Consider the following 71,480-nt stretch of genomic DNA (forward strand, 5'->3'; position numbering starts at 1 on the left):
CTTATTCACTTCCCTCCTTTGCAAGCCAGGGCAACAAGCGTGTCCCCCATTGACAAGGAGCCCTATTCAGACTGCAGGTGCGAAGTGGGCCGGCGCGCCCGGCCACATTATGTCAAGGTTGTTGGAGATTAGTGTTCGGCCCTAATAACTAAAGCGCTTGATTTACATTGGAAAAAAGCCCCCTCAGCCGTGAAAACAAAATCGTTGAACGCGTGATCATTGCGAGGGCGGCTGATATCCTAATACTTGCATTGTCTGGGCCTGGCCCAGGCGCGCCCGGCCTCCTTAGGAAGGGCAAGGCCTGGGCTGCTGGCAGTGGACCAGGTCCCCAGTCACACACCCTGTCAGAGTCTGAGAAGAAAAGGTGATGGGTAGGGCCTGCTTTAGTGACGCCCAAGGAAGGCAGAGTGCGGTCTTCCCTGAGAGTCCCGATCTGGGATCCGAACTGTGGCAAAGCCGGAGATAGGAGAATAGTGGGGGCTCCAGGGCCTCCACAGGTCTAACGCAGTCAAGTGTTCCAAGGCTGAGGCAGCTCCAGCTTTACTACGGTGGAACAGCTGGGGAACTTGCCTTGAAGTATTGTGAGTAAGAACAATTTTACTCACAGGTGAAGAACACTTAGGGGTAACTAAGGAGCTGAAAAACCTACAAAGGACTAAGCCACCCCCATTGGGTTTGGCTGCCTCCAAAGCCACTATGGAGTGTTCAGGCCAAATTTATTTCCTGCAAGAAGAGTCCACTTCAGAAAAGCCAAGAACAGCCTGCATCCCATGACTTGGGTGTTTTTTTAAACTTGTTTTTGCTGTTGTTGTTTTGAGTTTTTTCTGTTTTGTTTTCTCAGGAGTGGAGGGGTGGGGGTGTTCATTTTGGCCTTGGTTCTGTGTGCCCCTGTATGCCTATTTCAGGGCAGATTTTATTCCCTCATCTACTTTCTGTGCCTCCTAGACACCACCCTCCCCCACCCATGAGAAGAGATCCAGAGAACAAGAGATCTGTAGTTGGGACTGAAGAGCAGGCATTTCAATATGGATATGTATCCATTCTATCCATTCTAACTGCAATATCTTTTGTGAAAGTGAAGCTACTTAAGGCAATTTCCATAAGATCCGTCCTAGAAGAAAAGGTTCTGTGGGGACAAGGTGAGAAAGCTGTTAACTATTGTCTGGCCCTGAAAAGGTCGTAAGTCAGAGCCTCAGTAGCTGACCTGTCAGGGCAAGGTATAAAGGCTTTATTCATGCAGTTGCTGCAATGTTCTCAGCTCTCACAAAAGTGTTTTTATGATTCGATTTTCTTACCTCTTTTCTTAATTAAAAAGCTGAACCGTTAGAATAGCACCTGCATCGGTCCTGACAGTGCCTGCATACTAATTCCAGAGTCTTTACAGCTTGTAATTATAACATAAAATCAGAGATTGAATAAAACAGAAGGATTTTGCTCCCAAAGCCCTGCTAATCCCCTTTTAAAAGGGTCTGGTGAAATAATTCACAACAGTTTCCGGAAGTTGGATTACCACTCCGGTTTTTTTTTTTTTTTTTTTTTTTTTTTTTTTTTTTTTTTTTTTTTTACTTTTTACAATGAAATGATATTTCACATTTTTTAAAAGGCTGTTTTTCTACAACAGGTTTTTATTTATTTATTTATTTTATAAAAGAAAGTTTTCCAGCCTTGGGGGCAATAGAAAACATTTCACTATAAATTTTTTATTAAATGCAGTGGCAGGAAATGTAGGGAAAAATTTGTGGTATGTTTGAAACTATTTTCTCAGGTGAAAGTGGCTAAAGTGTGATGAGGAACTGCTTATGTGCATCAGGCAACTCAATTCTCTCAGAGGAAATAAATAAGCAAATATTTTGGGGGCAGATGCCTATTTTTCATAGCTTAGAAATAAATATGAACATTTCAGGAAAAACGTTTTTCACCAAGATGTTGGGTGTACTCTTTAGAGGATTAATGAATACATTAATCAGTTCAAAAGCTAGAGGCCTCTGTTAAACCCTAAGTAAGACCTTGCAATGACACAAAGCAAGGACCTTGAGGTGTCTGCAGTTTCTCCTTAGTTTTGGCAAAGAATACTATTCTCATGTGGCTAATCTGGTCTTGCATGGGCTAGCCTTCAGTCATAGAAAAGGGAAAACTAAATCATCCTTCTGATAGCCTATATACATCATCTAATGTTATTGGTGGATTATTTTTTCTTATTTTTGCAATTCTACAACTACATGTCACAGCTATAATGATAGATAATTCTCTAATTTTGCTTTATTCTCTCTGCAGACATTTCCCAAGGCTGTTCTGATTCAAGATCATGTACAGCCTTGCTCACCTTGTTTTGCCCTGCATTTTGGCTCACGTAGTCTACACTGGCTCTAAATGAGGGAAAAAAAGAAAAGAAGAAGGCAGGACAAGTTTCAAAGTGTATCCTCATGGTCACATTTACACTAGATGGACCTGTACCCATGCCCTAAGGTATTTTTTTTCGTTCTCTTCTTATCCACGCAGTTGCTTTGGATGTTTGCAAAGCCACTAGACAGTTTGGACAATTCAGGGACAAAACTCAAGACCTCCCCAAAGTGTCTACTGAATTTCTGTTTTTCCTGAAGGACTTTGGGTTCTGAGCCCCAAAACATTCCTAGGAAACTCCCACTTGTTTTTCTCATTGGAGATATTTGGGTGAAAAGGCAAACCTATCCTTATTCGTAGAAATGAAGTTGGTAAAGTATGTAATTTGGGGATCTTCAGTCACTTGTCGATCAAGATGTTATTAATTTTTCTGAAACGAGGATTTAGTAAGAAAAAAATCATGATTGTGAAAAAGGTCCCGATGTCTTCTTGGGAAAAAAGTATTTTTGTGTGACTTTTGCCCAAACACCCTGTCCTCAGACCCTTAGCTGCCTGTCCCCTCTCTCAACTCACATTTTCCCACCTTACACACCCAAGACTTGAAAAACCCAAACCGCACAGGCTTATGATAAGATAAATTGACACAAGGCAGACTGAACCATTGTGTCTACTGCAATGCCAGTCTTAACAAGTCATAGAGGTGACATTAAGGCAATTGGTTTCTTCAGCTTTGTTCCTCTCCAAAATAAACTCAATTCTTTCTAACTTTTCTTGTATCTTTAAAAACTAATTTACATTTTTGCCTCAGTGCCTGGGTGCCCTGGGCTCTGGAACTCTCAGATAATAAACTTCTCAGAGAGTTGATCTCAGAAAACAAAGTGACATCGGGGCTTTCAGTTATCCTTCCGACTGCCTGAAGGAGGTGCACACTGCTATGGAGTTTAGGGTCCCTGAGGGCGCCACTATTTCTGCTAGGGACTGAAAATATTCACCTGATTCAATGAGGAGCTAGGGGAATGTTTCTGAAAGACAGAATCCCAAGATAAGTAATAGTAATAACAACTAGCACTAGCAAGTACATTCTAAATGTTTAAAGGATTATCTCATTTAACACTCAAAACAAGCTTGCAAAGGAGTTTCATTTTAATTTCATTTTACAAATGAAGGAACTAAAGCACAGAGAGGTATCATCATTTATCCAGGGGCACAGGGCCAGTAGGTGGACAAGTGGGCAGACTGCCTCCTCTTATCCAAGATCTTTTCACCAGGCCAGCAGTTTCTACCTGGTGCTCTAACGAGGAATAGCGAAGAAGAGAGCAGGATGAGGTGGAGGGATCATTAGATGACTAAAGCGCACCCAAGCTTCTCTGAGCATTGTCAGTTCAGGGTGGGGGGTGGGTAACTTCCCCAGAGAGCAAGTGAGATAATTCTAGGGTGAGGCTAGCCAAGAGCACTTGGGGACCAGTAAATTCAACCCTCTGTCAAAGGTTACACTATTCAACTCTGCCAAACAATAATGACTCAAAGGAAATCTCAGCTCTCCTAGTGGCTGGGGCACTGAGGTGTCTAAGAGCACTTTCTCTTCCCTCTTCTACTGCCTCACAGTTTGAACTTGGAAGTTTTGAAGACAGGCCTTTCTTTCTCCAAAACCGTTTCACGGAATGTCAAGGACAGCAGAGCCTCCTGGGCACCCTGTCTTTTCTCTGCATTCTAGGGAATGATTCGGACCTCAATTCCTGAGTGCCCTCTCATGCAAGGCTTTCCTGGGAGGAATGGGAAGGTGTGGGTAGAAGGGCTGGGATCCTCTCTGGAGCCATGGGCAGGAACAGCTGTGAAGACTCCAGGCAGCAGGATTGAGCAGAGAGCTCCGAGTCCCAGAAAAGCCTTGACTGGAAGTCCCGAGTTCATTCCTAATCCCCACTTGCTCCTCATCACAATGCTCAGTCGGTTAAAGGGCTTTAATGAGTGCTCTTTCTCAAAGAGGCCGGGTTGAGGAGAGGCCCCTCTAATCCGTCCCTGAGACGGAGGAAGGGGGCCCTTCCGCGAAAGGAACGGGAGGGGGCGCTAACTCCAGTGTTAACGCCCATGGACCTCCTTTCTCAGGGATCCCATTGACTGGGACACGTCTTGGTTTCCCCTCGTGGCCGCCTTTATCACACCCGTGCGTCTCTCTCGCACCTTTGCGCGCTGGGGTCCTTTCTCCCAATGTTTTACCCAGGACTGCAGCCCTTGCCCTACGAATTGAGTCTACAAGGTGTTCTCTAAGGAGACCCAGCATTCCCACCCCAGGAGTCGTTGTCTTCCCACTCCATCCAGCCCTTTGCCCCAACCAAGCCCACGGGAACCAACTTCTCAGGAGTTAAAAAAGTGTCAGGCGAAAGCCTCCTGAGCGGTAGGTGCAGGGGCAACAAGGTATGCGGGTATCTAGAGGTCTAGTGGCCACACAGTGGAGGAAGGAAAATGGCTCTGGTGATTCATTTGAAATAAGTTTCCCAGTGGCTGGGCCAGGTAACAGTGGCGTGTATCAGATGCTGAAACTCACCAGATATCTCAATCGCGGCCCAGGAAAGTGTCATGTGGGCTGTAGCCCCCCAGTCTTCAGGCATAGAGACCTTCGCAGGTATCTGAAGGGAGCCTTGAAGTCTGAGCAATCACTTCTCCCAAATGGGGCAGAGTCCAGCTAGGAAGATCTCTGTGGGCAACTGTGCCTGAGACACTCCACCAGCCCTTAGTCAGGTCTTAGAGCGGAACTGTCCTGTCTTTTTCTTTCCTTGTTTTCATTCCCACCAGCTATTGGACATTTCTCTGGGAATTCAGACGTGGTTTATTAGATGTTGCTCTGAGCTGGAAATGCAGAAAGGTAGCCTTTCCTGGCAGACACTGAGAGCATCCTTCCAACTTTTTCCATTCTATAATGTATTAATAAATTGGTTGATGATGTCAGTGTCATTAGGGTGAAATTGGGATGAGAGAAGTCTTTCTCATAATGGCTTCTTTAGGGAGTCCCTCCTTTTTGCTGTCCTGAGACTAGGCCCCCAGAGATACTTGTGTGAATCAGTGAAGAAAGACTGAGGAGAGAATTAGAGGCTTCTGGAGGGCCTCAAATCTCTCCCAAGAAGAAGAAACAATAACAGGACACCAGGATTCAAAAGAGGAAGGGAAACATCACATCATTTATTTCCAAAGAAAATAGCCAAATGGAGTGCCATGTACACAAAGGCCTTTGGAGGGAAAAGGAATCACAGATTTAATATCATTTACATTTACATATTTACAAGATCAAGCCATGGCTTTCAACTTTGTTATTCATTCAACAATCACTTTCAGTCAAACAACTTTTTATTTTCAAGTTAGTTCATAATTTAACTGACACTAAGGAGACAGATGATAAATCACAAACAGTGTGGGTAGAGAGGGTACAAACAGTCTAAGGTTTCAGCCAGGCTTTTGTGTATATGTGAATTATGATTACAAAATGTTTGCCTGTTTGTATAATTCACATTCATTGCGATTATTACATTTTCTCATAAATTAGCAATATAAACAAACATATGGAGACCTCCAGTTAACAAATAAAATCAATATCAGAAACAACATTTTGCAGCAACTATAATAACAGCATGAGTTACAGCTCGGAAAAACTTTACAAGTCATTTATTCAGCACACACAGTGTAGCGGGACCAGCACATCCTTATTTATTTAAACCACCTTTAAAACCACAACAGGAGTTTTGGGGAAACCTGAACTGGGTGAAAGTTTCTTTCCTGGGCACAATATAAAATGAACAACTGCACATGTGAATGAGGGGAAGGATGGGCATTTGCATGCATTTTCGATCACTATGTTGTAGACCAAATCTTCTAAGCTTCAACTGCCAAGATTCTGAAGGAAACAGGAAATTAATAAAACATCTCTCTCCTTCAGCTATTCTCCTTCTTATTAATGGCAGAAAGGGCTTGTTGATTGCTGCTAGTGAGAAGAAATACACAATGGGTCTATTTTTAGCAGAGGTGGCTTTGAAGGAGCAGGAGATATTAACAATTGCTTGGCTGCAATCTTAAGTTCCAAGGATCCTGGGCAAGAATATTAGCAGCTTGAGGGGTACCCAAAGGAACCCATCCAGGTGAACCAACTTGGGCTGATTGAGTGCAAGTCGGAGCAGAAGAAAGCAGACATACAATTATGGGCTTAGGGTATGTATTCTGCTTGGACCCTCTCTGCATACTTTTCCTCATGTCCCAAAGCTTGTCCCGAGGGTCCCCCAACTTCTGCATACTTCACCAGGCCAGGCCCTGACCCTGATGTCTAGGCATTGCTTTTGTTTATCCCTTAGCAAGACTTAGTCCTAAAGTTATGTATTGGTGCAGTGTGTGGATATTTTTTTTAAAAGAAGTTTGATTTTTATCTCTTTAGAAACGGTTTGAAACTAACGGGGCAGAGGGAGTTTGACAGAGAGGAGAACAAATCGCTGACAAAGAACCTTTTACGTTTCATCAGCGTTGTTAGGACGACAAGCAGGAATGTCTCAGATAATAACTCCCACTTCAAAGATTTCTCAGCTCAATAGAAAGCGGACCATCCTTTTTATTCAACCACAAGGACTGGCACTAAAGAAGACTCCACTGTTTGATTTTTTTTTCACTGTGTTTATTTTTCCCCTATTCACTGGGGTACTTGGATAAAATAAACAACAAGACAATTAAGGGAACATGGACTTCTAACTTTCCTGCCATCTTCCCCATATCCCCTTGGCCTTGGGCTCTTGAGTTTGCATCTAGGACAAGTCCAGGCCTAACGGTACCACACACCCTGCCTTACAAAGAAACAAGTTTGAAGGGCCGCAAGAGACTTATGGGATGGAGAGGAAGAAGAGTGGTAAGGAAAGCCAGAGTGGAAATGTCCCAAGGGCACAGACTGAACTCCTCAGACGCCCCCAGGGTGGCTCCCTTCCCCACAAGTCCCCATTAAACTTAAGCCTCCATCCTACTCAAGAGTCAGAAAGGCGATTTGCACAAAACTGAGTTTGGAATGCTCATTTGTTAAGCTTCGGAGGCTGCTTTAAAATCTTTCACTCCTGATCCTGGAGCTCTTTGGTGCGCAGTCAAGATGCACAGAGTCCTTGTGCTCCTCCCTTTCCTGAAAGTGTCCCCTGCTCCAAAGCCTCCCACATCCGGGTGCAGGGTGAACCCCTAAACGCGGGCAAGTCGGGTTCTAGGAAGGAAGTATATACTGGAGAGCGCAGTGACAGTATTAAATGGCGTGAAAGCAAAGGTCAGCGCAAATGTATCTTAATAGAGTGTCTGTAGTGAAGTGTGCCGCCTTTGAAGCGGCCGCTCCCCGCGCGTATTTCCATGGCGAGCCTAACGCGGCATGCTGATGCACCGTCAAACTCACACTTTCAACCCCAAAACCCGACTCTTTGAACAACCCAAGCTTGATTAGACCTTTCTCCTTTTCTTTCCCCTCTTACAAACCATTTCCTCGCCTTTAGAAACTCGCCATCAAACCCAAATGCGCCCTCTGATCACCGCAGAAAGCAGAAACAAAGGGGGCTGAGCGGCGATTCAAGCGGCTCTTTTCTTCCTTCACATTATTATCCATTTTTATTATGATCGGGTACAAGTGCCCATTCGCGTGGGTTTTGTTTACCGGAAATTAAATGAAAATGATTTAGTCCGCGTCAAACAAAAATATATACTTGTATACACAAGAAAAAAGGTCTGTTAGACGTAAATATTATGTCCTTAATGAAAAGCCTGGACGGGCTCCAGGCTTGGCCTTTCAGGATTTCAGTGAGACTTGCCCATTGCCATAGAAATCCTAACTTACCATGAAGATGCACCGTGGCGAAGAAACACTGCTTTGTGCGCGGGCCCTTTGATGTAGCAGGCGCAAGATGCGGGGCGCTCAGCTGCGCGGAGCGAGATTACCTTGCGAGCAACGCGATGGACATCTGTAACAAGCAAATGAAAAATTAAAGGCGATTAGTGGCCGACCAAACATTTTTGTTTTGTTTCATTATTTTAGATTAGGATAGAAGGCAAAATGGGGGGGAGGGGCTTAGAAACAGAGGAGAAAGGAAAGAGTCCTACTTCAGGAAGGGGGACTTTTTAAACATAGGCAGAAGCAGTAAGTTCCGCAAATGCCCTCTGCACCTTAGCGGTGGGGTTGGCGTTTGACTATGGGAAAGAGTTGTTTGTTGCCGACTGCCCGCGCTGGGTCAGGCAGCCTCTGGGCCCTATTGTATTAGGGGGAGGCAGGAATTTCAGTCTCCCTTTCTCAAGGACGGATTCACTAAGGGTGTATTTGGAAGATGGCATTTTTTATTTGGAGTCAGGAAAATAGTTACACTCCAGTTAGGACGTTATTTCATCTGATGAAAGTTGTGGGGACTGTGAGCAGGAGTGCTAATTGTCTAATGGTGTCTGAAGAGAAGAGAGCAGAAGAAAATTTATTAGTGGCAGGGCCAGGACTTGTTTGTTGGGCTCAGATTTTAAAATTGAGCTCTTTTGTGGGGCCCTCCCCAAAGAGAAAATCCACCTCCCTCCCCAACACACACACTGATTTTCAAATTCTTAGGGAACTGGGATGAATCTGCCATAGCTTTACTATTTTATTTTCTTTTACTTCTTCTTCAAATCGTAGCTAGGATTTTGGGGCAGCCCTATTCTCCCTGCAGAGGGGGGGAAGGGGGGAAACAGGACCTGAGTTTTTTCCCTTTGGCAACAATTGCAAAGGTCTTTCTCGCCCCCTCCTTCAACATCTGCTTCTTTTTTTCTGGAGACTTCATACGCAGCATATCAAATACACATTCCATCTAGACTCACTGGTTGTTTGCCTTTACAATATTTATTATTGTTGATCATTTCTCTAGTCTCTCCTACACTTTTTAAAAAATAAAACCAACATTGTGCAATTACTGACAAAGACCGTCACCGAATTGACGCGATTCACCCAGACACGGCCGCCTAGGTCAGGTCCCTCCACTTTAGAGGCCTCGACTCAGTGACGTCATCAGCTCGCTCTACACCCGGAGCCCAAGAACCTAGAAGACTTCACAGGCAACGCCTCTACCGGGGCTGGGGTGGGAAAAGGGCCCGGGGATGCCTCACAGCATTGAATCCTGAAGCCTCTCTGGCGTTCCTTTGTCTGTATTTCTTGTTGTTTTGAATTGACTCGCCACCCCAAGTATACAATGTATATCGAGTCTGTGGACGACAGGCAGATATTTATCTGTGTGCCCAGGCCACTACATAGGGGTGGCAGAGTGTAACCACCACCCACACACCCCCTGCTGAAAAGACAATGAATCTCCCTTATCTCCTTTATAGAGGAGGTCGGAAAAATTAAGACTTGTGTATACTTTGTTTCAAAGGATACCTAGGGAAGGGGAAACCATAGGAAGGCAAAGAGGAAAGAAACTGGAGTCAAGAAAACGGCTCTGGAATTCCCTTTGCCGCCTTCTGTTGATCTGAACTTCTGAGGTTGGAATTAATGTGGGGGAGGGAAGTATTAGAGTGGGGGTGGGAGAGGCCCAGTTCTCGAGAAAAATATTTCCCATCCTGCGAAGCATGCGGGAAATTTGTGGCTTTACTTTTGTCATCTGAAGTGGCCAGGATTGCACCTAAATTCTCCATTTTTTTTCCATCTCCCTGTCTTTTCACCCCTAACACTGGCTTTATGATAATCATGAAGGCGCGTGTAGGGGTGATGGTGCTGAGTGTGACTATAGAATAAATAGGGGGACCATATTTATCTTTTAAAATAATGGACATTATATTACCGTATTCAGTGAGCTCTAGCAACTATTACAGGTGGCCGGCCTGCCTTCCTTCCTTCCGCCCTCTCCCTCTTCATGCCTCAGAAACGTGGCCTACTCTGCATCCGGTGTGTGCGGAAGCAACAACCACAGAGGCAGCCCTAATACCGGAGGCGGCGGCGGCGGCAGCAGCAGGGCCAAGTGGTAGCTCTTGGCTGAGGATCGCGGCGGGGGCAGCCGCGGTGGGACCCAAGCCCTGACACACATACCATTCGCTCAAGTCGGCACTACGCGCCGCCACCGCCGCCGAGGAGGCCACCTGGGACTCGTGGCCGCAGTCTGACGAGGGCGACACGAGGGCAGACGGTGTAGCCGAATCGTAGCCAGAGCTGGGCGGCGGCGAGCGCCCGTGCACCTTCATGTGCTTACGCAGCGAGCTGGGGTGCGTGTAGCACTTGTCGCAGCCCCGCACCTTGCACGTGTATGGCTTGTCGCTAGTGTGCACGTGCGAATGCTTCTTGCGGTCGCTGCTGTTGGCGAAGCGCCGCTCACAGCCCTCGAACTCGCATCTGAAGGGCTTCTCGCCTGGCGGAGGCAACGCAGAGACATTAGTGCTCGCCACCCTCCCTCTCCCCCCAATTCGTCTCTCATTTTCTGGAAAAGAACTACAAAAGATTTTCAGAAATCTCTTTCCAGGTGCTCAAGTCGAGCACCCCTTTCCCTCGTGCAGAGAGCGCCCCCGGTGCACTCTCCTGAGCGCCTCCATCCCTCCCGCCTTCCTGGTATGGGCTCAGGGGGAGGGTAGGGAGGAGGAGCGACAGTGACTCCATCTTAGTCGAGTTTTCATCCTCGAAAATCCTGATCCACTCTGATTGTTTCCTCCAAATTTTCTCCACTTGGAACCAGAAGCACCTCTGTTTGGAAATACATTAACGGAGGAGCTCACAATATAGTTAACGGGGAAGCTCACATCTGCTCGATTTAAAGTTGCTGTTTCAGCCAAACGTCTCTGCCCCTACCCTGCCCAGCCGTTCATCTCCCCCCCACTCCCAACTCCCATCCTGGCCCAAATTGTTTACTAAAGTAGGTTTTGCGCAAACGCCAAAGCGATGAAATAATTTAAGGATGCGCAGCCGATGCACATGATGTGTGCATAAAGTGGATTCGTGCTGCAGGGAAAGGTATTCTGAGCAATGATTCACTTCAGAGGAGATTTTTACAGGATGTGGAGCCCCCTCCCTCTTCCCTTCTACCCCCCGAGGGCAAACATTTAGCAGCATTCTTCAAATCTTGCCTAAACCGTCCGGGATCCCTCCAGATACGCTCGCCAGCAATAATATTTTATTACGCTGCTCCAGAGGCCTCCCGGAGACCTTGCTGTGGGCAGCTGGCCCTCCCAGTCCGAACTGACTTGCGATGTCGACCAGTCTCCCTAGACCACCCCCACCTGGCTGTCGGGTCTCTCGGGCCTAAGACGAGGGGTTGGCGCAGTAGGGTCCGCACAGGCCGAGTGGGATCCGAGGTCTCTACCGCAACCACGCCCTTGAGCGCTGAGGCTTCGGGAAGAGAACAGCTGCAGCTGTCAGGGCAGGCCCGGCTCTGCAGACTGGAGGGCGACCGGGTGGCTGGGATAGGCCCGGGAGGGGCTGGGATCGGTGGCTGCGATGCCCTGTAGAGCCGAGGGAAGGCGCGAGTGCACGTTAGAGTGATAATATTGGCCGGACTGAGCCCCAATCGGGGAGCTCACGGCCACCTGAACTCGCTGACGTGTGGGAGAGGAAAGGATCCCGAGAATCCGGAAGCCTAGATTCCTGCCGGAGCTGCAAGTGCTGCGGAAATGGGGGAAGAAGGTTCCTGGGCGCTTTAAACAAATGGCTGCCTCCCAGCGCTCTGAGTTAAGGGACCGGCTACCTAGCGTCTAGCTAAGGAGGAAGACGCACAGTTGGAGAACTGCTGTCTTTGTAGTTGCTTCTCCCGCCGCATCCAGGAAAGACAGGCGCTTTCCTGGGGCTGGTTAGAACAAACAAAGCCCCAATTCCCGAGGCCTGTGGAGGCTCGGACAGAGAGGTTTGCGCACAATCCGCACTTCTGCGCAATCAGCGCCTCCTGAGCCCGGGTCTCCGGCACCACCCGGTTGCTGGATTCCCACCCTACAGGAGCACAGTTAGTACACTGAACCCTCTGGAAGGTGTTGGCACCTGCCATTTAGCGGAACACCGGCACCATTTTATAAAACAGTGAGAGAAAGATGCGGAATAAATCAGTGTTCCTATTTGCCCCTCATTTTATCTCCTCTGATTCCTGCCAGCATTTGCAAACCCAAACTTTCTTCCTTCTCTTTCAAAAAAAAAAAAAAAAAAAAACTTACAAAAAAACCGTACAATTCAGGGCCTGCAAAAGAAACCAAGGTTAGTTTGAGAAAACAGAGGTGAAATGGAATTTGAGGTTGGTGCCCCTCCCCAACAACCCCTCCCCGCCCCCGCGCCACAAAAATCCCGCCAAACGCTTATCCGATCTCGTGAGCGCCTCGCTGGACATTCACGTAAAACAAAAACAATTATTTCGCTCCAGACGAGGAGCAGAGGAGAAAACAGCAGTGCAATGAGTGATACCGGCAGCCGGGAAGTTCGCAGGCCCCTTGGAGGCCAGGTGAGGCTGCGCCCCAGCTTGCTCCGGAGCTGCAGGAGGCGCCCTGGTCTCCGCGCTTGACATCACCCCCGCCCCCCGCCAACTCCCGGCCTCCAGTCCTTCCCCCTCCCTCCAGCTCCCTGCACCGCGCCCTGGGTGGGTGGGTGAATGTGAAGAGGCAGCGTTGGGCTAGGCCCCTGCAGCCCGCTCGGAGCGTCCTAGGCCTGGGGCTGAGCTGTGAGAGACCCAGATTGTCATCCCAGAGGCTCCACAGCCCGGAAAGGCCTCCTCTCCGACCCTGCGCCGGGTCCGCGGGACAAAGTTCGGAAGCTCGGGGCAGCTGGGCCAGCGCCATTTTCTCGCACTTGTGGCTGGATCTGGTTGTCCCGGCGACTGCGCCCCGGCGCGGTCTCTTCTCCTCTACCTCGGATCCCCAGCACTGACTCGCCCTCAGACGCCGGGGAAGGTGTGACGAGCTCCCGGCCCCGGCCGAGGGGTCCCAGGAGAGAAGCTGGGTGGCGGTGGCCAGGCAGACCGCGGTAGCTGGCCCTCGCCTCCCTCCTCGAGGCACCATTGTTCCGGGATCGCTGTGACCGCCGCAAAGTGAATGCTTTCGGTGCGGACAGTCGCCTTCAAAGCCAGGCCCGGGATTCAGGTCAGGGAGAATCTCAACTCCTGAGAAATTTGCTCCTGTTTGCCACTTCCGCGACTCGAGGAAATGAAACGCCATTAATATTTGAAAAGGCAATTATTTTCCTGTTGAATCGAGAACTGTCTTCATGAATAATTTGTACTGAGGTCTATTGCCATTTGAGAAACATTTTTTTCTCTCTCTCTCTATCTCACTCTCTCTCTCCTCTTTTTATTACTTAGGAGGCGGATTTGAGGGAAATGCCCGAGCAGGCCAGACTCTGTAGTTTGTTGTTGATAGTGTGTGTTTTTGTTTGTTTGTTTGTTTTTGTTGTTCTCCCCACCACCACCCCCACCGGGAATGAATCAGGGGATCCGAAAGAACGCACAAAATTCTGTCCTGAAAAGACGAAAACCTGAGCCAGCCGCGGGCGCACTGAACTTGCTTCTCTGCTGTAGGTCGACTGTGCTAAGAATTTAACCATTTTCTGCTTCACAGACTTCAAACAGTGGGCCGGCAAAGAGCTGTAAAAGTTTGTTTGTTTTAAAAAACAACAACTCTGCCATTAAAGATGAGTTCCTTCTCCAGCTCAGGACTGCGAATCTACCTTCCGGGTGTCCGCCGCCAGCTCCCGGAGTAGCAGGCCTGGGACCAGGATTCGAGAGTGACCTACCGCCCCTTCCCGGAGCTAAAACTTTGGGTGAGGGGGTGAGATCCTTGCGACATTGTGGGAAACCCTGAAAAGAGCTCAGGGAAACTGTACACTTCCAGACACGCTTTAGAAATAAAGTGCCAGGTTCCAAGTGGACTTTGGTCTGGTCTCCGCGTGTGCCAGTGTCCGGGCCATGGACCTTCCCCGGGAAGGGAGAGTTTGGGGAGAAGATAGGCTTTAGCACAACTAGCCTTAGTCAGTTCTTTGACTCCAGCAATTGTCGACGTTCCAGCAAGAATAGGGGCAGTAGGAGAAGTGGGGCACCAAGCTGGAATTTATTTTATTTTCTCCTGTCCCCACTAGTCTCCTTCTCCTGCCCCCAAAATGGGGGAGGGGAGAAGATGTTGATTTCTTAAACTTCCAGGGAGGAGGAGCGAGAAAACCCTAACTAAGGAGAGTACAAACAATGGCTGCTAAACTAATTAATGTAACTTCACAGGCTATCCTGGAAGTGTGAAAACTTTCTCCTTGCAGTTGCATTAATTAGAGATGCTCTGGCCAGAGGAGTTCAATTTTGCAGGCTCTTAAACGGGACTCCTTTTTTTCTGTTAACTAGAAATAGCAGATGTAGTTGACACATGTCCCCATTTCCCTTAACAACTTGGTAAATGATATTTAAGGTGGCTAGGTCCCGTTAGGTCTGTGCTAAAGCAAAAGTGAGGGTTCACCAAACATCCCTAGTGTTTGGCCACCTAGGCTCAAAAATAGGTACAAAGTTAGCCCATTCGACTCCCAACTCCTAAAGAAGGCTCCAGGGCCTGGTAAACCCTCAGACCAGGTGGGCCAGGTTATCAGGAGGACAGGTGGAAGAGTTCTGCCCCGCAATTCCAAAGGGACCAGGAAAAAAGTTAGACAGCTGTTCTTATGTCTTTACGACTTTGGGGAACAATGCTGTTTTTAAATATCTCAAAATCAAACTCTTAAGCAGAGATCACATGTCTGCACACACAGGGTCTTAGGCACGTTCACCCTTGTCCCCCCAGAACGGAAATCCCGCACTATCCTCCCTACACACAGCCTCCGGAAACTTCTGTGATTCTAAGAATAGAAGCGCATAATTAATATTTTATGGCCTTGGCTCATGGTAACAACACCGAAATATCTTCCCCCTCCCCTCAGTTGGGACTTGAGGAAATCCAGACCCGAGGGCCTGCTTCCCCAGAGGGTCCGCACGCGACAGACAGCGCCGAATACTGACCTGTGTGAGTTCGTTTGTGTATTTTGAGATTTTCTGATCTAGCAAAGACCTTCCCACACCCCGGGAAAGGACAAGGGAAGGGCTTCTCGCCCGTGTGCACGCGGATGTGATTTACAAGTTTGTATTTGGCTTTGAAGGGCTTGCCCTGGCGCGGACACTCCTCCCAGAAGCAAATGTGGTTGGCCTGTTCCGGGCCGCCGACGTGCTCCACGGTGACGTGCGTGACCAGCTCGTGCATGGTGCTGAAAGTTTTGGAGCAGAGGCTCGGGGGCGCGGTGCCGTCGGCCGCCAGCCACTTGCAGATGAGCTCCTGTTTGATGGGCTGGCGCATGTAGCGGAAGAAAGCGCCAGGACCGTGGGGCGCAGCGAGGTTCACCGTCAGGTTCATGCCCCCGTAGCCATGCAGAGCTGCGGCAGCTGCCAGGGCGTCGCTGCGGGCCGCAGGCCCTGGCGGGAAGGGTTCTGGCCGCGCGTACATGTCTCCAGGGAGCCCCAGACGCAGGAGTCCATTCAAAGGATGGCTGGGGGAGGCCTGGGGAGGCTCCTCATGGAGGCTCGGGAACACCGAGGGGCTGGAGGCGGCGGCGAGCTGGGGGCCATGGTGTCCAGAGCTGCTACCTGTTGTCGAAACAAATAGCACGCATGAGAACCGGTGGGGTGGGCTGCGCGCTCTTCCCTGGGCCCCGGGGGGCAGGCCCAGCCCAGACGCACTACGGACTCTGCAGTCAGCCGTGGAACTCAGAGCCAGACCGCGCCAGCAGTGAACCCGGTGGACAGAGCAAGGCCAAACACCTCCGCCGCCGTTGGACCGGATTGCTGTTCGGCCAGGTCCCCTGCGGTGCCATGAGCTGGAGAGGGATGGTAGCCGCACAGTAGATGTAAGGGGTAATGGAAGGCGCAGGGCTGAGTCTGTGGGTTGCTGGGGGTTCTGCTCCAGAGGGGTAGGACCTGAGCCCCAAGCGCACTTTGGCAGCCAACACCCCGGGGCGCTCCGGGGCACGGTGCCCTGCCGGGGAGTGGAGGTGATAGAAATGATGGTGTTGGAGGTGGTGGTGGTTCGGAAGCGCCCCAGCCATATATATTTTCAGTGCCCCGCTTGGCTAGGAGAGAGCGACCGGCTGCATGCCGGCCCAGGTTCCCCGGAGCTCCCTGTACCGGGCCACTAACACCACTGCCACCTGACAGTGGGGAGGGGAAAGGAAAACCACACAAAAAACTTCTGTAAAGTTTTTTTTTTCCTTTCTTTCTTTCTCTCCTTCTTCTCAAGGTTTGGATTTGGGCGCGCCTACCCCCTTGGCTATTAATGCCTACGCGAAATCCTGCACACTACAGAAGTAGCAGCAGGGCGCGTTAGGAAGTCAATAGAGATTCAGGGCTGTGGCCGGGACCCACAGAGAGGAACAATTGCCTGGGTCGCCCATTGGCCAGCGGCCGGGTCCTACGTCAGTGATGACAGGTCCTGCCGCACGCGGACGGTCTCTCTCTCTCTCTCACTTCCTCGCTCCACCCCCAACCCCCTTACACACCTCTCCCTCAAACACACACCCTCCTTCCCTCCCTCACCCCACCCCCACAGCATCTCACGCTTCTACTGCTCATGCGCTCTGACCTGGGCACAAATCCTTTTCTCTCCCCTTGAGCCTCCTCCCCCTCCTCTCCGGAAAGCTGAGTGCATCAGTTTTGACTCAGGGCTCCTGGAAGTACTCGGGACTGGGTTATGCCACCCTTCACCACAACTTTGGGGAGGGAGCATTGCGCTGCGCCTAAAGTCCTCTCGGGACCTCAGTCGGGGCTGATGGCTAGCATAGTGTGCGCAGAGATGGCGGTCTGGTTGGGCAGTTTGTCCCTGTAGACTGCAAGAGGAGGGGGTCGGGATCGAAGGACCAAAGGAAACTGCTGACTCGGGGGCCAGGAGCTGAGAAACTCCTAGGCTAGCAGTCGTTGAGCCTAATTTTATTTTTTGGCTTTCTCCGAAATGTCTCGTTTCCCTCATCTTTCGGGTTCTTTTCGTCTCTCTTATTTTCCCCAAACCCTCTACCTCACTTCGTCTTCCTTGCTTCTCCCCTCCCCCTCTCTTTCCTCTATACTCTCTTCCCATTTAGCCTTGTAGGCCCCTCCTCCCCGGTGTTGGAGAGCTCAAAGACGCGCGATACCCAAGGATCTGGCCCTTACCAGGGACAGGATTAAGCGGGAAGTGGTGACGGCCTGGAAAGGCTGGGCTCGAACCCATGCCTTCCTGAAAGGACCCGCCCCGCCACAAGTCACACCCACCGGCGGTCCGGCTTTCCAAAGAAACAAAGGAGTCGGGCGTGCATCCAGGAGAAACAGGTTTTCGCTCCGGAATCTCCCTGGGCCAATCAGGGATGCTGAGCGCTATACCCTGCCGTCGTAAGGAGCCTCTGGGAAAGGGGATTTAAGGGTGACTTCCACTTTCAGCTTCGGCTACTTGTTGCCTGCGGTCCAAGCTGCCTCTGCTTCCTCCTAGCTCGTCTTAGGCCTCTCTAGAGAGTGCACGCCGCGTTTCCCCGTCCAGGCTCTGAGAGGGCCTGCAGGCTGCCTCCCACAAGATGCCCTCCAGTGCTAGGGGGGCCACTTTGGTGCGACGGGGGTCGATCGGTTGAAAAAAACTTAAGTTCTGGCCCAGTCGAGTGTGGCAAAAGCCGAGAGGCGGGGGATTGGGGGGCTTTGGGGGCAGGAGAGTGTCCTTTGTCTGAGCGGACCGGCTAAGATCAGCTGCGTCGTCCGGGGATTTAAAGGGCTGCTGGCCAGGACTCCTACCTTGTCGCTGCAGCCGAAAATGCCAGCCTAAGTGCTTGGACTTCCCTGGCGGCCATAAATAGTGCCCCCCAAACAGAGAAAGGCTTGTATTTTTAAGAAAAGTTTTAAAGATTGAGTAAAATATCCCATACCCCTTAGCAGAGGCTAGAAGTTCCGGCAGATTACCAGCAACGCTGAATATAAATGGAATGAATTGCCCCTCCCCCTATCCCCAGCACCAAGGACTATTCTTTTACATTTCCTGGTCGGTAAATAAGGGTTAAAAAAAATTTCTTTTTTTAAATAATTAACTGATGTATAACAGTTGGCAGATTCTTTGAGACCTTCATTTAATACATTGTTCCTCCCCTGGGTGCACTTTAGGGAGGGATTAACTTCCACAACAATTTCTCTCCACTTAGACACGTCCAAGTCTTTCTGCTCCTCCTACAGGAAGAGCTTGGATAACTCTACCAATAGATACTCTGTCAGTATTAAAAACAAAACAAAACAAAAAACAGAAGAGTATTTGACTGCCAGACCCCCACTCCCTACTCTCAAAACCAAGGGCTTCCACACAGCAGTTTTGAGACCAGACTCTCAGGATATGCCTCCCTGGCTTTCACCTTCTCCCACAGTTTACTCCTCCACCAACAGCCACCAAGTCTCTGATCCTTCCCCTGTCTTCCCTTCATCCAAGCAGTGGTGTGGCCAGGTTTCCAGCGAAAGGTTTCCACATCTCAATGAGTCATTTCACATCTCCCCACCTCACAGGTGTATGTTGAATGATGCAATTGTCTAGGCAACTCTGGACTGAACCCATGAAGGGCTCCGAAAAGCAAAACAAAAACCAGAGTGCATTCTTCTCTGAAACCCCTTGCCCAGCTGTTTTTGCTATCCACATCTTAACACCGAAAGTATTCAGCTTCTGTGGTATTTAGGTTTAAGTGCAGGGGCACTTCTGCAATTGTCTGGCAATTAAAATATTTTTTCTTCCCTGGAACCTAGGTAATCTACAACTAACAGTTCAGAATGTTTGTCAAACTCATTCACTTTAGCTTTAAGACTCTGATTTGCACAAACATGGATTTTTTTCTTTCTTTCTTTCTTTCTTTTTAGAGAGAGTCTCGCTCTGTCACCCAGGCTGCAGTGCAATGGCATGATCTCGGCTCACTGTAACCTCTGCCTCCCAGGTTCAAGTGATTATTCCACCTCAGCCTCCCCAGTAGCTGGGATTACAGGCTCCCAACATCATGCCCAGCTAATTTTTGTATTTTTAGTAGACACGGGGTTTCACTATGTTAGCCAGGCTGGTCTTGAACTCTTGACCTCAGGTGATCTGCCCGCTTCGGCCTCCCAAAGTGCTGGGATTACAGGTGTGAGCCACTGCACCCACCGGATTTCTTAATATATACACTGTGACCCCACCTCCATCAAAAGCTTTGAATAACAGTATGGACAGACAAGAGAAGAAGGGATTTTGGTTGTTTGAGGCTGTGGAACCCTTAGGAAGCTTGGTGAGTCTGTTGAACTCCTAATAGTCCAGTATTTGCTGCACATATTCATCATAGAAGAAAACACTAACTTTCTAATAGAAGGTTGTGAAAATAAAGACGCGTTTTTTTCTCATTCAAGTTTATGGGCCCTCTGGAGTTCTAACCACTGACTCTCTGGACTCCAGGGATAAGAAACAGAGGTTTTATACACATAGTCTGCTAGCATACTACACACTCTCTGTTAGTCACTTTGCCTTTGAAAAGCTTTGAACTTGTGTATGACTTTTTTGTGCCAGCAGCAAAAGGGCAAACATATCTGATTCAGCCAAAATCATGGAGAGTAGGCTGGCCCCATGGAGCTCCTTCCCAGATGCAGCTTTCTCTTGAAAGCTGAAAACATCTGGACCTATTTTGGGTAGCTGCTTCTTGCTTGAGTAGCCAGGGGTCAGTAGGCCTGCAGGTCACTGAGGTTGCCTGATCTTTGGAAGTTCCTTAGAGGCATATGGTCTATATCTTGGTTGGCTAAACCCAGCAACAGGACCAGACATTCTCCTAGAAGGGCATTTCCCCAGAGACAGCAATAAGGGAAAACCAATTGTACAACTAATATTTACAGACAAGGAACTTTGGGCAATTACATAGGGGTCTTCAAGGTCTATCTTTGAAATAAGCCCCAAAGCAGTATCCAGTTAAAGGTGATAGGGCATCAACATCTGAGAGGCAGAGTATAGTCTTTAGAGAGATTATTTTGAGTCTTCCAGAGCCTGGGAAGCAGGGAACCCAGACTACAGATATTATCAATTGAGCAGGCTAAGGAATGGTGTCTCCTCAATGGTCTTCAGATTTTTTTTTTTTTCCAGAAATATCTCACTATACATGTCCCCAACACCAAATGCTTGACTGACACATTCTATTCCTACCCATGCCTGGAGCTATAGCATTGTTAAGTCTACTTTTCTGCTTCATTTGTAGAGAAAAAGAATATCTCACAACCCACAGATCTTTAGCAGATGTCAAAATGAAGCACTGGGAGCTTGTTTTCATGGGGACCTATTTGGAGCGTATTGCATCACTAGACCCCAAATATCTCTCAGTCTTCAGAGCCTCTGCAAACCAGTGCCCAGAATCATGCCCTAAGCACTTTTGCTCACCCTACCCAGACAAATATAATGGCATAAACAAGTGATTTCCTAGTTCTACTTTCTAGAAATAGAACATTTGGTGGCCCTAGCATCTGCCAGAGCTCCTTAAATCGCTGGTTTGAATGTCTGATCTCACTCTCTTGCAAAGGAAAAAAAAAAAAAAAAAAAAAAAAAGGAGGATATTTCAAATCAACAGCTCGGCTATTTTTCCATTTTAATGTTTTAAGCAATGCTAAATTAAATGATAATTATTAGTTGTAAGTTATGCCCAGATCAGCAGCTGGGCCCTACTCATTTGAGGGCCACTGTATAGAACCTGGCTAGAAACAAGTCTTGTCATTTAAATGTTCTGCATCTGAATCAATTGTCACTTGTTCAGTTCTTTCTTCCCTGTTTCTGTCCAGTTGCAATCCTAAACAGAGGTAAATTTCTTTAAAGGCTAGTCACAGACAGACTTCAAGATTCCTACAGAGGGAGGTTGTCTCTATTTTTATGCAAAGAAATAACGTAAGCCCTAGGAGCCCATCCATATTTCTAAGCCCAAATTGTGCAAAGGAGATGAGATCTATTAGGATTTTGGCAATAAAGGAGGATATTCTTCTCCTCTGCTATGGAAATTTGAATTTTAAACATCATTAATGGAACTGAGTATGGAAGAAAATATGCTTGGATTGGCTTTAATTTCCAAGCAAGGATTCTACAAAGCATCCTGTGACAAAAGCTTAGGAAACATTGCTTTTGGACCTTCCAAAACAGCATTAAGGAATCGAAATAACTGAATTTACATAATAATTCATACCTCTCTTGAGACTTTTGCCATCAAATCATCCCCAAATAATATAGAGAGCCATTTCCTGAGTTGTCTATTTGACTTTGGTTAAGAAGGTTCCTTTGCCTACCAATGAGGGAACATCTTTGGAGGCAACCATCAGCTAGTGATATAGTTGAAATGAGGAAAACTAGACGCCTGGAAGGGAAAACACCCAACCCTAAATCATATGCTTATTCTAAATGGAATATTAAATTAAATTCTTCACAATGAAGGTATTCCTGACAGAGCAGCTGTCAGTCACTCCCTGGTCAGACACCACATTGTGGGAACCTCGTTGCTACCACATTGCACAAGGCTGGTATCCCTGGTAAAGATGATGTATATCATGTAAACCCCATCATCCAGATCAAAGTCTGCTTCTTTCATGGAAGCCAATACATGTCAAACCTCATTCCAATCAAATTGTCTGGAAATGAATTCAAGATGAATATGTCATAGAATAACGTGACAGTGGAATTGCAGAAGGTCAGGGGTGGTAGTTTCAATGAGAGAATCGTCAAATATTAATTCTGGAACGTCCAGATGAGTAGGCATTGAGGGGGATTAGCCGGCTGCTGGTGGGACGTTGTGTCATTGATTTGTGTGCAAATGTATTGAACACCAAGGTGTTCTAAGTTTCATTTGAACTCAAGAAACTCCACCCAAACTCTCAACCCAACATAAACGAAAGACAAAACAAAACTTCCTACTTAAAAAAAAAAAAAAAGAAAAGAAAGAAGAAGAAAAGAAACTAGCAAACCAATATTCAAAGGAGGATTTTAACTTACTTGACTCTTTCAGAGTGTTTCGGTAAAGCCGTAATCGTTTCCTCATCACCAAGGATGTCTTGTATCTCATTTTCTGACTTTGAGCCTGTTTGGGAAGAAAAGAGTGACAGTCACTAGTTAAACAATTTTATACATCTGTGTGGCAACATTCTGTGGCTTGAATGTATGAACGAAAGAAGGTGTTGATCTGAAGATCCTTCGGTCTTTCTTTGATCATTTTCAAATTTTGAAGCTAAAGAAAAGGATTCTGCCGGGAACTGCCCATTTTGCAAAATTATATATCTTTGGTGATAAAAACATTGAAAAATTATAATTTCCCAGCTAGGTTTTTATTTGAAACTCCTTTGTTGTTCTGCCTTGCAATCAGAAGTAAGCTCTCTTTTAGTCAGTGCTCAAAAATCTGTAGCTTTTCGAATTTGAATTAATTGTATAAGAAATCTTATTATTTTTCTGAAGTTTATTAACTGAAATTTAGTGAGGTGTGGTGGGGAGAGTCTACTGAACTCTGAGAGGTTAGCAGTTAAAATTTGATTTATAACTGTTGGAACCAAGAAGAGAGGAATTTCTTTGCAGGTTTTCAAATCCTGCTTTGCCTGTGGTGGTGCAGAATTCCTTAGCCTCACATTTCCCACACCCCAGACCCATTTGGGATTCATCACCGGTTGACTTTTTAAAGTTAATATAAAATTTGTCAGATTAAAAAGGTATAATTTTAATCATTTGGTTCAAATCATCCACATTTCATATTTGAGAAGGGTAGAAATAACACCTCCCATAAGATGTACACATTACTTATCAGATTCACTTTGCAGTTAAAACTACCAAGCCATTGGCCGCCTTAAATACTTAAAGCCATCCTGAGGACCTCTGCATCCTGTCAGGCAAGGCTGAGGCAGTTGAGCAGCCAAACAGAAGCATCTACCCGGCCCCCACCCTCAATTTGGCCTAGAAAGAAAAACAGTCATTGAAAAGGTCTCAGGCTGGACAAACACAGCAAGTCCTCTGTCAATGGGGATGTCTGCCCACAGAACAAGCAGTTGTTTAACTTGTTGAACCACGGGCCAAATCCAAGTGGGACTCTGTTATCTTAAATGGTATCCAGTTCTCTGTGCACAAAGATCTCTCTCTCTCTCCCCCTCAACCTCCAACAAGAATTCCAACTAGCTTGGCAGCTTTTACCTTTCTATCTCCCCTCTTTTCTAGGTCCAGGCCTGGGAGGCAGGGGGGTAGACTCACCTTTTCCCACAGGGTATTATTATTTTCAATTATTTCTAACCAAAAGGCATTCTTCCCCAAAGGTAATAAGCTCCTTCCAGTGCAAATCAGGAAAGAAAGGAGGCCTAACTTTGCATTCCTACAGAAGGGCGGCATGCTGGGCGTCCTCGCTCTGAAATTTCCTCATGGCAGGATGTCTGGCATGGAGAAGTCCTGGTTGGTTGGCAACAATAGAATTTACTCTTTTGCTTCTGGGGGAAATGGGTGTGAGGTTCCCTAGAGATCTCTGTCCACCCATAAGGCTGCTCCAACCCAACTTCTAAGAGGTATGGATCACTTCTGCTCCAGGTCTTGTCAGCCTTTTGTGCACTGCAGACCCATAGACACGCAAACAAATGTTGCAGAGGTCGGGCTAGGGCAGGCAACTGGGACCTTAGGAGTCTCTCTGTAGCATTTCCATCACCCAGCCTACACAGGGAACCAGGGTAAACATCTCCTTTCGTGCAAACTCTGACACCGCTTAGCAAACAAGCCAGTCATCTTGCTGAAGGAGAGGTGAGAAAATTTGGGAGCAATCCTGAGGCCCCTGGACCTGAGGTCTCAAATAACCACGGCATGTAGAAACTCATTTTCGTTTTCCCCAAAGGCTTGCTCCCCACCTCAACCACCGCTTCCTAATTACCAGTCCATAGCACATCCTGGAGACTTTTTGGAATCTGCCCTTCTGCCCCCACCTTGAGAAGAGGAACTGGTGCCAGGGAGCTCCAGTGATTGATAGTGCCGGAGGAGAGCCAAAAAGGTGGGACAGTGGGTAGGTGCAAAAAGCACCATTTTTATTTGGGGGAGCCTCGGAAGCTGCAAGTTGTGGGGCCGACCTAGCCGGCGCAGGACTACCCAAGGTCAGAGGTCAGCTGCAGTTAGAGACTTCAGTTCCCGAGCTGCTGCTTACTGATTAGCCGGCAGCGGGAAAGGCATGCCCACCTCTCCGCTGTAACTTGTCGCTGGCGGGCGCAGAGCAAAAACCCTGAAAGCTGGCTGGGAGCTCCGAGCCAGAGAGGAAACTGACCTCGGCCTTTGCCCGCTGCCTGATTTCCCCATCTGCACCCCGCACCTTCCTGGCTTCCCTCCATTCGACCCTCAAGGGCCAGGAGTTTGCTGAGACTGGATTGTGCAGGGGCTTTTACTCATTCTCCTATTCTCTAGAGGGAGAAGCTTGGGTTTCCCAGCTCGGGGCTGAAGTAAGTGTGGGCAGCCTCCGGGTGCCCAGAATAGTTTGTATCAGTAGATCACCTGCAGGATCAGGCTTGGCATTTCGCCCTCCTTTTGAATCACCCCTCCCCCAACCTGCAGGCGGGTAAGAGGAGAAAAAAGAGCGGCGTGCAGTGGTGTGGGTCGCTGCCAGGCCAATACTGTCGGAAAGCGGGGAAAACATAACCTTGGAATCCAAAGAGAGTTTCCTGAAGACGGTGACGGTCGAAGTGCAACCCTCCAAAGCCCCCCCGCTTTCCTAAGACTTTGCCATGGGCCATCCATCAGCCCCAACTTTCAGGTCCAACCTTTGAGCCAGTCCTAGCTTTCTTTCACAGCTCAGCTCTGTTTCCTCCTCACTTGCCCCTAATTTCCAATGTCCCTGGGCCTAGGCTAGGGGCCAGAATCCTAGGAGCTGCGGCCTGCTCCCCAGAGAGCTAGTTGCTGCTCTTGTTCGCACTGGAGATAAAGAAAGCCAAGTCCCGAACCCACTGCTGGCCGCGCGCAGAGAGCAGATCCCAGCAGTCAGCTTCCTGAGGCAGGACCAGGATGAGGGAGGGCTAGGAGCCGCCCGGAGGTGACTCAGGCGGCATCTGCCGTCAGGTTGGGGCGGAGAAGTTCCGTCGTCTTGCTGCCATCTGGGCTAACTTGGCTCTTTGACCCTGGAGAGGGGAAGCAGAGACCCTCCTAGCCATCCCCTTGGGGGCAGAGCAGAGATACCGCCTGTAAAGCCCCCCTCCCGGCACCCGCCTTGTTCATTTTTCGCGAGGGAAGCTCTGGGCCACGACTTCCATTCTTGTGCCCACGGTGGGGCACCCAGGCAATTTACAAGGAGAGAAGGGAAGACAGGCAGGCAATAAACTGCTCCTGGTTCCTGTACCAGTGGGAGCCCCATTTCTCCCCCTTTTCCCTCCTCCTGGGAAGAAGGGATGGACTCATCCTCGGCGCTGCCCCTTTGCAGAAGGGCCCCCCTCCTCCCCTCATTGTCAGTGGGGTGGGGCCTGTATCCACGGTTGTGGGGCGGGGGGTGAAGGAGGAGATGGGGCAGAAAGACTGGCTGGGCCTCTTCCCCCACTGGGGTTTGGGTGCCAGTGGCCCGCTTGAGGGCACTTGCTACCCGGTCGCTGGAGGTACAGGTCTCATCTGTCTGCCCCCTGGACTCACGCACTTACCCCACTCCACCTGTTGCCAGGATCGCCTCATTTCTGCACATCATTTCGGGGTGGCTGAGAGGGGACCACAAACCCCTCCAAGCCTCTCTCTTGTGGTTCCAGCGAGGCGGTCATCCTTCATTTCTCCTTTTCCAGCTTTCGGGAAGCAGTTAGGGAATGTATGATGAAGCAGAAATGAGCCGTCAGGATGATATTTTAATGGCTTATATGTCACGTTGGTGCATGTGGCTTTGAACTGGAGCCGCTCGCGTTTCCTGCAGAGAGCGCCGCAAATCCCACTTGATAACTTCTACAACCCACAACTTTTTTTTTTTTCTCACATTCACTCTTACCCCTGTGTATTTGGATGTGTTTCCTAAAAATATCCTCTTGTAAACGTCCCCGTTGGATTTTCCACAGACTGGAGAGGAGAAGACTGACTTTTCTTTTTTGAAGAATTATTTTCCCTCTCCCCCTCCCAACAGCTACCCTTCCCCCTTAGGTCCCCTCCCTTGTTGTGTGTGTGTGTGTGCGCGCGCGCGTGTGTTTCCTGAAAGGCGGACGAGGTGGGTTCAATATATGTTCTCCCTAGTGAGAGGAATACAGCCTCTAGAGAAAACTTCTTGCAGATGAGGTTTTCTCAACTCTAGGGGAAGTAGGATCCAACTTCCCCTTGTAGGTAGAAAGACTTAGTTGCTCCGATATATCTTTTTTTTTTTTTTTCTAACGAAGTGTATAATAATTTTTGAAAATGCCTCAGTCCTTTCCTTACCTCCACTCCTCATTCCATTCCACTCAAAGTTGGTGGGAAATGCTGGGCTGCTAGACTCAGACTTGTTGATGGGAACAGGACAATTTTTTTTTTTTTTCTCGAATTTCTATTTCCCAGCACAAGCACAAATGCTCAGTCAGGTCCCTTCAGGCACCGGGAAATCATCTCGGATACCCAAGCCGACTTGTGAGCAAGCACAGCCCATGGAAAGGGCAGTCCGGCCGGCCAGCCCCAAGCGAGAATCTAGTCGGTGAGAAGACCAGAAAACCAGACAGGCGAGGAGCGGCGGACGCTGACCCTGCCTTCCTCCAGCCGGTGCAGTCAGCGCTGGCGTCAGGGCAAAAAATATATTCATTTTCATTTTCCTCTCGCTGGGGCACTGGTGAGTTTCCTAACCGGGCCGCCTGTGAAAGGATGAGTTGAGGTTTCTTTGTCTGGAAAAAGAGTTTAGGGCTTTGATTCAGCTGCAAAGAAGCCAAATGAAGTTAGAAACAAAGGGTAAATTGAAGGATTCCGACTCTTGGCTTTTTGTGTTTTCCTTACTAGAAAATAATTAGACCTAATGAATATGCAGACGCTTCAGCTAAACCCTCGGCCAGGACTGTTGGGTTTTAAACAGAGCTGCGGAGAAATGCAACCTTCATCCCCACAACCCCCCGCATCCGCGTGCATTTTTTGAAATGCATAAATGTTGCTCGGCTTAATTGATTGAGTCACAGGGATTTTTTTTTTCCTGCTTTTAAGTACCATACTCCCCTACCTTTCAACAATCATTTTAATATATAGTCAATGGCTCTTTGTGGAAGGGACAAAAAGAAACTACGCGCAGTTGTTGAATAGACTTTGCGCTAGGCAAAGACAGGTTAATCGAGGGCCGCATCGCGAAAACAAGCGAGTGTTGTATGTTTGCACTGAATCCAAATGTCTGCATTTTCCTAACTAAATCAAAGGGAGTGTTATTTCTTTTTCTGCTCACTCATCTGAAGGTAAGTAAATTTTCTCTGGCGATCAAAAGCCTGGTCGGCAACAAAGACCGCGCCCGCTTTTTCCACCGTCCTGGTGTGGCGAGTTGCGGAATTTCAATAACTGTGACAAGGGTGACTGATTTGTGAACTAGAAAAGGTTTGAATGTCACAAAATTTACATTGGTCCTATCTACTGGGGATTTAAATACCAAAAAAGTATTCGGGGATCTCTAGGGAGCTTTGGGCAGCCCAAGGGAACAATGGCGCATTGGGAAATTTACAGTTTTACCTGAATGAAAGGGGCCCAAGTAGGGAACAGGAGTGAGGAGAGACAGGGTTAGCGGGGGCAGTCGAAGGAGACAACGGAAAGGGAGAAAAGAGAAAAATAATGCAAGACAGGGAAAAAGTAAAGGAAACTGACAACAACATTTCAAATTTGCCATTAAAAAACTCAAACCTCAATAACCTGGGAACTTAAGCGTTCATCCACCTGTGTGTGTGAATGTGAGTGTGTGTGTGTGTGTGTGTGTTTTGGGAGGGGGTGCGGTGGTGCAGGAAGTCTGATTAGATAAAAGCGAGAAATACAGAGGCTACCGGTTACACTGAGAAATTACATTTCTTGTAAAGAGAGCATAGTGCCCGTGTGCTCCCAAGATCTTAAATTATAAACAGGAGGGGGACCAAGCAAGAGGGAAACAAACTTCAAAAGGAGCAAATAACAAAAGCCTCTTTTGCTGCCCTTGAAGCGGGGGGGGGGGGGGGGGGGGGGGGGGGGAAGGGGGAAGAAAGAAAAGAAAGTTGCTGAATCGGGACATTCTGGAAGTGCCTTTGCTGTGTTTACCAGCCCCATCCCCGCCTCCTGCACCCGGAGACGTCCGAAATCTCTAATCGCTCAGCGAAGAGTAGGTTTCGGGAAGGGCCGCGCGGGGGTGGTGGGGGCAAGGGAGAAGGAGGAATGTATATGACTGTGAGAAGGAAAAGACATCGTGGCAAAAAAAAAAAAAAGAAAGAAAGAAAGAAAGAAAAAGAAAAGAAAAGAAAAAAGAAAAAAAGAAAAGAAAAGAAAAAAAAAATTTCCGTGAGAAGAGGGAAAAAATTTGACTAAAAAAAAAGTTGCTACTCCTGGCAGCCCTGGTTTGTCAAAAGGGGATGTCAAGCGCTTTACAATACCTGGGATTGATGAGGCGGGCGGGCCAATGAGCTGCGCGCGGCGCCTCGGCGCGCCCTCCGTTGGCGCGGCAGCTGCGGGCGGGGGGAGTGCAAACGCACCAATGGGCGCCAGCGTCGGCAGCACGTGACACCTCCCCCTGCTCCCATTCATCAAGGGGGGGACGGTGTCGTCCTTTCAATTCATTTATCTGCAGGAATGATTGCTGCTATCAGTCTCGCGCTCACCGCCCGGCTGAGGAGGTGAAAGTTTCTCCCCAGGAAGATAAACCGCAAAAGACAATATTGTGCATGATTTGCGCCTTTTCTTTGGCTTTTTCTTTCTTTCTTCTCCCCCCACCCACTTTTTTTTTTTTTTTTTTTTTTTTTTTTTTTTGCAAAAAGCAGAGAGGGAAAAAAGGAGAGTGAAGGAGCGAGGAGGCGAGCGTGAGAGAAAGGAGAGAGAGAGAAAAGAAAGAGCGAGGGGCTAGTGGAGAAGTGAGGAGGGGCGCGCGGCGCGAGGCGGAGAGAGAGCGAAGCTGTCGCGGCTCTGGCGCTCACATTCCTCTATGCAACAAATCCAGGAGGAAGTTTTTTTGGGGGGCTGAGATGCTCCATGCCTTTCCCCGGGCAGCCTTGACGCGCGGCCCTCCCGGCAGAGACTAAGCGGCGAGAAAGTGCGAGCCGGGCCGGCAGGGTCTGCCTGGCGGGCGCTGGAGCCTGTCTTACTCGCGGCCCGCAGCCGTCCGGCTACTTTGCGTTCGGCCGGGCCAACGCCCGGGCGCGCCGCGCCGTTGCCTGCAGGCTAGGACTTCGCGAGGTGGGTCGACTCCCCCTCCCTCCTCCTCTTCTTCCTCTTCTTCCTCCTCCTCTTGTTCCTCCTCCTCCTCCTCCCGATTTTCCCTCCTCGGCTGGCGAGGGTGGGGGGGGGGGGGGGGAGGCCGGGGCTCGCCCCGAGCAGCCACGATGCTCCTGGACGCCGGCCCCCAGTACCCAGCGATCGGCGTGACCACCTTTGGCGCGTCCCGCCACCACTCCGCGGGCGACGTGGCCGAACGAGACGTGGGCCTGGGCATCAACCCGTTCGCCGACGGCATGGGCGCCTTCAAGCTCAACCCTAGTTCGCACGAGCTGGCTTCGGCCGGCCAGACAGCCTTCACGTCGCAGGCGCCAGGCTACGCGGCTGCTGCGGCCCTGGGCCATCACCATCACCCGGGCCACGTCGGCTCCTATTCCAGCGCAGCCTTCAACTCCACGCGGGACTTTCTGTTCCGCAACCGGGGTTTTGGCGACGCGGCGGCGGCAGCCAGCGCACAGCACAGCCTCTTTGCTGCATCGGCCGGGGGCTTCGGGGGCCCACACGGCCACACGGACGCCGCGGGCCACCTCCTCTTCCCAGGGCTTCACGAGCAGGCTGCCGGCCACGCGTCGCCTAACGTGGTCAACGGGCAGATGAGGCTCGGCTTCTCGGGGGACATGTACCCGCGACCGGAGCAGTACGGCCAGGTGACCAGCCCGCGTTCCGAGCACTATGCTGCGCCGCAGCTGCACGGCTACGGGCCCATGAACGTGAACATGGCCGCGCATCACGGCGCCGGCGCCTTCTTCCGCTACATGCGCCAACCCATCAAGCAAGAGCTCATCTGCAAGTGGATCGAGCCCGAGCAGCTGGCCAACCCCAAAAAGTCGTGCAACAAAACTTTTAGCACCATGCACGAGCTAGTCACGCACGTCACCGTGGAGCACGTAGGTGGCCCGGAGCAGAGTAATCACATCTGCTTCTGGGAGGAGTGTCCGCGCGAGGGCAAGCCCTTCAAAGCCAAATACAAACTGGTTAACCACATCCGCGTGCACACGGGGGAGAAGCCCTTTCCCTGCCCCTTCCCTGGCTGTGGCAAGGTCTTCGCGCGCTCCGAGAACTTAAAGATCCACAAAAGGACGCACACAGGTACGGAAACAGCTGCAGTACCCCTACCCATTCCCACTTGGGCCTGGGACCCAAACCGAAAGTCAGCGGCCAGGTCGCACAAACGCAGCCTCGGTGGGATCCCGGGCGTCAGGTTCCAGCAGGCAGGCAGGGAAATTGTGCGCTGATTTTTAGTTTGGGGCTTGAAATTACGGGATATATATATATCTCCACACAGAGGGCGGACGAGAAGGATCTGGGGATACAGATTGTTTAAATGAGAAACATAAAAGGTCGGAGAACAGGAAGCCAAACCTGGTTTGGCGGAGACCTTGGTGCTTTCGAAGCCGGGGAAAGTGGCTGGCTCCGGGCAGCCGCGGAGGCGCCAGCTGCTCAGGCTGCAGACAAATCTAAACGCTTGCTTGCTGCCAACATCTCTCTCCGTGCACTTCACTGAGGACTTTGCCAAAGGAATGAGCTGAGGAAATTGAGGAGGCCGGATTAAGGGCGTAGAAAGAAACAAAATAGAGACAGAAAGAATTGAGAGAGTGGGGAAAAGAAATAATTTGGGATTACGGAGACTTTTAGAGATTTATGCACATTTGAAGAGTTCAGTTTTAGTAGTGACTAGTTTTAAGAGTGGGCTTGAGGGGTGGAGAAAGTCCGAGGAAGGCAAGGAAGACCTTTTTGTCTGTTAGACTCCGTGAGGGTGGTTTTCAAAACACCGGATTCCCCGTTTTGGCCTTTAAAAATAATTAAGACACAGGTCCGGAACAGTTAAAAAAAAAAAAAAAAAAAAAGTTCCCGCGAGCTCAGGGTTGTAGCCTGGCATCAGGCAAAACATTCTGGGCCCCCTGCCCCCACGAGGCCAGGAATTGGGTCTGCTTTCCTATTCTGATTTTCCCGGGTGAGGTCTGAGAACCGTGCTTGGGACTTTGGGTTTAACGCCCGAGTCAGGGAAGAATTTGCGGCGTTGAGTTCTCTACCGCCCAGATTACGCTATAAAATGCGAGTGTATGTAGGGAGTGGGGTGGGTTGGAGGAGGCGACGAGGGGATGCGGAGCGTCGGGGAGGGGGCAGGGGGAGGAGAGAAAAGCAATAGGGCAGGAGAATAAGCCGCAAACGTGAAAACTAGAAATCGGGAGCCAGGTGGAAGCAATTCGAAATCGTGTATATAACTCTGGGTAATACGAGTTTCCAGACCTGATGCTAAAATCTGACTCCTCCTCCTCCTCCTATTTTTTTTTTAAACCTAAAAATAAAATGTAGATCTAATTGTATTAGGGATTAAAATAGAGTTAAAATATTTATAATTCAACTGCAGATATAAGAATTTATTGACGTTCCGGGTTTTTAAACTTGCAAAAAGCGCTAATCCTGGGCTGCTGGCTTTTTATTATTATTATTATTATTTTTATTTTTATTTTTTTACATTTGTTTAGTTTTTGAAAAACGGCCGCGGGATTTTTTTCTAATTAGACCCCTCTCATTCTACTTTCGCACCAGGGGAGAAGCCCTTCAAGTGCGAGTTTGAGGGCTGTGACCGGCGCTTCGCTAACAGCAGCGACCGCAAGAAGCACATGCACGTGCACACGAGCGACAAGCCCTATCTTTGCAAGATGTGCGACAAGTCCTACACGCATCCCAGTTCGCTGCGCAAACACATGAAGGTAATCGCCGCGCTCTCGTCGTCCCCTTTGAGGCAGGAGCTCTCTTGGCTCTCGGCTTGGGGTCGAGCGGCGAGTGGCAGCCAGGCGGTGGCGGGAGCCAGAGGAAGCGGGAAGGCAAAGGTTCCACTCAGTGGAGCTGGGCAGAAAGGGTAGGGCGGGACCTGGAAAAGGGGATGGGAGTGCCCAAGGCCGTTTTAAATTCTTGGTTTCATAATAAAAGTTAAAAGAGGCGAGTACGAGCAATGGCCGCCACTGAATTTGGCCCGGAGCTAGGGCTTTTGCTGGGGGTTGACGCTGCCGAAACTGCGGCCTTTGCTGCTGGCCGGTGAGACTCAAGAGTTGGACTCCTGCGCCCAGGCCTGAGCTCCGGCTCACCTAAACACGGGCGAGCAAAGTTCAGGGAAAGAAAGTGCAGTCTCTAGCCTCAAATCCACGCTCCCCCTTCCGAGACCTATTTTTCTTTTGTGAGTCTTGGGGACGCTGACTTTCCCGGGAGCACGGTGTCTGCAGGCCTGTGAAAGGGCACCAAGCCCAAGGTCCCGCTGATCGGGCCTCGCCTGTGTTCAAGGGGCTCCAAGAGGTCCAGGAGGAAGGGCACTCGCGGCAGTTGCCACTCTAGGCGGCCGCCACACTGGCTCTTTATGTCCGTAAAAACGCGACTTTATTCCTGCAGGTCCACGAATCCTCCTCGCAGGGCTCGCAGCCTTCGCCGGCCGCCAGCTCCGGCTACGAATCCTCCACGCCTCCCACCATCGTGTCTCCCTCCACAGACAACCCGACCACCAGCTCCTTATCTCCCTCCTCCTCCGCAGTCCACCACACAGCCGGCCACAGCGCGCTCTCTTCCAATTTTAACGAATGGTACGTTTAAAATCAGAAACAAAACACCGAACAAAACCCTATTTAAGAGACTGATCACACACGTATACACAACATTACTGAAAGAACCCTGCGAATCAAAACAACCCCCCACACAGACCCCGCAATCCTTTTTAAAAAATCTGCCAATAGACCCAGGACGAGTAACAGAGGAAGTATCAACCTTTAAAAATTTCCTTTCGCTTTCATTATTTTTCCTTTTTTTTGGCTAAAGCTTGGTACCCAAGGTGCGGTAGGGGGTCTAGGGGGAGGAGGCCACCTGACCAAATGCCGCCTACCCCGAGGGCCAGTTTCTTGTCGGATCCGTACGGGCTCTCTGGGGCTTCAGCTTTTTTTTCTTTGTTTTCTTGTAAATACAGAATTATTAGCTTAAAACTGTACTGTTGAATTCTGTAAATAGTTATATCGCGGTTGGAGCGGGTGGGTGGGATTGTGGCGTTGTGGTCTTTGCATTGGGGGAGGGGGGAGGGGCTGGGCGGGTGGGGGGAGGGGGAGGGGTGGGCGGCCGAAAGCCAACTGTTTGTACTGAATGGCAAGAATGTTCTAGTAAATGTGTACCAAAATGTGAATTACTTTGTACGATTACAGTCTCCACGTCGACCTAACCGAATATTATTGGTATTAATGTGCTTTTTTTGTATAAAGTGCAAACATTTCGTCCAAAAGTCTAAGTACTTTAGCGCAGTAAAATGTTGTTTCCCGTCCTGTCAAGAATTCGTATAGTACGAGCCTGGATCTGCGTGTCAAACTGTTCCATTTGTTTATGTAAAGTGATATTAAAAAAGATATAAACTATAACTGTCCGTTACTTTTGGCAAAAGATACAACCACATAATGTATATAAGTCCTAGTTTCCATATTTATCCGCATGTAAAGGGCCGGTTTATCCATGTTACAGCTCTTCAATATTTATGGTTAGAAGAACTCGTATGTACACTTTAGTTTCCAGAACTGTTTGGTAACCTTTCGTACCTTATTAAAGATTCTTAAATCTCAGTGATTGTGGTAGGAATTTCTTCTTCACCCACCAGCAACCTGCTGCCTCTTCTGCCAGTCTTAAAGGGTCTCCGGAAAAGCTCTGCAGTCTCCCTTGCCTTCCCTTTCTGTCATTGCAGGTCGTATAAACGTGATAAATGAATGCTACCCTGCTGGCTCTGCGAGAGAGTGTAATTAGTATTTATATCAAAATTTATGAAACAAATTTTCGGTCGCGGTATAATTTAAATGACCTTTGCAGATGTAGAATAACAACCATAAAAATAACAGAAATAGATTGCACAGGCGACATCAATATTAATGTAGACGAATTGTCAGAAGCTCAGGGGCTCGCTCTGCAACATTGCAAATGAACTTGCAGCCGAGGGTTCCGCTGCCCCGTAGATTAAATTCCCCTGGCTGAAACCGAGTTGCAGATTTACAATATCATATTTTAAATTGCTGTCTTCAATTAAACCGTTTATGACCATAACTAATTTTCAGGATGTCGATGCATGCTTTTCCAGGCCTTCCTTCTTTGTACAAAAGTAAATGTCCATAAAGCGTTTCACTTATATTCTTCAAACATGATGCTAATTTAAATTAATTACTTCCTATGATATGTTATTATTCCTATGATTTTGCCAGTGTTATTAGTTCTCTCAAAAATACATCTAGGGAAGAGGATTATTTTAAGTAATTTGATTATCTTTCTATCTCTTTTATTTATTTCTCATTTACTTAAGAAATTCGTTCCATTGGTTGGCGTTGATACAGTAAATTTGTAAATGAGGAGACAATATAAAAAATCTAAATTACTTGTGCTTAATGACTGTGGCAGAACGCCTTTTCTCTAAATCAGATTGTCTTTCTTGCAGTTTAGTTTGATAGATTTGCAAGCTATGCTGCTTCCATGAAGTTAGCTGCGCTGGTAGGAACGCAGGCTTCTTTGTCTCTGGTTGTAGCTTGCATGATCGCCCCATTAGGCAGACAACGTAGCCGGAGATCACAAATCAGGCCCTTGGCTGTAGCTGCTAGGGTGTGGAGGTGCAGAGCAGGCGGCAGAAACTGACCTCACTGGGCAAGGAGGGCCGTGGACCTGATTCTTTAATATACTATATGTGTTCAGGAAGCCATAGACCATATTTGACTCTGAGAAAGAAAACAAGAGGAAAAACCCCACAAAGTATAATAACCCCTTAGGATACATCTATTTTAAAGTGAAATTAATTTTTCAGATTAAACCATTGGCCAATTACAAGATAAAAATGTTCAATTCTCTTTAAGAATCCTTTGTTGACTTGTCTTTTCATCTCTTACTATTTATATTTGTCACTGTTAGTCAACAAAGTCTTATTTGCTGAGTAAGGACTTTGCTGCACATCAAACACTGGGGAGGGTGGTGTTTAACTTTTTAAAAATGTTATTCTGATTATAACAATAATATTGGCTTTTTCATGAAAAGAGCGCCACCTTGCAAAGTTTAGTGAGATTTATGGAAGTTGAATACCTAAGCAGGAACTGCTGCTAGCTCCAAAAATTTGTGAAGCAAAAGCTAGCCCCAGTTGGTTTGGAAGTTTGAAATTGATTAACAGAGTTGCATTTGAAGTGACTCCAGACATTAAGTATAATAGTTAAAAACAGAAAGAGGAATAAATAAATCTCTTCTCTCTAGAAAAGATAACACTGCAATTAATAATCCTTCCCACTTTCATTGAGATCAGGTTGTCTGATAACCTGATATGAGTGTGATAATGACAAACATGGTAATAATGGTACTTTTGTAATTTCGCTGGTTTTTAAAAGAAAATAGTAAATGATGAGTTCGTCTTTTCTTTGAACATTCCTATTCCTAAATGTAGTTTACCTCAAATTTGGAATTATAAGTGTCTAATTTTTGTTATGTATCTGATGCCCCTTTTGCTTTAATGTCATAGTGTAATAATTAAATATCACACTATGACATATGATTTAAGTAGGATATTTTAATGATACATTTTAGGGGTAAGTGTGTACCTCAAAATGACTTCATATTTCAAATATCTATTTAGACTTTGAAGGCCAAATAATTTTTAAGAAAACATTTGAAGAGTAGTGCATTAGCATTTGTGAATAATCTCACTCACAGCAAATAAATGTAATAGAAGCCAACATTTAAGGCAACCCTCCTGTGCATTCTCTTTTCCAACACCTATCACAAAGAAAAAGTCATTAATGATGTAGGTGGCCTAAAATAATGCTTCGAACTTAAATGTAGTCTATTATTTTGCTGGCACTTTTAATATTTGCTTCTTGAGATGTATTCTTCATACTTTTTTTCATGGACTATTAGGTTTTGAAATACACAAATGTGAATAGCAAAATATATTCTTAGACTCTGTTTAGCAGGAGCTGAAGATGCTGCAAATGGCCTGTTTCCTGTTTCTAGATTCTGACTTAGGCAGAATGCTTTCCTGGTTCGTTTTGTAATTGCATTGTATTCTGAATAATATCAAATGATTAGAACAGCTAACAAGTTATTAAAAAGTTATGTTGTGTCAACAGAAAATGCCTGAGTACAAGCAATCATATTTGAGAAATGAAGAGAAATGAGTTGTGGTATGTGTGTATGTGCATTTATAGAGCAAGCATATAAATATACAAGCACCATTTATGTGGGGGCTAAGTAATTTTCAAACATTTCAGATCCTTTGTTTTCTTCTTCAAAAGCTACCCCCAACTGCTTTAAGCGTTTGCAGCTGATGATTTTGATTTTTTAAAGTCAAGCATTCAAGTTAACCTTTAAAAAGCAAACCACCTCCAAAAGAAAGATGTAACCTTTCAATTGCCCCATCTGCCTATCTTTTTTTTTTTTTTTTTTTTTTTGCTGACAATGAAAGTAGCACTAACCTTCTTTGCTGATGGGCCTGGCATTTAGATGCTTTTATTGTGAAGTTTTCTCAGAACTTTTAAAGGGCTGGCCAGAGAATTATACCCTCAAGTACCTCACCTAGCCCCAAAACCTTCCAGAAGTTTTCTTTTTGAGGCCAACATTAAATCAGTGTCTGGGACCCCTTGTGAGTCAGTGCTGTTGGAGTTGTTACCTGAGCATACTGCTGTTCAGGAAGTGAGTTGGAGAAGGCCCTAGACCTTAAAGAGAGGATTTAGTTTAAGATGTTATGAGGAGTTACTCTATGTGGTCTAGCACGCTCAAAATAAAGGCACTTGTGCCCTTGGCTGTGGACTAGATATAAAGACATCAGCTCTTACACATTCCTAACTTCCATTTCTTTTCTTTTTCCAACTTAAAATACTGATTACAAATTTATCTCCTCCTCTCTCAGTACAGAGTTCTGTCTTCCTTGTAGCATCAAATGTAGTTAGTTCTTAGAATTATGTGTTCATATTTGAGGGGGGAAAGCGTTTTCATAAAGATAGTCACAGTTGATATCAACTGTTTTAGAATTATTGAAAATAGTGTGGCAATGGAAGGATTGATCTTGTCTGTGCCGTCAAGCCGCTAAAGGTACAAGTTACCCATGAGAGTCTCTCTTTCAGCTTTTTAACCACCCTGTCCATCTTCTGTAATATGTACCATTTAAACTAGTTAAATATAGAAAGTAGGGTTATTATGGGTAAGCATACAGCAATTTTTAAAAAAATGATAACCACTATTTTGGGCCAAGAAATACAAAAAATGTTAACTTCTTATGTCACAGTCAATCCTTTTCCTCAAAGTTTATTGCAAATATAATGGCGTAATAGGTGCAAATTATGAATACTGTTCTCCTTAAATCTATGCAAGGCTGGTTTGCTCCAGAGTCTCTTCCTTAGCAAGAGGAAACACACCAGGCCAAACCAGAGGCTATTTTTACTGTGGAAGCTGGGATCTGTCATCAGTTCCTAAAGTTGATATCCATTTTAGAGTGAAGAACTAAAACAGTATGAAGTTTCCAATTGATGTTATATACTAAAGGTGAGTTTTTAAAAAACCGGACTTAGCTATCTAGAGTGGAAATATCATTTGGCAGTGAAGATGCTACAGACTGACAGTGTGTCAACTGTTCACAATACTTTGGTTGCCTCTGATGGTTGTGAGACATCTCTGTAAGCATGTGCAGGAAAATTCACGTGTTGTGAAAGTTACACAGTGACATTTTCACCTACAGTACACACAAGAATCAACTATTGAACATGGGTATAAACATATTGGAATCAATCTTTAAAAACAACAATAGCAAGCAAACCCAAGCCGTCCGACCTTAGCAAACTTTAAAAACTTGTTACTTTACATCTTTCTTTTGTGTATCAATGTCCATTAAGTTACAGAAAGCGGGAACGTAAACGGCGAGAGAAACTTGCATCGCGATTCCTTTCTAAACATGTTCCGTTCATCCGGGAAAATCTAGCCTCTGACTAAGAAAACTGAAAGTTGTGGAGAAAGGACAGGGGTGAGATGAAGTGCGAAAAGGGAAATTTTTGCATTGGTGGATTTATTGAAAGCATGGAAACAGTCTTCGGGGGTAGGTGTAGGGGGTGCAACAGCGAGACTTCCCCACAATACCTCCACGGAAAGCTGGGTCGTCAGCATTTGAGGGACCCTCCAGCCACCCGCACCCGGCGGGGCGCTTTCCAAATCGTGGCGGCAGGCTCTGGCCGGGCAGGGCGAGATGTGCGCATGCGCGGCCTGCGGCCCGCGGTTCCACGTGCTGATGAATATGCATGAGACTCCCCCGCCCTCGCGGGCTGGAGAGAGAACCACGCAGAGGCTCCGGCCTGTGAAAGTCTCTGGCTAGGCTCCCAAAATAGTGCGGCAGGGTAGCTGCACGTGTTTGTTTTCAAACCGCGCTGGTTTAAGTGAGTTCACAATGCCGAGCCGACAGCAGAGGCTAGAGCAACCTGGGGCTGCTGCCATTGGAACGGCGACTTGAGCGGGCCTGTCAGGGCCTCTCCTTCGCTGAGGGCCGGGGGCTGCGGCCTGCTGGAGCCCCAGCCGGCCACACCACAGTGCTTCGGGTGGCTGGGCTTCCGGTTCACACCGGGCCTATCAAGGAGGCCTTCTTCTCTTATCCTCTCCCAAGCCGGAGCTGTAGCCCCGGCTGTTCTCATATCCCTAGCCCCTCGGAGAAGACTTAGCCTGCCCCTAGTCAGAGCTCAGGCCCGAGGTGACCGGGCAGCGGCATGGGGGAGGTTTCCTAGGCCCTACCCTCATCCTTTGCCCAGATCTAAGTCTGGGTGTCGGCTTGTCTTTGTCTCTCCGCCTCTCTCTCCCACTCTTTTTTCCTAGTTCCTCTTGCTCTCTGGCATTTCCCCAGCCTCCCACCGCCCCCTTTGGGATACTAGAAGCCATTTGCTTGAACGACTGTTCTATGGTTTCCACTTGACCCTTTGCAAATAATACTAGTCAGCTTGCCTGTCTTGGAGTTGAAATGGTGCTGTTAAATCCAAACGTGCTTAAGTAGTGCAAACGTCGGGACTGGTGGAGGATCTGCCCTGGCCTAGAGACCAGAAAGTGTAGGGTTTGGTGAGAGACACCTGAATTCAGTCGCTGGATTATTGCTTTCCTCTCTAGTGACGTCCTTGGGGATCTGCATGGTATTTTGTGGCCAATGTGCTGACATTTCCAGAGTGAGCGTATAATCTGTCTAGGTGGAGTGGCCAACGCTTGTAAACAAAGAGGAGGGGCAAGGGAGGGTCCCTGGGTCACTCCAAACTCTGACCGAGGAACATCTACAGCCTTTGGGTGTTTTAGTCAGCATCCTGGGTCCCATAACAACAGTAGTGGTTGCCGACAGATTCCAATCCTACTCTAGATTTTTACTTTCAACTGAAGAGATAGACCCACTTTGTGGAGTCTATCATTTCATTTCCCCTTACTGGGAACAGGAGATGCCTAGGTCAGTGCCCGGCTCGCACTGCAGTTTATCCCAGGGCCAGCTCCATCTGTGCCAGTTCTGGAATACGGGGACCACAGTATCATTTCACCTGACAACCACAACTCCCCAAGCCTTCAGCGTGGAACCTGAGGACGCAGGGAGGGAGGCTTTGGAAATGTTCCTGCCAGGACAGTGCCTTTCTTCCTACCCAAACTCCAGAGTCTCCGAGCTCAATAACGCAAGGATGGCTGAAGAGCATCTGCTCCAGGTCTCTTTGCCGGACTCAATGACCCTCACCCACTGCCACCGAGTGCTAGGCCCACAGAGGCCTGGCAGAAGCCACTCACCCCTCACTACTCATGACTAGGAGGAAAGTGGCCGGGGCATGAGGATTTGAGTTCTTCTGTCCTAGGGTTCTGGAAGCCAGGGCTCCCAGCGTTTAGTCAGGGGCTCAGAAACCCTTGTTTCTCCAAACCCCCGCTACAGGGACCACCTCAGAAGAAACCCATTTGTGATTTGGGTCCTTTTGTGTTTGAGTATTGTGAAGAGTGGGCTATTTAGACTCTGCGGACTCCAAGCTAACGATGACCTGTGTGGGCCTCGCTCTGAACGGAAAACTCAAACCCAGCGTGGGTTCTTGCGTCTTTCCCAAAAGGCCAAGGCCCAAAGAACCCTTTTCATTTGGCGAGGGGCTTGAGGGAAGGGAGGGGCGGGGGCGGGAGCGGGTCGGGGTCTGCAAGCCAGCGGCCCGGCGCAGCGGACTTGTCCGGCTGCTCAGCTTGGCAGCTAGCGTCCGTGCCGGCAACGCGGGTACCCGGGCTGGAGAGTGGCGCCGTCCCTCCCCCGCCCCCAGGCGTCCCTGGGGTCGGCGCCAGAGCCCGGGAGCCCCGGAGGCTCTGGCTCGATGGCGGCGAGGCGGGCTCTGGGTCCTCTCCCGGCCAGGCCGAGCTTAGTATGTGGAGGCGACGGCGAGAGCGTGGGCATGGACCAAGGGAAGTGGGACCCCCCCAAACCGCACTGGTGCTTTCCTTTCCCTCCACTCGCGCCGTAGCCCTCCCCAAATTGCCCGTCTCCGGTAGGACTGAATCTGTCTGCTGGCCTCTCAGCTACCAACTTTGCCCGAAATCTAGATCCCAGACCTGGTAAGTCGCGTTCCTCCCCTACCCCGCCCCACCACCTCACTAGCGGACGCGGCCCGCGACAGCGTGCGCGCGCGTGGCCTGAGGCGCGCGCCGATGAGTTGGGCTGATTTGGAACTGCCGCCGCCAATTCGTCCTCTGCCGCTGGGGTGTATACGTTTACACGCGGTACACTCCAGAGTAGTCAGGATTGTCTCGGGGCCCCCCAGTGAGGCGGGAGCGAAAAGAGTGCAGGCCCACTCTTCTGGATCCTCTTGGTCCTGTGGACACCAAAGCCATCTTTTAAGAATGAGCTTTCTGCTGGTCTCTAAAAGAGAAAAGGGGGAGCGGGGGAAGAGAATTGTCCCTTTCCCTAAGCAGTTTCTAACCACTAAGGTCTCCAACAAAGTTTACTGGGCGGTTTCCATTTGAATGCTGTGAAATTATTACTATTACTATTTTAAGTTAAGGTTTCTAAGAGTCATAGCTTTTCAAATATATGTGCCTCTTGAGGATGCTTCGACAATTACCTTGTCCAGTGACTGCACTCCCTTCCCACTGGAAAAAATAAACTTAATTTTTCAATAGTTGCTTTAGGTCATGTCGTTTACATGTCACTAATGTGAAGAAAGAAGTAAATAAAGAAAAACAGCCTTGGCGTTTCTAGTTGGAGCTCCGTACGCTTTATTATTGAAATGTGAAAGATGGATTTTGGGGTGGGAGGGGGAGGTAGGGCGCTGGAAGACTGCTTTTGAACCACAGTGCCCTGTTGCAAGGGGCTGACCTTTGGCTGACACGGCCACGGAGCGGGCCGTTCGTTAACGAGGATTTGATACATTAGACATTCGAGCTGGGCGTGTAAACCTACACTCTCAATCCAGATTTCGCTCAAATTAGTGTTCGAGGAAATGATCTTTCTAAGTCCTGAGGCTTAATCAAGTGTCAGGCAGCCCGATTGCTCCCTGAAAAGGGCAGCGAAGGACACCGGGTAAAAGACACATTCCTAGCTCCTTAAAAACAAAACAAAACCCCCCAAATAAAAACGACAACAAACATGCAAAACAAAGCAAAACAACAAAACAGAAACATTTTTTGAATAATTCCTAAAGTCCTTTAAGTCGCCACTTTGAGGCAATGCTTATAAATAAGGTTAATCACCTCTTTTTAATGAATTCTGTTCTGAGAAATCCTAACACCAGTCAAGACTGTGAAGACAGTGTCACAGTTATGGCAATACTTTTTTTGAGATTCATATGTGTGTGTGTTTCTGTTTTACTCGCTGGAGATACTAGAGTGTGACAATTTATATCCACCAGGCAGTGGGGCACATGGAAAGGGGATAGTCACAGGTTTTTAAAGCCTTTTGAAAGTAGATGCGTCTCGATTTAATTTGGTTCGACTTATTCCCAGACTTTGGAGCTCAGAAAGGGAAGGCAGGCTGGCCACTAAGTCCCTGGTCTGGTGCTCTGCGGCTGAACCGGCAGCGTTTCGGCCTCACAGATGGGGCTGGAGTTGGAGACGTCGCTGCGGCCAGGACTGGGAGGCCACTTGCTTGGCGGGTGAGGCGGCTCACCCAGTATTTATTGACCGGCTCGGCAAAGGGGTTCTTTTACTTCAGTTGTCATTAAAATTCTAAGTTTTAAAAGCGCATTCCCAGAAAATGCTTTTATTCTCTTTCCCCCAATAACAGAGCCCGCTAACTGCTTTCAACTGGAGAAGGGGAGAAATTCACTCCTGCCCGAGTTCCCGCCACTGGTGGAAGCGGGAGGGCGAAGCGAAATTGTGTTCTAGCTCTGAGCCCCGCAGCCCTCCAATGGCTGACTTCCTTCAGCTGCTGTCCTGGGGTGCAGATCGCAGCGGCAGAGGCAATTTTCCGCACCTGAGTGTTGTTTTCTGCCGCCGGGTTTTGCCGGAGCCATGCAGGCGCGGTTCCTGGGACCTGAATTTATTCCAAGAGAAAACGCAAAAAAAAAATCAGTTGTGGTCTCAAATCTTTATTCAGGGAGTCTCTGCCTCACTCCCCCCTGTCCTCCGGCTGTAGATGAAAAGACGGAAAGTTAAATGAGAAAGGCAACCACTATCATGAAAAAAAGATACTCTGAGGATTCCAGGGAAGAGAAATTATTCCCCAACAGCCTACGCTGAAGAAATCCAGAGAGGATAGGGCCCTTGAGAGCTACAGGGTTTTTTCCAGACGTAGTTCTGTAGACTCAGTCCCAAGCATGCGCCGATGGCTTCCCAAACTCGGGTCCCCCGACTCTCAGTACACGGGCAACTGCGGGGGATTGAACACACTTTTCTAGACGATAGAGTCCAAGATCCCCCTTGGAAAATCAAACCTTTCAATAATCTTGATAACTCCCCAGTGTGGGAGGGTTGTAAAAGGTGAGAAGAATGGGGAAAGAAGGAAAAGTTGGAGGAGGGTGGGAGAGTAAGGAAAGAGGGAAGACTGTGGTTAGTTAAGTGCGAGGTCAAGTTCATTTTCCCTCAGTGGCGGGTTCCAGCACCAGCTCACGGATGAGAAACTCTCCGGGATCTCCAACTTCCAAGTTGTGTCAAGTTGAGGTAGAAACGGTGGGTCCATTTCGTTTAAGGTCCACGTTTTTGGAGTCAGTGGAAAACAGTATTACGTTGACCCATGTAAGAGTGGAGGGAAGGAAGCACTCACTGTTCATAGACTTGCCCTGTTTCTCCCTGGTTCTTTTTTCTAGAACTTTAACCCCGTTTTACCCCAGGAGCCTATAACGGGTTTGGGCCTCCAGACTCTGTCGCAGTCTAAAGTGCCTGTGAGTCCCCCGGAGCAGCAAACGCTGCCATTCTAACTGCGACAGGACTTTCGGGCGAGTGCGAGGAAAGCCCCTTTCGCCAGTTCTGAGGTTTTATCCGACCCTGCACAGGACTCCCTCCCCGCATGCCCCCGGAGCTCCAGTCCAGGCCACCCGGGGGCTGCTGGGGACCTGACGCAGGCAGCTCAGCCACTGACGTCAGGGGCTGCCGGCGGCTGGAACCCGAGTCCAGGCCACAGGCGCCCGGCGTGGGCATCATTAATTATCAGGCACGAAATGTTGCAAAGAAAGCGCAAGCTATTCTGCTGGCAACCGATAAATATATATATTTTTTTCTTCTGGCAGGAGGCAGCGGGAAAGGAAAAGGTAAAATGCAATAAGAAACAGTGATTTGGTTTCTTAAGGCGTTGTTACTAAGTTCTCACCCTCCTCCCTCCAGGTCTGCCCCTTGGGTCCACTCTTTTGTAGGTATGAGCTCCGCACTTTCCACTTGATGTGGGGGATTCCTAGTGGAAGTGTCAATATTTGTTCTTGTGGGAACCACATTGCTACAATTTCCTTGTAGATTCCAGCATGAGGGGCTGTCAGCCGAAGGATATTTGCTTCCTAAAGCTGGATTTATCTTGTTCATATCACCCCTTCCGTTTGGTCAGATCCTTAGCCAATATCTGATATTATTATTGTTATTATTAAATAAAAAGGAAACAAAAACAGCCCCTCCCCACACCAACAAGGCCAAAAGAAATGAACAGTGAAATTCGGCATCAGGAACATAGCCTTTCATTTGTTACAGCAAAAGCACTTTTCCTTTTTTTCTTTTGTTTTAAAAAGAATTATAAGAAGTAGCTTAAAAAAATAGAATTTTAGGGAGCAATAGTCTTCAAAATCACATGCGTTCTTGGTTCTAGTTCCAATGCATTTTCAAAATCCTTCTTCTGAGGATCATTGCCGAATGAATACAGGACAGAGCAGGGTTGTTGTGAAGCGAATTCTCTCTTGGGCTCTTCCTTGCAAAGTGAAAAAAAAAAAAAAGTCATTCATAACGGAATTCCACAGGTGATAGTAAAGTGATTTGCTGGAAAAAGAACAAAGAGAAATTAGAATTAAACGTTAAAACCTACCCAAATTTAGATAATTTTTATATAAGTGGAAACAATGCTCTGCAAATTCCAGTGACTTGACTATTATCTCATTTGTCATAACTAATTTCCTTGAAATTAACTGACTGAATTAAAAACTCCTCCTGGAAGAAATTGTGTAAAAAAATAGAACTCACATGTATCACTGCATATTGTCAGTAAATAGCAGTTCTTGAAAATATAAGATTATCTTTGTAAGTATGCATGTAAATGTATTTGTCAGTTATCTACAGGGTCAGAATAAAAAGCTCTTTAGTTATATTTTATAGGAGGTACAAATATCCAGAAAAGTACTTTATAGGGCAACTTGTTTAGTGTTTAATAGACAGAAAAATCAATGAACTAAATTTTAATTTTCTTTTGGAAATTTCATATCACTGTAGATGGGCTTTTATCCAGAATTATGTTGGTGATGATTTTATTCTTAACTTAGTGATTTATTTTTAACCATTAATTACATGGTAAACACTTAACACATATATATTGATTTCTCAGAAATGTGTAATAATTACTTCATAAAATAGGAGTGAAAAGGAAGCTCATTCTCATATAAAGGATAATATATTTGTGGTATTTAAATCTTTATGAAGGTGAATTTTAGAAAGCTAAGTTGGTCACAATAATACATGTATAAAATTTCATAAACATGCATCAATAAAAACATTCAGGAGTTGGTGTGTTAAGAGTATTAGAAAAAAAGAGATACCTGCACAAAAGTAAGAACAATGAAAAGAAACCTCATTTGGGATAAATAAAAACAAGTAAAAGTTCAGCATCCAAATTTTTTTCTTTAACGATTATTAACTATTTTTACAGCTTGTAATACCTAGACTTTTATTTAAAATTTCAAACATGTGTGTTAATGAGATTGAAAAATATTTGGAATTGAGGGCAACAGTTAATCAGCATTCAGGAACTTCAGTGCTGTGTTTCTGTTTTATCTACCACTTCTTTCACGTACTATAAATCTTTCTTGAGGACTCTGCTATTTTTGGTGCAGCAGGCTGAAATTTGTGGGTCTAAGATATATTGCAGACTATGTGTATAACACTTTGGCCAGAAAAAAATCCCAGGAAATCCACTAGATTAAAAAATTCAGCTAATATTATTATGGTTTTCAAATCAATAAATATTTACAGATTTACACCAATAATTAAATGGAAGTGTCAAATTTTAATGTCATTATGTGTATTTGCCTTCAAATAGGTGACTTGTACAATTTAGACAATATTCTATTGGGGTTATGTGATTTTTGGTGATGTTTCAGTTATGATTTCACTCTCTGATCTGGTAAAGTCAGTTGATGTCCTTGGCTCTTAGCTTTTTTACTTGTGAACTTCAGTGTCCTGGACAACATGCTTTCTACATTTTTGTACAGTTCTGAAAGGAGTGATTTGGCTTACTCTTGCTTATCGATTAAAAGAAAAGAAACTTTTAAAGATAGTATTTTATTCATAAAAACATTTAAATAAGGGTAGTCTACTTAATTGACTTGGGTATAAATGCAGTTAACTAACAATTCATACTGTGAAAACTCATTGTTGAAATTTTTCTTTTTCTGAGAGTCTTGTTTCAGAAATAAGCACTCTGTTAAACAAGGGAAATTACAGAAAACCTACCTTTCTCTCTTAGTTTGAAAACAAAATACTGTCCTAATGTTTTATTTATGTGAATAATAATGCATAATATTTTTCCGAATAGGGGATAGAATGTACCTACAAGATGGAAGCAATGTTAAATTCAGTTGTTAAAGGGCATGCATTTGGTAGAGTGTGAACTTTAGGTTCTGGACATTCATAAATGTATGTGAAATATGTTTGCTATATTCACTGAACGCTATATAAATCTCACTATGTTAAGCAATAAAAATAAGAGGAAAGCATAACAACTCTTCTACATATTCTTATTGCTGGATCAGTGTGAAGAGTAAAATATGTTGAGTACATTATTCAACCTACAGGTTCTGCAGCTGTGGCTTGTTACTTACCTATCAGCTGACGGCACCTGAATGGATTGATTGATTGATTGATTAATTAACTCAACAAACATTAAAGACAAATATGACCATTGTTATATAGACTATTGCATTTCAAAAATAAATTCCAAATACTTTCTTCATGCCAGGAATTTAACAGGAGAGACATATATAGTTAAACCATATACAAAGTAAAATATAGTATTTGCCAGAAGAGAAGCATACATGAAATTAGAATTTTTAAACTTTTTGGTTCTCTTTAGAAGATGTTGGGTGTCACGTGCTCTTTTCAATAAGAACAAAATATATCCCAAACTTCTCCTTCATCCATCCCCTGTTCCCTTCCCCTTCTGGCCTCTTCCTCCTTCTCTTCTCCTCATCCTAGCTCTGGAACCTAAGGCAATATGAAATTTTTAAAAGGTGCTGTGAGCTCGCTGTCTGAATCCTCTCTAGGCCTCTGTCTTTTGGAGGCAGTTTTGTCGGCGTGCCCATCTGCAGTCAGCTAGCTTGGACTCCCAGGATGGGCTTAGACTCTGTGAATGCTGGGCCCCAGGGCTGGTCAGAGCATTTTGCTCCCAGGATGTCCACTTCATGGTTGAAGGGTGTCAGACCAAGCAGAGATCAAGTTCTAACAACTCCAGAAAAAGATTTGAAAAAAAGACACTGCTTGGCCATCAGAACACTTAAACTTTGCAGAATTATGCAGTATTCCTCCCCCTTTTATTACTTGTTAGATTTAAATACAGATTTCCTTGTCACTAGCAAATAAGCCTTTTCTTACTTTTATTACAGTTCAGTTGTTCATTTTTATTCAGCTTAAAGTATTTACTATAAAAGTGTTGGGACTCACAAATTTTTCATAAATTTTCAATTTATTCTGAAATATTAAGTCACATTTTTCCTTTCCCTGAGACTGACTTGGCAGTATTTTTAAAGAAAATGTTATGTCCTGCTTTAAACATCGATAGTAACCCTCATGAAACCAGGGAATAATTCATGTTCTCTGAAACTGGTTGCATTCAAATTCTATAAATTCCTGTTTTCACTCCTTTGTTGCTGTTCTTTGATTCAATTGGAGAGTGGTGTAACATACAGCAGTTTGATTAGTACTTGCTAGCTGTTTAGATGAGTGGATTTGGGCAGGAGCATTTGCAAAGAGTGTTTGAATACTTTGTTTTGTGTATATTTTGTCGTTTTCATGTGATTCATGTTCTCTTTAGAAAAAATTATTTTGAACAATTTTAAACATATACACAAATAGAGAGAATAATATAATAAACCTCTATCATCCAGCTTCAACATTTATCAATTTATGGTCAATCTCATTTTGTTTATACTTCCATTCACTATTCTCCTTCAAGATTATTTTGAAGCATATCCTAGATATCATATTATTTATATGCAACTATTTATTATTTAACTGATATATAGTTAATGATTGTTACCAAGCAAATGGCTTTCAAAGACAACTAGTATGTTTTCTGAACACTGCCTGGTTTGAGGTTTTGCATCATTATTCTCACTCCTTTTAACAAAGTGCTGCATTCGATACCAGAGCCTTTATTAGCCGCTGGAATCAAGAAGCTCTGTAGTTCTCTAGAGGAAGAGGATAATTTAGTTGATTATCATTATAATCAATGAAAATGGAAGCTTCAAGTGGGAAATCTCATAATTCTCAGGGCCCAATAAGTATGGTAGAATAAAAATAATTCATTCAAAAATTTCTGAGTGTAAGAAGATATGGTAAGAATTTGTGGGTTTTTTTGAAAAAAAAAATCATATGAACTTGTACTGGTATAAAGAAAACTATGGTGTGAAAAACTGTCACTGAAAACCACTGGATTTCAGCCTTGAGCTACCTACAGCAACTTCCCAATTATCAATAAAATAATTCATGTGTTTATGCCTGAGATTTAAATGTAATTTTTAAACGTCATTAAATTATATAAAACCATATGTTGTGGCTATTTTTTTTTTAAGAAATAAAGCACTTATCTTTTAGAGATCTATGCTGAATTATTTATGGATGAAATGATATGATACCTGGAATTTGCCTCAAATAGGTGTGGGTGAGAAGGGAGTGAGTGAATGTAAGAAGAACCAAGATTTTCATTGCTGGGTGATGGGTACTTGGTAATTCATGATAGTATTTTCTCTTCTTCTTCATAGGCTTAAATTTTTTCTTAAAAATTGTTAAATATGACATGTAAAGACTGGAAAAATCCCCTAAATGTTGACATATCCATTTATCTATCAGCAGAGAAGTCAGAAGTTTTAATGAAAATGTTTGAACTTTAAAATTTGAAGGTTACAAGTTTGTTTCTCTCATCCTGGGCAACCTAGATATGTAGTTCAACAAAGCAGTGAACCTCTCTCAATCTTGAATTTCACATGTATAAAAATACTCCCTCTGGTTTACATAGGGACTCATATTTTTCCAGGCCTTCTTATATATTACATATCAATTTGTAACACCTTGCAAGAAAACGATATTATTTAATAATTTAAACTTGCAGTTACTTGAATGTTTGTGATCTAATTGTTCTGACATCTATGGAAATATCTAGTTGTTACATTCTGCTAGTAGTTGTTTTCCGCATTGATTATGACAAAACTTCTCTCAGTATGTGGCAAAAATAATGATAGTTATAGTTTTTAAAATGAGATTATTGCTATAGCATAGTGCTGGGCCATTCACTTTCCTGGTGGGAAACGTGGAGTTTTGAAGTTCAGAATTAACTCCTGCCTCATTGTTTCTTCTTCCGTAACATAGTTGATCTTTACACTTTATTTCCAGGTCATTCCTGCTGGAGTTTGAAAACACATTCACATGCTCAGCTATAATTCATTATGAAATGTGGGATTAAATGATAATCTTCGGATTTGGGTTTTTATGGTAGGCCTTTATTTTTAGTTTACATTGTTGTTCCCCATTTTATAACCAGATACGGAATATTAGAGATGAGAACAAGCAAGTCATGCAAAGTGGCAAAATTATCTTTCTGGCTCACAAAGTGTAATACTGTCTTAGTTTTCTTCCCTGAACTTGCTATAACTAGCTTTTACTGTCTGAGACCTTAATCTCTTCTAAGGTCTATAGCCCTAGATCCTACCATAAGACCAGGACATTAGAAGCATCCTAGTTCTGTCCTCATTGGAGCTAGATCCTGGTCAACACATCTCCAGCAGCAGTGGTTCTTCTTATAGAACTCAGAAAAAGGGGCTTATCACTGTGTTATGCCTGCCGTAACAGAGCTTTGGTACCAAACTATATCTGAACAGGCCCAGTTTGGCATCAAATTACTGACCTTCCCTCACCCATTCTTTGCAGTCAAGTAAGCTTTCTCTAGACCAGTGTTTCTCAGGACTTGCATCCAAATCACCTAGGAGGTGTTTGTTAAAAATTCCTGGGCATCACTTTAAGTCTAATAAACCAGAATGCCTGGGGTAGGGGTGGTCATCAGAAATCTGCGTTTTAATAAGTTATATTTAATATCTTTTTTGAGACAGAGTCTTACTCCAGTCTCACAGGCTGGAGTGCCATCAGTCTCGACTTCTCAGTCAATCATCCCACCTCAGCTTCCTGAGTAGCTGGGAGTACAGGTGCACTACCACACCTGGCTATATATATATATACATATATATATTTGTATGTTTTAGTAGACACTGGGTTTGACCATGTTGCCCAGGTTAGTCTCAAACTCCAGGGCTCAAATGACCCACCTCCCCCAGCCTCCCAAAGTGTTAGGATTACAGGTGTGAGCCACTGCTCCCTGCCTAGTATTGTGCTTTAAAACTGCCTGATGCTTGTATTTTCTACAGTCTGAATTTTGTTAGACATTCAGAAAAAGCAAAAGAAGACTCTAGTTGGGCTCTTAGCAAACAAAGTTGGTGGTCTCAAACATACTACTTGTACTATGCCCCTTACTGCAATCCCTAGCCTTCTTTTTGATCTAGCATTAGAATGAGAACATGTACATGTTATTCATAATAATAATGTACATGAAAATGCCTCTAAATTTTTAAAGTTTAAATTGATATATGATAATCATATATATATATGGTACATAGTGATGTTTCAATACATATAGTGTACAGTGATCAGATCAGAGTAATTTTAGCATATCCATCATTTCACTTCTTTTTGTTGCTACGTATCAATTCTTTGTGGTGGGAAAATTCAATATCCTCCTTCTAGCTATTTGAAGCTATATATTATTTCTAACTACAGTCATTCTGCAGTAGTATGGAATACTGTAACTCTTTCCTCCCATCTAGCTGTAATTTTGTACCCTGAATAAGTCTTTCCATATTCCTCCCTTCCCACTACCATTTCCAGCCTCCAGTAACCTCTCTTCTACTTTTTACTTCTATGAGGGAAAGTGCCTTTTAAAAAGTTAAAAAGCATCTTATAAATGCAACGTATTATTTAACAGTCAGTTAATGAGCTCATAGTCTATTTGCGGGCACTTTTCAACTTTGTCCGTGAATATAGTATCAAGAAAGTGAAGAACATACTTTCTGCCCAAGGGAAACCCATAATGAAGATCACATGCAGACATAATGTTACAAGAAAACAACTGGAAAGCAACATACTTGATTCATACCAAATATACTATTTAGTTATATAATTCTGGGTGTCCCAGGAGATATAGAATAATTATGTATCAACACTCCCATCTGTTGATGTATCTGTGACTATCTATATTCATCTTTTCCAAATATCTACTCTTCGCCATCTCTGTATTTACCTGTTTTTAACATGAATGCAATGCAATTAGAATGTAAGCTCTGGCCGGGCGTGGTGGCTCACGCCTGTAATCCCAGCATTTGGGAGGCCGAGGCCAGTGGATCACAAGGTCAGGAGATCGAGACCATCCCAGCTAACATGGTGAAACCCCGTCTCTACTAAAAATACAAAAAAATTAGCCGGGCGTGGTGGCGGGCGCCTGTAGTCCCAGCTTCTAGGGAGGCTGAGGCAGGAGAATGGTGTGAACCCGGGAGGCAGAGCTTGCAGTGAGCCGAGATCGCGCCACTGCACTCCAGCCTGGGAGACAGAGGGAGACTCCGTCTCAAAAAAAAAAAAAGAATGTAAACTCCGTGAAGGTGAGGATTTTTGTCTATTTTGTTCACTGATATATTTCTAGTGCCCCGAACATGACTGTTACATAATAGATACTCCATAAATAATAGTTGATTGACTGACTGACCAAATGATTGAGTGAGTGAAGTTAATCAGAAAAGGCTCCCAGAAGATGATGAGTGTAAGGGAGATGTCACAGGTGCCTATAGACTGGTTGAGAATGGTTACATAGCTGGAGAACTGCAGGACTGTAAGATGGAGCTGATCTTAGTAGTAAATATCTCTACATTTGACAATTCCAGTCAGTCAGCTATGGGCAACTCAGTAACCAATGACTTTTGGTGGTAGTAATTGTGATTATCGGACTCATAGAAGGACTTTTTTTTTTTTTTCTTTTAGATCTGAGACTGTTATGAAGTGCGACTTAATTACATTTGGGGATGTAGGCATGGGAAGGATTTTTTGGATTGGGAATTTTCTTCCTCTAGGATTTGTGTCTGTTTGCATTCACATATATGTTGGATAGTGGCACATGTTTTTTTAGGTCTGAATAGCAGAGATTCCTTTCAATTTCATTTTCCAATTTATACAAGAAAATGTTTTCTCTTAGAAGCAAGGTGAGGGTAATCAGAGTTGAACAGCTACTGATCATAAGCTACTTGCACACAGACAAGATTCTAAATGCATTTAAAAATATAATTTGGCAATCTTTTAATCTATATTATGTGTGCAATTTTATTGTAAAAAACACTACTTACACATATAGCAATTTAGTTTGTTGTCTGTATCCCAATACTGAAAAACAGCGATACTATGTGTGAGCATATATTTTTAAACTGCAATATTCAATGTTTTATTCACATGTTTAACAAGCATTTATTAATGCTTCCTATGTGCCAGGGCCTCTTCTAGGTTATGGAAATATAAAGATGAATAAGTCAAAATTCCTCATGGAGCTTATATTCTAGCAGGGGGATGGGTAACAACAGAAACAGTGAAATGACAGAAAAAGTAACTTCAGATAGTCACAAGTGCTTTCCTTGAACTAAAACAGAGTGATGGGATAGAGAGGGTTTTAGAGGGTGGAGAGGCTAGGGTGACCAGTTGTAGCCTGTCTAAGAAGGCAACATTTGAGCTGAGACCTCAAATGTTGTAATGATTTGAGGTCTCAAATCATTACAATGATGATGTAAACGAGCCAGTCATGAAAATAACAAGAGTAGGCGAGTCTAGCTGAGTAAAGAGAAAGGTAAAGGCCCTGGGGCGGGGGGCACCTAGCTTGGCATGTTCATTAAGCCAGTCATTTATTCCTCTGAACAAATATTTGCTGAGAGCCTTTTTTGTGCTAAGTATAACATATTCTACTGGGGAAATGTTGTGCTGGGGGAATGGTGATAAAGAAAACAGCTTCTCGGGTTTCAAGTCTCAGAGAACTTATGTTCTGGTGGGAAAGAAAGACAAGAAGAGAAAGAAAGGAAAAAGAAACAAACAGGAAATATTGGATACTGATAAGTATAATACTGAGACAGAACAATATGATAGACATTTTTGGTTGGTTACCTTAACCTGAGAGGATAGAGACTGCTTTTCTGAGTAAGCAACCTGTACAATAGGAAGGTGGCAATATGAAGCTCACACTAGTGTCACATACTCGCTTTGGATATTCCAGGGTAAGGGTTGGGACATAGTAAACTAGACTGAGGATAATGTGTGACTCTGTGGAGCTAGCTGTAACCCCCACTAATTTCTCTTCTACTTCTGAACACATATGGGAATTTATAAATTGTTTGAACTCATAGAAAGGAGAAACAGCTAATAAATTTAGGTACTTCATTATTAGTAGTGAATTACATGCAAATCTACACACCAAGCATTTGGGATATTGAGGCTGAAAATAGTTGTTTTAATTGATGGGACAGTATGGCAGGATTAAGGGATTTCCATTAAAGAATAGTTTTAATAGCAATTAACCTTAAAAAGAAATAATGAGAGTAGTGCAAATTAACATACATTTGAACAACTCTGCAAAGGCAAGAATCCACCTTGGTTTTGGCCTTCTCATACCTTTTGGTTAAAAGCATGTATTCAGCATTGAGTACATTTTCTGGTATTTTGCATTTTTTTTTCAACTGTTGGGGTATTGCCTTAGTTTATCCAGAGGAGAAGCTATTGTGTATTTAGGTTAAGAATCTACTATCTCAAGGAATAAAATTCTATTTAAAGTAGTTCAAGTTGAAGGATGCTTATGAAAGGAAAGAATGTGGACAGGAAACAAAATGTAGTTTCTACACGTGAATGGCACTGAGAAGTAGGAGGCCATGTGCTTTCTGTCTCCACACGTCTGATGCAGCTATGCTCCTGTTTTTCCTTTCATGTAAGCTTTATTTCCTTATTCATGGTCCCTTTATCTCTCCATAAATTCACCTGATATGTGGCATTAGTTGACCTTTGTCTCAAATTCATGTGACCTATGGTTCTAGTCCTCACAGTTCTCTGACTGACTTAGTCCACACTGACCCAATTCTAAATTAAGTTCCTGTGAAAGATAATCAGATTTTTCTTTTTTCTTTTTCTTTTCTTTCTTTCTTTTTTTTTTTTTTTTTTTTTTGAGATGGAGTTTTGCTTTTGTTGCCCAGGCTGGAGTGCAATGGTTCAATCTTGACTCACTGTAACCTCTGCCTCCCAGGTTCAAACAATTCTCCTGCCTTAGCCTCTCGAGTAGCTGGGATTACAGGCATGCACCACCACGCCCGGCTAATTTTGTATTTTTAATAGAGACAGAGTTTCTCCATGTTGAGGCTGGTCTCGAACTCCTGACCTCAGGTGATCTGCCTGCCTTAGCCTCCTAAAGTGCTGGGATTACAGGCGTAAGCCACCGCACCAGGCCAATAATCAGATTTTTCACAGCTTGAATTAGATACACACCCTGGTCCACAGGCATACTGTAATATCATGCATTATATTATCATTAACAAATAATAACTTCATTATATAAAGATAATGACTATATCATATTTAAAAACTGAAAACAATAGAGGGAGAAAGTATTTTGATAGTCTCCTTCACTCCCTGCCAATCATGACCCATTTACCATTATCCTACTCCCGACTCTCCCTAAGCTAAACTTGGTTTGAAGACACACACACACTCCATAGAAAATATATAGTATCATATAAATTCATTTCTCTACTTAATACATATTAATTGAATGCACTGGAGATTCAATATTGAATGAAATGAACAAAAATTCTTGCCTTCATGGAGCTTAAATTTTAGGGGAGGCAAACAGATGTAAAATTAAATAAGTAAGTACAGTCATGCATTGCTTAACGATGGGGATATGTTCTGAAAAATGCATCATTAGGCAATTTTGTTGTCTACAAACATCATAGAGTACATTTACATAAACCTAGATGGTATAGCCTATTGCTTCTAGGCTACAAGCCTGTATAGCATGTTATTGTACTAAATATTGTAGGCAACTGCCACACAGTGGTAAGCATTTGTGTATCTACATGTATCTCAACCTAGAAAAGGTACAGTAAAAATACTGTATAAAAGACAAAAAGTGGTACACCTGTACAGGGCATTTACCATGACTGGAGCTTTTCGGACTGTAAGTTGCTCTGGGTGAGTCAGTGAGGAAGTGGTGAGTGAATGTGAAGGCCTAGAACATTACTGTACACTAGTATAGGCTTTATAAATATTGTACACATAGGCTACACTAAATTTGTTTAAAAAATCTTTAATAATATATTAACCTTACGTTAGTGTAACCTTTTTACTTTATACATTTTAAATTTAAAAAAATTGACTTTTTTTGTAGTAACAGCTTAAAACACAAACACATTATATAGCTGTACAAAAGTATTTTCTTTCTTTATATCCTTATTCTACAAGATTTTTTCTATTTTTAAAATATTTTATTTCTTTTTTACTTCTTGAACTTTTTTGTTAAAAGCTAAGATACAAACACACACATTATCCTAGGCCTACACAAGTTCAGGTTCATCAATATCACTGTCCTCCCCGTCCACGTCTTGTCTTACTGAAAGGTCTTCAGGGGCAATAACATGCATGGAACTGTCATCTCCTAATAACAATGCCTTCTTCTGGAATTCCTCTTGAAGGACCTGTATGATGCTGTTTCTAGTTTATATATATATATATGTGTATGTATATATATATGTACATATATTTGTAAGTAGAAGGAATACACTCTAAAATAACAAAAAAAGGATAATATAGTAAATATGTAAAACAGTAACATAGCCATTTATTATCATTATCAAATATTATGTACCACACATAATTGTATGTGCTGTACAAGCATACCTCAATGATATTGAGGGTTAGGTTCCAGACCATTGCAATAAAGCAAATATCAAAATAAAGCACAATGCATAAATATTTTTGGTTTTCCAGTGCATGTAAAAGTTATGTTTACACTATACTGTAGTCTGTTAAGTGTGTGATAGTATTATGTGTTAGAAAACAATGTACATACCTTAATTAAAAATACTTTATGACTAAAAATGCTAATGATTAATGAGCCTCCAGTAAGTAATATTTCTTTTTGTTGGTAAAGGACTTGCCTTAGTACTGATGGCTGTGCATTGATCAGGGTGGTGGTTGCTGAAGGTTGGGGTGGCTGTGGTAATTTACTAAAATAAGGTAATGAAATTTACTGTAGCAATTAACACTTCCTTTTATGAGATATTTTTGTATAGCACAAGATGGTGTTTAAAAGCATTTCATTTTATTTTTATTTATTTTATTTATATTTTTTGAGAGAGAGGCTCATTCTATTGCCCAGGTGTAGTGTAGTTGCATAATCATAGCTCACTGCAGCCTTGACCTTCTGGGCTCACAATCCTCCCACTTCAGCCTCTCAAGTAGCTGGAACTACAGGCACACACAGCCATGCCCAGCTAATTTTTGAAATTCTTAATAGAGATGGAATCTTGCTATGCTGCTCAGGCTGGTCTTGAGCTCCTGAGGTCAAGCAATCCTTCTGTCTCAGCCTCCCGAAGTGTTGGGATTACATGCGTGAGCCACCACTCCTGGCCATGAGCATTTTCCCACAGTAGAACTTATTTCAAGATTGAAGTAAATCCTCTCAAACCCTGCCACTGCTTTATCAAATAAATATATGTAATATTCTAAGCCCCTTGTCATTTCAACAGTGTTCATTGCATCTTCGCCAGGAATAGATTCCCTTTTAAGAAACCACTTTCTTTGCTTATCCATAAAAAGCAAATCCTTATCCATTCAAGTTTTATTATGAGGCTGCAGCAATTCAATGACATCTTTAGACTCCACTTCTAAATCTAGTTATCTTGCTATTTTTACCACATCTGCATTGACTTCTTCCACTGAAGTCTCGAGCCCTTGAAAGTCATCAATGAGGTCTGGAATCAACTTTTTCCAAATCCTCTTAATGTTGATATTTTGACCACTCCAAGAATCAAGGATTTTTTTTTTTTTTTTTTTTTTTTTGAGATGGAGTTTCGCTCTTGTTGCCCAGGCTGGATACAATGGCGTGATCTTGGCTCACTGCAACCTCCACCTGCCAGGTTCAAGCGATTCTCCTGCCTCAGCCTCCCGAGTAGTTGTGATTACAGGGATGCGCCACCGCGTCTAGCAAATTTTGTATTTTTAGTAGAGATGGAGTTTCTCCATGTTGGTCAGGCTGGTCTTAAACTCCTGACCTCAGGTGATCCGCCCACCTTGGCTTCCCACAATGCTGGGATTACAGGTATGAGCCACTGCGCCCAGCTCAGGATATACTTAATAGCATCTAGAATGGTTTATCTTTTCCAGAAGGTTTTCAATTTGCTTTTTCCTGATCCATAAGCAGAATCCCTCTTTGTAGTAGCTATAGACTTACAAAATGTATTTTTTGAATAATAACATGTGAATGTCTTTATCATTGATCTATGGGCTACAGAATGGAAGCTGTATTAGCAAGCATGAAAACATTAATCTTGTGCATTTTAATTAGAGCTCTTGAGCAACTAGTTGCATTGTCAAAGAGCAGTACTATTTAGTTCTAGAAGGAAATTAAAAGTGCTGCTAGTAAATATGCAAATCATATATATGTATACAAATATATACATATATATAAATCATATATAATATACAAATCAGTAAATATACAAATTATGAGAATGTGAAACAGTCTTATTGCTGATATGGAGAAAGACCTATTTTTTTTTTCTGAGCAGAAGGTCTCAACAGTGAGTTTAAAGTTGAGGTGTGCTGTCACTCAGTCTTTTGTCTTCCATTTATGGAGCATAGGTAGAGTAGATTTAGCATAATTCTTCAGGACTGTAGGATTTTTGAAATGACAAATGAGCACTGGCTTCAATTTAAACTTACCATCTGCATTAGCCTCTAACAAGAGAATCAGGCTATCCTTCAAAACTTTGAAGCTAGGCATTGACTTCTCTCTAGCTGTGAAAATCCTAGATGGCATCTTCTTCCAACGGAAGGCTGTTCTGTCTACACTGAAAAATCTGCTGTTTAGTGTAGTCACCTTTTTGATCTTCTGGATAACTTGCTGCAGCTTCTACATCATCATTTGTTACTTTACCTTGCACTTTTATGTTACAGAGACGGCTTTTTCCTTTAAACCTCATAAACCAACCTCTGTTAGCCTTGAACTTTTCTTCTGTACTTTCTTACCTTTCTCAGCCTTCATAGAAATGAAGAAAATTAGGCCTTAATCTGGATTAGGCTTGGGTTTAAGAGAATGTTGTGGCTGGCTTTATCTTCTATCCAGGCCACTAAAGCTTTTTCCATATCAGCAATAAGGCTGTTTCACTTTCTTATGATTTCTGTGTTCACCAGAGTAGCACTTTTAATTTCCTTCTAGAATTTTTCCTTTGCATTCATAACTTGGTTGTTTGGCACAAGAGGCCTAGCTTTTGGCCTGGCTTTTGACAGCCTTCCTCACTAAGCTTAATCATTTCGAGCTTTTGATTTAGTGGAAGATGTGTGACTCTTCCTTTCACTTAAACAGTTAGAAGTCATTGTAGGATTATTAATTACCCTGATTTTAATATTATTGTGTCTCTGGGAATAGGGTGGTCCAAGGAGAGGGAGAGTGACTGGGGAATGGTTTGTTTGGGGAAAGTCAGAACACACACTTGCTGATTGTTTGTCATCTTGTGTGGGCATGGTTTGTGGCATCCCCAAACAATTTCAATAGTAACATCTAAAATCTTTGATCACAGACCACAATAATGGATATAATAATAATAATAAAACAGTTTTAAATATTGTCAGAATTACCGAGATGTGACACAGAGACAGAGAGTGAGCACATGCTTTATGCAGGATTATCACAAACCTTCAATTTGTAAAAAAAAAAAAAAAAAAAAAAAAAAAAAATCTGAAAGGCAAGAAAATGAGGTAGACCTATACTTTTCTTTTTCTTTTTTTTTTTTTGGTATGGGCTCAGCTCACCGCAACCTCTGCCTCCCGGGTTTAAGAGATTCTCTTGCCTCAGCTTCCTGAATAGCTGGGATTACAGGCATGTGTCACCACGTCCGGCTAATTTTCTATTTTTAGTAGAGACGGGGTTTCTCCATGTTGGCCAGGCTGGTCTCAAACTCCTGACCTCAGGTGATCCACCGGCCTCGGCTTCCCAAAGTGCTGGGATTACAGGCATGAGCCACTTCGCCTGGCAGACCTGTACATTTATACAACTGGCTGTGCAGTAGATTACACCATCATTGCTACAAACATGTGAGTAATGTGTTATGCTACAATATTACAATGGCTAGACATCACTAGGTGATGGGGATGCTTCAACTTCATTATAATTTATGAGACTACTGTCATATATGTAGTCTCGTCATTGAAACATCATTATGTGGCATATGACTATATGTCACTATGGTACTGAGGAAAACTGTAAATGCTGTGCAGAAAAATAAGTCATGAAGATATATAGGAAATAAAAAGGGTGGTCATAGGACAGTTCAACGTGCAGGTAATATTTGAGCCAAGACTTCCATCATAAGCAGAGGAAACAGGAAATGACCTGAATGCTCAGACAATATCAAGGAGTTCTATGAGTCTGAAGCATAGTGAACAAGAGAGGGGAGAGTAGGAGAGGTCAGAGTCATTAAGGAATGTGGAGAACTGGGGGAGAGAGATAACTGATCATTTAGGTTCTTGTTGATAAGTGTAAGGACTTTGGATATTATCCTCGGTGAGGTAGAAGACATTGCAAGGTTTTCAGCAAAGTAACCTGATCTGACATATTTCAAGTGGATTATTACGGCTTCCTTGTTGAGATGAGACTGAAGGACCTAATGGCAGGCATATGTTAGGAGGCTATGACAATGATTCAGGCAAGAGAGCTTAGTAAGTTTGACAAAGAAGTAGCAGAAAAAGTGGCAAACAGTCAAGATTCTGAAATGATTCTGAAGGTAGCATGCACAGTGATTTCTTATGGATTGTATTTGGGATGTGAAAGAGAGAGGTCAAGGTTGACATGTTTTTGACCTTGACTAATTGGAAGAATAGAGTTTTCATTAACTGGCATATGGAAGATTGTGGAAGGGGAAGGTTTTGGGGATGTGTATAAGGTGAAAATCAGAAACTTAGTTTTGGGGGTGTCAAGTTAGTTGATGCCTTCAGACATTTATATGGAGTGGATTTTTGAGCCATCTGCATAGTCATAGAATTTGAAGCCTTGAGGCTAAAAGAAACCACCAAAATTAATACATAGATAGAAGTTTAAGGCCTGAATCTTGGACACTCAAACATTCAGAGGTCATAAAGATGTGAAAGAGTTAACAAAGAAGACTGAAAATATTGAGTGAAGAGAAGGAAAATCTAGGAGAGGGTTGTGTCCAGGAAGTCATATGAAGACAATGTCTCAAGAAGGAGGTAGTGATCAGCTGTGTCAAATATTGATGGCAGGTCAATTCAGATTAAATAAGAGCTGATCATCCAATTCAGTAACATGGATGTTAGTGACTGAACATGAACATGAATAAGGGAGATATGATCATGGAGATAAGGATGTCTTTGGAGGGGGTTTGAAAGGAGACAAGAGGAAGAGAGGACTCTCAGACTGTGAGTACATACAATGAATTAGCTAGCTACATTAGGTATCATGCAATTTTGTCACTGAACAATATGTACTGAGATTCATGAGTTCTTTATAGCTCTAACTTATTTCTCTTAATGATTGCATAGTTTTTAATTGTGTGAATGAATACAAAGTGTTTAAGATGGGTATCTAAATAAGTGTTAGCTCATGTACTTTAGCACCAAGAATTTCAATAACCCATAGTCTAAAATACTAATATAAATAATATTCAGTGGAAATCCAGAGATCAGGTGAGGCTAAACATTTTGAATGGTCACGTAGAGACAAATGTGGACACTAGCCTGACTGCAGTGGAAATTTCATCATGGAAACCAGTAGGAACTAAAGTCTTCCAAACTGGCCTCTCTGGTTCCTCTTTTCTCTGCATTAGGACCAACACAAAGAAGGCAAACAGTTCTTCACCTCACAAGATACATCAGTTTAGGTCACAGATACTTTTGTCAGAAATATATGTATATATTTAAAACATTAGGTCACTCTTATGAAACCCGCAGTATTTTGATTCCTTTGTGCTAAAGATTTTTGTTGTTGTTGTTATTTTGAGATAGAATCTTGCTCTGCTACCCAGGATGGAGTGCAGTGGTGCAATTGCTGCAGCCTGGACCTCCTAGGCTCAAGTGATTCTCTCATCTCAGCCTCCCAAGTAGGTGGGAATAAAAGTATGCACCACCACACCTGGCTAACTTTTTAAGTTTAAAAAAATTGTTTGTAGAGATGAGGTCTCACTGTGTTGCCCAGGCTGGTCTTGAACTCTTGGCCTCAAGCGATCTTCCTGCCCTGTGGTCTCCCAAAGTGCTGGGATTACAGATGTGACCCACCGTGCCTGGCCTATCCTAGAGACTGAAAGCCTCTGAGACTGAAAGCATTTAAGAAAAAAAAATAAAGGAGCCATGCTCTACGGCCCAGGCTGGAGTGCAGTGGTGCAAACTCAGCTTACCGCAACTTCCAACTCCTTTGTTCAAGCGATTCTCCTGCCTCAGTCTCCTGAGTAGCTGGGACTACAGGTGTGCGTCATCAGGCCCAGCTACTTTTTGTATTTTAAGTAGAGATGGGGTTTTCCATGTTGGCCAAGTTGTTCTCAAAATCCTGACCCCAAGGGATCCACCTGCCTTGGCCTTGCAAAGTGCTGGGATTACAGGCATGAGCCACCATGCTCAGCTGAAAGGCTTTTGTTTTTAGTTGTTGTTTGGGCACCAGTGTCCATGATGAGCATCCTTGCTTTCCTATGGTATTCTCTCTACTGTCAAAACAACTTATCTTATTTTGGAATGCTTTGTCATTGGAAACCCCATTTATTTATGAACTCTTTCTTCAGAATGGAGCTCTCTCCCCAAACTTCCACATTGCACAGCTGCTTATGAGCCTTGTAATTAATAAAGATTTGCCAACATTTGCACACCCATTGATGTTCTGAGCTTATTGAAAAAAGCAGGTAAGGAGCAGTTATTGGGCCAGGGCCTCTAACTGTATGTTGCCAGTGGGCTGTAGATTAGAACTACGTATGTTGCCAATGGACTATAGATTGGCTATTGTCATTTTTAGTAAGAGAGCTCTGAACTCATATAAATTCAAGCTAAATTTCCTTGGGAATTATGAAACAATTTGAAATGTAGACAAATTAAATATAAATTTTCAAATTGAATTAGTTTCTTCTGTCAGGTTTATTTAAGCAATTGTAGTACAGAAAGTGGGTTCCAAAATGGCCAAATAGGAACAGTTCCAGTCTACAGCTCCTGGCATGAGTAACACAGAAGACAGGTGATTTCTGCATTTCCATCTGAGATACCGGGTTCATCTCACTGGGGCTTGTTGGACAGTGGGTGCAGGACAGTGGGTGCAGCCCACCAAGCATGAGCCAAAGCAGTGCAAGGCATTGCCTCACCTGGGAAGTGCAAGGTGTCAGGGAATTCCCTTTCCTAGCCAAGGGAATCTGTGACAGATGGCACCTGGAAAATTGGGTCACTCCCACCCTAATACTGTGCTTTCCCAATGGTCTTAGCAAATGGCACACCAGGAGATTATATCTCACGCCTGGCTTAGGGGAGTCCCATGCCCATGGAGCCTCCCTCATTGCTAGCACAGCAGTCTGAGATCCAACTGCAAGGCAGCAGTGAGGCTGGGGGAGGGGCACCCACCATGGCTGAGACTTGAGTAGGTAAACAAAGCAGACAGGAAGCTGGAACTGGGTGGAGTCCACCACAGCTCCAAGAGGCCTGCCTGCCTCTGTAGGCTCCACCTCTGGGGACAGGGCATAGCTGAATAAAAGGCAGCAGAAACCTCTGCAGACTAAATGTCCCTGTCTGACAGCTTTGAAGAGGGTAGTGGTTCTCCCAGCATGGAGTTTGAGAACTGAAAACGGACAGACTGCCTCCTCAAGTGAGTGCCTGACCCCTGAATAGCCTAACTAGGAGGCACCCCCGAGTAGGGGCAGACTGACACCTCACACGGCCGGGTATCTCTCTGAGGGGAAGCTTCCAGAGGAACGATCAGGCAGCAACATTTACTGTTCAGCAATATTTGCTGTTCTGAAGTCTCTGCTGCTGATACCCAGGCAAACAGGGTCTGGAGTGGATCTCCAGCCAACTCCAACATACCTGCAGCTGAGGGTCCTGACTGTTAGAAGGAAAACTAACAAACAGAAAGGACATCCACACCAAAACCCCATCTGTATGTCACCATCATCAAAGACCAAAGGTAGATAAAACCACAAAGATGGGGAGAAACCAGAGCAGAAAAGCTGAAAAATCTAAAAATCAGAGTGCCTCTCCCCCTTCAAAGGAACGCAACACCTCGCCAGCAACGGAACAAAGCTGGATGGAGAATGACTTTGACAAGTCAAAAGAAGAAGGCTTCAGATGATCAAACTTCCTCTAAAGGAGGAATTTCGAGCCCATTGCAAAGAAGCTAAAAACCTTGAAAAAAGATTCGATGAATGGCTAACTAGAATAACCAGGGTAAAGAAGTCATTAAATGACCTGATGGAGCTGAAAACCATGACACAAGAACTACGTGACATATGCACAAGCTTCAGTAGCCGATTCGATCAACTGGAAGAAAGGGTATCAGTGATTGAAGATCAAATGGATGAAATGAAGTGTGAAGAGAATTTTAGAGGAAAAAGAGTAAAAAGAAACAAACAAAGCCTCTAAGAAACATGGGACTATGTGAAAAGACCAAATCTACATTTGATTGGTATACCTGAGAGTGATGGGGAGAATGTAACCAAGTTGGAAAACACTCTTCAGGATGTTATCCAGGAGAATTTCCCCAACCTAGCAAGGTAGGCTAACATTCAAATTCAGGAAATACAGAGAAAGCCACAAAGATACTCCTTGAGAAGAGCAACCCCAAGACACATAATTGTCAGATTCACCAAAGTTGAAATGAAGGAAAAAATGATAAGGGCAGCCAGAGAGAAAGATCGGGTTACCCACAAAGGGAAGCCCATCAGACTAACAGTGGATCTCTCGGCAGAAACTCTATAAACCAGAAGAGAGTGGGGGCCAATATTCAACTTTCTTAAAGAAGAGAATTTTCAACTCAGAATTTCATATCCTGTCAAACTAAGCTTCATAAGTAAAGGAGAAATAAAATCCTTTACAGACAAGTAAATGCTGAGAGATTTTGTCACCACCAGGCCTGCCTTACAAGAGCTCCTGAAGGAAGCACTAAACATGGAAAGGAACAACCAGTACCAGCCACTGCAAAGACATGCCAAATTGTAAAGACCATCGATGCTAGGAAGAAACTGCATCAACTAATAAGCAAAATAACCGGCTAACACCATAATGACAGGATCAAATTCACACATAACAATATTAACCTTAAATGTAAATGGGCTAAATGCTCCAATTAAAAGACACAGACTGGCAAATTGGATAAAGAGTCAAGACCCATCAACGTGCTGTATTCAGGAGACCCATCTCACATGCAGAGACACACATAGGCTCAAAATAAAGGGATGGAGGAAGATCTACCAAGCAAACGGAAAACAAAATAAGGCAGGGGTTGCAATCCTAGTCTCTGATAAAACAGACTTTAACCCAACAAAGATCAAAGGAGACAAAGAAGGCCATTACATAATGGTAAAGGGATCAATTCACAAGAAGAGCTAACTATCCTAAATATCTATGCGCCCAATACAGGAGCACCCAGAGTCATAAAGCAAAGCCTTAGAGACCTACAAAGAGACTTAGACTCCCACACAATAATAATGGGAGACTTTAACACCCCACTGTCAACATTAGACAGATCAATGCGACAGAAATTTAACAAGGATATCCAGGAATTGAACTCAGCTCTGCACCAACCAGACCTAATAGACATCTGCAGAACTCTCCACCCCAAATCAACAGAATATACATTCTTCTTAGTACCACACCACACTTATTCCAAAATTGACCACATATTTGGTAGTAAAGCACTCCTCAGCAAATGTACAAGAACAGAAATTATAATAAACTATCTCTCAAATCACAGTGCAATCAAACTAGAACTCAGGACTAAGAAACTCAATCAAAACCACTCAACTACATGGAAACTGAACAACCTGCTCCTGAATGACTACTGGGTACATAATGAAATGAAGGCAGAAATAAAGATGTTCTTTGAAACCAAGGAGAACAAAGACACAATATGCCAGAATCTCTGGGACACATTTAAAGCAGTGTGTAGAGGGCAATTGATAGCACTGAATGCCCACAAGAGAAAGCAGGAAAGATCTAAAATTGACACCCTAACATCACAATTAAAAGAACTAGAGAAGCAAGAGCAAACACATTCAAAAGCTAGCAGGAGACAAGAAATAACTAAGATCAGGGCAGAACTGAAGGAGATAGAGACACCAAAAAACCTTTCAAAAAATCAGTGAATCCAGGAGCTGGTTTTTTGAAAAGATCAACAAAACTGATAGACTGCTAGCAAGACTAATAAAGAAGAAAAGAGAGAAGAATCAAACAGACACAATAAAAAATTATAAAGGGGATATCACCGCCGACCCTACAGAAATGCAAACTACCATCAGAGAATACTATAAACACCTCTACACAAATAAACTAGAAAACCTAGAAGAAATGGATAAATTCCTGGACACATACACTCTCCCAAGACTAAACCAGGAAGAAGTTGAATCCCTGAATTGACCAATAGCAGGCTCTGAAATTGAGGCAATAATTAATAGCCTACCAACCAAAAAAAGTCCACGACCAGATGGATTCACAGCCGAATTCTACCAGAGGTACAAGGAGAAGCTGGTACCATTCTTTCTGAAACTATTCCAATCAATAGAAAAAGAAGGAACCCTCCCTAACTCATTTTATGAGACCAACATCATCCTGATACCAAAGCCTAGCAAAGACACAACAAAAAAGAGAATTTTAGACCAATATCTCTGATGAACATTGATACAAAAATCCTCAATAAAATACTGGCAAACTGAATCCAGCAGCACATCAAAAAGCTTATCCACCATGATCGAGTGGGCTTCATCCCTGGGATGCAAGGCTGGTTCAACATACACAAATCAACAAACGTAATCCAGCACATAAACAGAACCAAAGACAAAAAGCGCATGATTATCTCAATAGATGCAGAAAAGGCTTTTGACAAAATTCAACAGCGCTTCATGCTAAAAACTCTCAATAAATTCGATATTGATGGAATGTATCTCAAAATAATAAGAGCTATTTATGAGAAACGCATAGCCAATATCATACTGAATGGGCAGAAACTGGAAGCATTCCCTTTGAAAACTGGCACAAGACAGGGATGCCCTCTCTCACCACTCCTATTCAATATAGTGTTGGAAATTCTGGCCAGGGCAATCAAGCAGGAGAAAGAAATAAAGGGTATTCAATTAGGAAAAGAGGAAGTCAAATTGTCCCTGTTTGCAGAAGACATGATTGTATATTTAGAAAACCCCATCGTCTCAGCCCCAAATCTCTTTAAGCTGATATGCATCTTCAGCAAATTCTCAGGATACAAAATCAATGTGCAAAAATCACAAATATTCCTATACACCAATAGCAGACAGAAAGCCAAATCATGAGTGAACTCCCATTCACAATTGCTACAAAAAGAATAAAATACCTAGGAATCTAACTTACAAGGAATGTGAAAGATCTCTTCAAGGAGAACTACAAACCACTGCTCAACGAAATAAAAGAAGACACAAACAAATGGAAGAACATTCCATGTTCATGGACAGGAAGGATCAATATGGTGAAAATGGTCATACTGCCCAAGGTAATTTGTAGATTCAAGGCCATCCCCATCAAGCTACCAATGACTTTCTTCACAGAGCTGGGAAAAACTACTTTAAAGCTTGTGTGGAACCAAAAAAGAGTCCACATTGCCAAGTCAATCCTAAGCCAAAAGAACAAACCTGGAGGCATCACGTTACCTGTGTCAAACTATACTACAAGGTTACAGTAACCAAAACAGCATGGTACTGGTACCAAAACAGAGATATAGACCAATAGAATACAACAGAGCCCTCAGAAATAATACTGCACATCTACAACTATCTGATCTTTGACAAACCTGACAAAAACAAGCAGTGGGGAAAGGATTCCCTATTTAATAAATAGTGCTGGGAAAATTGACTAGCCATGTGTAGAAAGCTGAAACTGGATCCCTTCCTTACACCTTATACCGAAATTAATTCAAGATGGATTAAAGACTTAAATGTTCGACCTAAAAGCATAAAAACTCTAGAAGAAAACCTAGGCAATACCATTCAGGACATAGGCCTGGGCATGGACATCATGTCTAAAACACCAAAAGCAACGGCAACAAAAGCCAAAATTAACAAATGGGATCTAATTAAACTAAAGAGCTTCTGCACAGCACAATAAACTACCATCAAAGTGAACAGGCCACCTATAGAATGGGAGAAAATTTTTTGCAATCTTCTCATTTTGCAAGGGGCTAATATCCAGAATCTTCAAAGAACTCAAACAAATTACAAGAAAAAAGCAAACCACGCCATCAAAAAGTGGGCAAAGGATATGAACAGACACTTCTCAAAAGAAGACGTTTATGCTGCCAACAGACACATGAAAAAATGCTCATCATCACTGGCCATCAGAGAAATGCAAATCAAAACCACAATGAGACACCATCTCACACCAATTAGAATGGCGATCATTAAAAAGTCAGGAAACAACAGGTGCTGGAGAGAATGTGGAGAAATAGGAACACTTGTACACTGTTACTTTGGGGTTCTGTACACTATTCAACCACTGTGGAAGACAGTGTGGTGATTCCTCAAGGATCTAGAAGTAGAAATACCATTTGACCCAGCCATCCCATTACTTGGTATATACCCAAAGGAGTATAAATCATGCTGCTATAAAGACGCATGCACACGTATGTTTATTGTGGCACTATTCACAATAGCAGATCTCTACATTTCTATTTGGAACCAACCCAAATGTCCATCAATGACAGACTGGATTAAGAAAATGTGGCCCATATACACCATGGAATACTATGCAACCATAAAAAAGGATGAGTTCATATCCTTTGTAGGGACATGGATGCAGCTGGAAACCATCATTCTCAGCAAACTATCACAAGGACAAAAAACCAAACACCGCATGTTCTCACTCATAGGTGGGAATTGAATAATGAGAACACTTGGACACAGGAAGGGGAACATCTCACACTGGAGCCTGTCATGGGGTGGGGATAGCGGGGAGGGATAGCATTAGGAGATATACTTAATATAAATGACGAGTTAATGGGTGCAGCACACCAACATGGCACATGTATACATATGTAACAAACCTGCACGTTGTGCACATGTACCCTAGAACTTAAAGTATAAAACAAAACAAAACAAAAAACAATTGTAGTACAATATATACCCTACAAGTCTTAAAAAATACCCAAATTATTTGTTTAGATTCGTTGATTTATATTTCAAATTACTTATAAAATGACAGCTTCTGCAGCCAGCCTCACTTTCATTGTGTCAATGTCGAGAGCATTGACACAATGATGTAGAGTAAAGGTTGAAAACCCAGACGCCTGTAGGAGCCAAAGAAGGAAAACAAGCAAAGCTTCTCAGCATTAGAAATCACTAGGGAGAGGTAAGAAGTGGGGAAAACTGGAGAGAGGATGCTGTGCTGCAGTCAGTTGTTGACATGTGACAATGCCCACCTAGCACTAACACTGTCAAGTTTTTTAAGGGAAGATTTTAATATGATATCTTTCAGCTTGGAAGTGTCAACTAATTCAAAGTTTTTTTTTTTTTTTTTTTTTTTTTTTTTTTTTTTTAAAGCCCTCTGCCCAGTACATTGCAGCCACAACACACACACTTCTGCAGGCTAGATTCAATCCCCAGTAAGCAGTTTTCAACTTATGTAGCTGAGAAGGATCAATAATCATGACAATAATTTGAAACTAGTTCTTCACACAGACTTAAAGAAGAACTGGCTGCTGATGATCTAAGTGTTGTCAATTCCAAGTCGTTCTGTCCATTTTCTGTTTTGTTAAAATGTTTAATCCCAAGTAGCCTGATGTTTGAAACCTGATGGTTAAAAGTAGAGTGACCATATATCCTAAACTGCTGAAGACAACCCTGGCTTAAGCTGATAGAAGTTAGAACTATTAATCCTGCTCCCTTTCATTCCCAACCTGTTCTAGTATGGACAGTCAATTATAAAGACATCTTAAATTGTCCTTTTTGTCTCCCTTCCTCATTTATTACTTACTTTCTTATTTGTTCCATTTTAAAAAGCTGTCATGGAGCATTTTAAATATAGAAAAACAACTTGTAATTTTAGCACTTTGGGATGCCAAGGCAGGAGGATTTTTTGAGCTCAGGAGTTTGAGACCAGCCTGGGCAACAAAGTGAGACCCCATCTCTACAAAAAATACAAAAAACTTGGCTGGGGGTGGTGGCACATGCCTGCAGACTCCATCAGTCTCAGGAGGCTGAAGTGGGAGAATTGCTGGAGCCCCGGAGGTCAAGGCTCCGGTGAGCTATGATCATACCACTGCGACTCCAGCCTGAGTGACAGAGCAAGATCCTCTCTCAAAAACATGAAACAATAAATAAAAAATTAAAAAACTGGATGAATAATATAACAGCCCCCGTGTATTAATATTCATCAAACTTCAACAACTGTCGACTAATGGCCACTCATATTTCTTTCATACTCTCACCCTACTCCCCTTTCCTATATTACTTTCGGGAAAATCCCAGAGTTCATATCATTTCATCCATAATTTCTTATGCCCTTTAAATCAATATTTTCTTTGTAACAATCTACTATTGAACATTTAAATTTTAACCCACTCAATTTCAAACTATCCTTATTTTTCACAACACCTTGATTTCCTTTTAGCCTTTTTCCTTTCTTCACTGTCCACCATGAGCCTGTGCTTTTATTCCCCAATCATAGTACAGAGGCACTTCATGAGTATTTCTTGAGATCCGTTTAGAAGTCATTAAATATTTGTTGCTGCTTAGGGGATATAAAATAATATTTGTGACTAACAAGGACAAATACTTTTGAACTTTATGTTTTTCTAGTCCTTCAATTACATCTATCTTGTCAAATCTTGATTTGCTCATTGGGTTTTCTCTTGGATGATTTTTGGTGAGTTTATATCATTCACATGTTATACACTTGGAAGATTCTTCCCAGATTCCAATTCTATGAAGATCTCTGTTATCTGTTGTTACTTTGACATTTTTGGCTAGGTACATGTATTCTGGTAACCATGTCTTTGAGAAACTGAGTTGTAAATAATCACAGAAAACGAGCATGGTCTTTAAACTTGGAAAACTTTTTCTTTTAACTCTTATTTTAAGTTTGGGAGTACATATGAAGGTTTGTTGCATAGGTAAACACGTGTCATGGGAATCTGTTGTATATATTATTTCAACATCCAGGTATTAAGCCCAGTACCCAGTAGGTATCTTTTGTGCTCCTCTCCCTCCCATCCTCCACCCTCAAGTAGAGCCCAGTGTCTGTTGTTTCCTTCTTTGTTAAACTTGGGTAACTTTTTTAAGAGCTCAAAATAATTTTATTGTGTTAGGGTTTCTTGGATTTAACCTTTGGATTAATTTTTTAATATATGTCTATGACTGCACATTATATAATACATGCATATATAATTTGATAATACAAATAATTGCTTCTTCAAATAAACTTGTCTTATTAGTTTATATTTTTTCTATTTGGGAACCCTG

The 71,480-nt window shown here is 44.2% G+C and overlaps 2 protein-coding genes across 3 annotated transcripts; one reads left to right on the forward strand and one right to left on the reverse strand.

Annotated features, from left to right (window-relative positions):
• Positions 1 to 5,488: 5,488 nt before the first annotated feature.
• Positions 5,489 to 25,903, reverse strand: ZIC4 (Zic family member 4). 2 transcript variants are annotated; one of them, XM_050778181.1, is made up of 5 exons: positions 25,899 to 25,903; positions 22,264 to 22,348; positions 15,270 to 15,887; positions 10,370 to 10,685; positions 5,489 to 8,294 (listed from the first exon to the last, which is right to left on the reverse strand). In XM_050778181.1, coding segments are annotated over exons 2-5 (1,005 nt in total). In that variant the 5' UTR covers positions 22,334 to 22,348; positions 25,899 to 25,903; the 3' UTR covers positions 5,489 to 8,293. The 2 variants fall into 2 exon arrangements, with proteins under 2 accessions (XP_050634138.1, XP_050634137.1); XM_050778180.1 differs by lacking the exon at positions 25,899 to 25,903 and adding an exon at positions 23,500 to 24,735.
• Positions 25,904 to 28,927: 3,024 nt separating this feature from the next.
• ZIC1 (Zic family member 1) lies at positions 28,928 to 34,211 on the forward strand. Its single transcript, XM_050778179.1, has 3 exons — positions 28,928 to 30,708; positions 32,173 to 32,336; positions 33,010 to 34,211. The coding sequence occupies exons 1-3, from the start codon at positions 29,727 to 29,729 to the stop codon at positions 33,205 to 33,207; spliced, it is 1,344 nt and encodes a 447-aa protein (XP_050634136.1). The 5' UTR covers positions 28,928 to 29,726; the 3' UTR covers positions 33,208 to 34,211.
• Positions 34,212 to 71,480: the final 37,269 nt, after the last annotated feature.

This window comes from Macaca thibetana, chromosome 2 (genome assembly GCF_024542745.1).
Source record: "Macaca thibetana thibetana isolate TM-01 chromosome 2, ASM2454274v1, whole genome shotgun sequence".
Taxonomy (NCBI): domain Eukaryota; kingdom Metazoa; phylum Chordata; class Mammalia; order Primates; family Cercopithecidae; genus Macaca; species Macaca thibetana.

Excerpts from the sequence above, each read along its gene's own strand:
- ZIC1 (XM_050778179.1), top strand. The coding sequence starts at position 29,727 with ATGCTCCTGGACGCCGGCCCCCAGTACCCAGCGATCGGCGTGACCACC. Across the intron at positions 30,709-32,172 it reads CCACAAAAGGACGCACACAG|GGGAGAAGCCCTTCAAGTGC; the intron begins GTACGGAAACAG and ends CTTTCGCACCAG. Across the intron at positions 32,337-33,009 it reads CGCTGCGCAAACACATGAAG|GTCCACGAATCCTCCTCGCA; the intron begins GTAATCGCCGCG and ends TTATTCCTGCAG.
- ZIC4 (XM_050778180.1), bottom strand. The coding sequence starts at position 23,634 with ATGCCGCCCTTCTGTAGGAATGCAAAGTTAGGCCTCCTTTCTTTCCTG. Across the intron at positions 22,349-23,499 it reads ATAATACCCTGTGGGAAAAG|GCTCAAAGTCAGAAAATGAG; the intron begins GTGAGTCTACCC and ends CTTCCCAAACAG. Across the intron at positions 15,888-22,263 it reads AAACACTCTGAAAGAGTCAA|GTAGCAGCTCTGGACACCAT; the intron begins GTAAGTTAAAAT and ends TTTCGACAACAG.